Raw genomic sequence first — 71,500 nt, 5'->3', positions numbered from 1 at the left:
CTGGGAGATGCGGTTGATCCCGCAAGACAGCGTTGGGTCTTACTGGGACAGCCGGAAGAGTCTCTACTTTAACCCTGAGCATAAACAAGACTCCATTATCATAGCCACTCTGGTAGAGTCTTAGTCCCCACATAAGCCCTTTTTCCCAGTTTGTTGCCCTTTTTCCTGCATCTGTGAAAGAGATGTCAATAGGGTTGCAGGTGGGATTAGTCGTGCATTGGGCATGAGCGGTATTCCACTGGATTTTTATGAGGCCTAGAGGAGATCTCCCTGCGCTTTCTGTCAGCCAATGGCATGTCCCTGTTTGTTCACAACCCCAATTTTTGCAGAAAAAATCTGTCTTCCCACCACACTGTGAGGCCTTGGCACTATCGGCTGAGGGGGCTGGGCATACATAGAAGCAGGTATTCTGGATCTCTTTCATGGTCCCAGAGCCCCAATGCACTGTATAATCTCGAGTACCACATCCGGGTACCCCAAATTTATCTTCATACCATGGGTCTTGTTTGAAGAGAGTGCACAAATCTACAGTGAGGGTAGGCCACCAAGTTCCCCTAGGGTGTTGTCCTGTTAACTGGACTACTACTTGTTGGGAAGCTGGGGTAATAATTTGCCATGTGAGTAACCTGGGTTCATGGGGGTTAGGGTTCTGGAAGGTGGGAAGTAACTGGGTCATTAGAATTAGAATTGTTAGTGACACAATCATTTTTACACAAGCGAAATTTAAGAGGGTTATCAGTTCGAATTACTCGCCAGTCCGGGTCTGGTTGAGGCGCTTTCTTCAGGTGTGAAGCATGTATCCAGGAAGAGATGCCATCTACTTTCACAGCGGTAGGTGTGGTCAAAAGGACGATGAAGGGTCCTTTCCACCGAGGCTCAAGATTGTCCTTTCGATGTCGCCTTACGTAGACAGTGTCTCTTACTTGGAACGGGTGAGGTACTGAAATGTCCTCTGGCCGATAGGCTTCTCGGATAGAGGCCCACACTTCTTTCTGCACAACTTCCAGAGCCCCTAACTTTTCAAGCAGACACTTATTAGTCAGATTCAGGGGATACGTGGAGGTGAGCTGCATTTAGTGGAGCCGGGGCTCCAAACATTATTTCAAAGGGTGTTAGTCTAAAACGGCTGGGGGTGTTTCTAACTCGGAATAAGGCGAAGGGAAGGAGGACCAACCAATCATATAAACCAGTCTCTATGGATAATTTAGTCAGGGTCTCTTTTAGAGTTCTATTCATCCTTTCTACCTGTCCTGAGCTCTGGGGCCTGTATGCACAATGCAATTTCCAATCCGTCCCCAAAATCTCGGCCAATCCCTGACTTACCTGGGCAACAAAGGCAGGGCCGATTACCTTTGGGATTCCAAACCTGGGAAATATTTCTTCAAGGATCTTTTCAGACACCGTCTGAGGTGTCTCAGTTTTGGTGGGGAACGCCTCTGTCCATCCTGAAAATGTGTCTAGGAAAACTAGAAGGTACTTATATCTATACTTAACAGGCTTGATCTCAGTGAAGTCAACTTCCCAGTAAGCTCTTGGGTGATCCCCTCGAAGTCTTTTCCCGGATGTTACTGGATTTTTACTCACATTTACTAATTGGCAGGGAGCACAATTTCTTACAACCTCGTCAGCCAGTTTTCTTAATCCAATAACATGATAAGGGGAGTCTTGAACTAAGGTCTTTAGGTTTTTTGCTCTCAAATGTATCAATTGATGCAATTGCCTTAAGTATTCTTCTGCCTCTCTCTTAGGCAGGACAACTCTCCCTTTTTCAGACTTGTATATCTCGTGGGGTGAGGAATTTTTAAACCCTAATTTGTTTATACAAGCGAGGTCTTCGGGTGTATACTGGAAGCTCTTAATACAAGTGGCCTCCGGGTACACTTGGAGGGGTAAGATATTCATTCCCTGGGCTGCTTGTTTTGCAGCTTGGTCCGCCCTTCTGTTTCCTTGAGCTATTAGAGAGTCACTTTTTTGATGCCCAGGGCAATGTATTATTGCCACTTCTCTAGGTCTATGGATGGCTTCTAACAAATTTAAAATTTCTTGTTTGTTTTTAACATCTCTCCCGGCAGAAGTCAATAACCCTCTCTGTCTATAAATAGCCCCGTGTATTTGAGCGGTGGCAAAAGCGTATCGGCTGTCGGTATAGACGTTAAGTCTCTTACCTTCTGCCATCTTTAGAGCCTGAGTCAGATCGACGAGCTCTGCTCGCTGTGCAGACGTGCCCATTGGAAGTTTACTGGCCCACATGATTCGGTTATCATCCACTACTGCAGCTCTCGCCATTCTCTAACCATCTATAATGTAACTGCTCCCGTCTGTATACTAAGTCAGGAGTCCTGGTCTTTCTAAAGGCTGATCGTGTAAGTCCTGGCGGGTCCCCGCCTCCTCAGCCAGGATTTTCTGACAGGTATGAAGTACTTCTTTTTCCAAATCGGGGAGCAGAGTAGCTGGGTTTAGGATGGCGGGTGGGGCAAATTCTACACGATCACGATTCAGGAGTAAGGTCTGTTAGTGAGTCATTCTGGCATTTGACATCCATCTTTCGGGTGGTTGCCGGATTATGCTCTCTAACGCATGTGAAGCAACTACAGTGAGTTTTTGTCCTAGTGTTAGTTTGTCAGAATCTTTAACTAGGAGGGCCACAGCTGCTACTACTCTCAGGCAGGCAGGCCACCCACTACTCACGGGGTCTAATTTTTTTGACAGATAGGCGACAGGTCTCTTCTAAGGTCCCCATTGTTGGGTCAGCACTCCTCGAGCTACTCTGCTCTGTTCGTCCATGAAAAGGACAAATGGCTTAGTTACGTCTGGCAATGCTAGAGCGGGTGCTGAGAGGAGGGCTTTCTTGATATCATCAAAGGCCTGTTGTTGCTCAGATCACCAAACAAACAGGGCTGTCCCCTTGGTAAGGGGGTACAGAGGGGCGGCCAAGGATGCATATCCGGGTATCCACAATCTACAAAACTTCGCTGTCTCCAGAAACTCGCGAACCTGGCGTGCTGTAGTGGGGACCAGAATCTGCATCACAGTCTTCTTCCGGGCTTCAGTAAGCCACCTTTTCCCTTTTCTCAGGGAATATCCCAAATAAATCACTTGTTGTTGGCAGGTCTGTGCCTTCTTAGCAGATGCTCTATACCCTAATTTGGCAAGTTCAGTCAAAAGGACTTCAGTGGCCTGTTGGCAGGTCTCCCGGGTGGGAGCGGCTATCAACAAGTCATCAACATATTGCAGCAAAGTTACCTGTGGGTTTGAAGCTCGGTAGAAAGCCAAGTCCTGATGAAAAGCCTCATCGAAGAGGGTGGGCGACTTCTTGAATCCTTGTGGCAAATGAGTCCAGGTTAATTGCCCAGTAGTTCCTGTGGTGGGATCTTTCTACTCAAAGGCAAACAGCGGTTGGCTGTTCTGGTGCAAGCGCAGACAAAAGAAAGCATCTTTTAGATCTAAAACTGAATACCAGATGTTTTTTGGGGCCAGGGAGCTTAGTAGGTTATAGGGATTTGGCACGGCGGGGTGAATGTCCTGTGTCCTTTTGTTAACTTCTCTTAAATCTTGTACTGGTCGGTAATCTCCCATTCCTGCCTTTTTTATAGGCAGCAAGGGGGTGTTCCATGGGGATTGACATTTTACTAATATTCCCTGTTCTATAAGCTTCTGGATATGTGGCCTAATTCCATCCCTGGCTTCTTTACTTATTGGATATTGCCTCTCAGTCACTGGCAAGGCTGAAGCTTTTAGTTCTGTGATTACAGGGGGCTGGTTCTTGGCGAGCCCCATGCCCGCCGTCTCCGCCCAGGCTCCTGGGAATCGGTCGAGCCATTCCTGACTAATTCGGGAGGGCTCTGGTTCCATAAAAAGACAGTATTCGTCTTCCAATCTTATGGTCAGAATACTCAAGTTCAAAGGCTTATTTTCCTGATTAGTCACCAGAGGTTTCTAAGCTTGAAAAGATATTTGGGCTCTTAATTTGGTCAAGATGTCCCTTCTTAACAGGGGCGTAGGGCATTCCGGTATAATGAGGAATGAGTGATTTACTCGTCCTACTCCTAAGTCTACTGCCCTTCGGGTGGTCCATGCATATAGTTTCTGGCCTGTAGCTCCAATTACCCAAGACTTTTTGCCAGAGAGAGGGCCCTTGTCTTTAGTTAATACAGAATGTTAAGCACCGGTGTCTACTAGGAACTCAACAGGTTGCCCCTCCACTTTCAGAGTTACCCTGGGCTCGGGGAGGGGTTCCGAGCCCCGTCCTCCCTAATCTTCGTCTTCCAGCAGAGACAACACCTTTTTTGGAGGCTTCTGCAGTGGCTTTTTAGGGCATTCTTTCACCCAATGTCCTTTCTCTTTGCAGTATGCACATTGATCTTTATCCAAAGGAGGCCTGTTGTCCAGGTGCCCTGCCTTACTAGTTCTACCACTAGAGGGCGGGCGTCCCTTACCTTCTACTACTGCGGCCAAGATTTTTGTTAAATTTCTCTGTTTCTTATCCCTCTTTTCCTCTTTACTTTCTTTTTCCTTTTCCTTCCTTAATTCCTTCTCTTCCTCAGTCTCTCTCTTATGATAAACTTTCTCAGCTTCTTTCACCAAATCTCTCAACGACAAATCCTGTAAGCCTTCTAGTCTCTGAAGCTTCTTTCTAATATCAGGCGCTGATTGCCCAATAAAGGCAAGAGCCACTGAAGCACTGTGTTCCTCAGAAGTGGGGTCAAAAGGAGTATACCGCCTGAAGGCTTCTATCAGGCATTCTAAGAACACTGCGGGTGCCTCAGCGGCTCCCTGACTAACCTCTCTTACCTTGGCCAAATTGGTGGGGCGCCTTGCAGCCCCGCGAAGACCTGCCCCCAGAGCCTGGTGATAGATGGTTAGTCGCTCACTACCTTCTGGAGAATTAAAGTCTCAGTTGGGTCTGGTCAGTGGGAACCCCCTTTCTATATCATGAGGGAGTTGCGACGGTCATCCGTCAGCTCCAGGCACGTTCTTTCGCGCTTCCAGGAGGATCCTTTCTCTTTCTTCCGTGGTGAAGAGTACCTGTAAGAGCTGCTGACAATCATCCCAAGTGGGCTGGTGAGAGAACATCAGGGACTCTATCAGTCTCATTAGTCTCTGCGGTTCCTCTGAAAAAGGAGGGTGGTTAGCTTTCCAATTATATAAATCAGCAGAGGAGAATGGCCAGTATTGCAGAGGTTGGAAAGGCGGGTTTCCTTCCTCTCTGAGAATGGGGGCCCCATAAGACCTGAGGGGAAAAATACCAGATGGGTCCAATGCAGCCCCTCAGCGCCACCAAGTTCCCTGGGCCGGTCCCGGCGCTGGCCCCGATGCCTCGGTACCAGAGGCTAGAGGCATCGGAGGTGCAGGGGCCGGAGGCACTGGGGCCTCGGCCGCCGGGGCCTTGGGCGCCGGGGCAGAGGCAGGAGGGTAAGGAGGGGGATCATCAACCATGAGCAAGTCTTGAGTGTCAGGGTGTATTTTGGTGGTCTCTTTCCCTTTTCCCCGAGGTTGAGCCTGAGCCAATAAGACTCGAGAGTTCGCTTTTTTTCGCACCCAGGGCTTTACCCAGGGCGGTGGATTTTCCACCAATTCTTGCCAGACCACAATGTAGGGCTGCTGATCCGGATGTCCCCGAGTTGAATTCTGGAAAACAACAGCTTTTACTGCAAGCAGAGTGGAGAGGTCAAAAGTCCCCTCCGGGGGCCATCCAACGTTAAAAGTGGGCCACTCGGAGGTGCAGAAAGTCTGCCACGGCCCTTTTTTTAACTTCTACCGACAAGTCATGCGCCCTTGCTCTCACTTCTGTCCAATGACCTAACGTCAGGCTAAGGGGGTTCGTCACGGTCTGTCCCATTGCCAGTATAACAATTATTAGACACGTAAAGGACACATAAAACAGAGACACTCAGAGATTAAACACACCGCGGCCTCTTTTTGTCTTCCTCAGATTTCTGACCAAGAACCGGAAGGAATCAGTGGGCTGATACTCTCGGCGCCCAAAAACCAACCCTATCTCATCCGGTTCACTTTTGCGGAAAAACAGGTGGGAGGCCACCAGGCGTCCCTGGCCCTCCAAACTCCCCGGGGCGTCCCCCAGGGTTGCAGCCTGCGGTGTTCCAAGTACGTCTACCGACCACAGTCGTGACCACTTACGGGACCGGGACGGCTGCCAGACAGAGGGTACCCTTTTCAGAACTCCGACCGTTCTCACTGAAAAGCAGAACACAGAACACAGACAACTCAAGGCGCCACTAATCTTACCTCTTCCTCCAAGAACGGCTTCGGGAGTGAAGCGGGGTGAACGCACGATCCCGGACGAGCCCCCAAATGTTGGATTCACCCAGAGGAGGACGCCGCCCCAAATCACTCACGGAAGGTGTCTCTTGATGCAACAAGCAAGAGGAATTTATTCAGAGGCCAGCTAGCTGGGGTCCATGCGTTAGCCCGACACAGCGGGTCTCAGCGAGGACCCCGAACTCACAAAGCCAGAAGTTTTTGTAGCATTTTCAAAGGGGCAGTATTTTCTACAGTCACAATACAGTGTTTTTTTTTTCATAGACACATAAATTTTCGGCTGACGCCTCATCCTGGGGGTCTGATTAGATAAAATCACTTTCGGAATGTTTAGGGTGGTTCTAGCAAGATAAGCTTAACTGATTGAAGTTGGCTAACTAAAGGTCACTACAATTAACACTGGCTGACTAACTTGTTTTTCAAAGTTCTAGTAATTTTTCTCCTTCTAGGTTAGAAAATGGTGTTTGAGTCTTTAAGATGGCTGTGCTTATGCTAACTTTTGATTCTTCAGGTTCTACAGGATCAGGTAGAAAGAAGGATGTTTCAATTCTGCTTATAAAGATAGTCATTTACTAAACTGTTGACAGCTTAAGAGAACAAGCTTAAAACACTTTATCAGCAACATTTGAAACAAAAAGACACAAAACTATCTTCTTTAGTTCACTTAATCTTATGTAACCAATACCTGTTCTGCCAAAATCTAGTTCTTTACTAGTTTAGGAATAATAAAACAGTGACTATAAATGGCAAAAGACTTACAAATGACAATGGTTAAAGATCTGATGAGAGCTTACTGTACATGGAAATGTATGCTGGATATTTGGATAGTTTAAATATTATATACAATCAATAGCTTACAAACAGTGAAAATAATAAGAACATAACTCAGCATAAGTGTCCAAGACCAGATACAAAAAAGCAGAGAAAGTGCTTAAGTCTACAGGTCTTCCCTGAAAGATAAATTAAACAAGAAGACCTGGTGGTTCTCAAAACAATCTATTATAACTTTTCTCAAAAGTGGTCACATGTTTGTCCATCTAAACTTTTACAGTGAAACCTGTTTTTCTGGGAGAAACATAATTTTGTCCAGATTCTACACAGTTTAATTTTTAAGAATAAATTTTGGTTTGTTAACTAAATGCATTTAATACACAGTTAACAAACTTTAGCTTTTAGTCTTTTCTAAGATTTCATTTTTTAAAAAATATTCTGGCAACTCACTGAGACTTTAAGCATGAGAAACTGCTTTGATAAAACAATCAGAGAACCTTTTGCAATCTTTCAACATTAAGAGCAGACTAACAGTTAAAGAAAACTGTTTTTTTGTTTTTTTTTTTAACGGGAAACAAAATTCTAATTTTGCTGTGCACTTGCTTTAATTTCACATAGCACGACTATATCTGTAAGAATTCAGTAATTTATTCTTCATTTGCCCCATGGTCCCAAGCACATAAACCGGTGAGAATTATGCCTGGGCTTGCCTGGGGCTTGACTGAGTATCTCGCCTTATCTCTAAACATCTTGACCTTCCTCCAAAGCAACAGGCTGAGCGGATCTGACACAACAAAAGGCACCACGCTGCTGCACCACACTGCTCTCTCTCTGTGTCTCTGTCTCTCCGTCTCTCTCTAAATAAACAGCTGCACTTTAGAACAAAGCCACTTTCTTTTATCAAAAAAACACATTCTTTAGCATGCAGACGAGTATTCATTCTTTATACTTTCTCTTATTAAAACATACATCCTTTAGCATAGAGAACTGTTTTCCTTATTTAAGTAGTTTTTATTAGAACTTAAAATTATTTGATACTTTAACTTTCAGTGAACACTGAAAAACAGGCCACCGTAAACTGTCACACTAGCATTCTTCATCTATGAACATATATATATTATCATTTTTGGAAATGTGCTTTACAACACAATTTCTCATTAGGCACAAAATATGTCTACATAACTTAGCAAACTTTAAAAATTTTGGTTACTACAAAAATTCTCAGGCTGTTTGCAGATATATATACCATTATACATTAATACAGTATTATTATTAAGATGTTTACTTGCTACACTTGTTTACTTATTTTTAGCAACCGTGCCAGATTACTTAGAAAACTTTTACTAAACATTAGACAAAGTCAAGCTTTTCTTCAAGCATCTTCTTGAAATATTTAACAGGTAACATCAACTTAAATGACTAAGTAAACTTTGGCAGCTGATAACCACAAGGACATGCCCGCCTCAGGCAAACCCAAATTAGCATTAATGCTTAACATTTTTTAAATCAGATTTTCTGGAAGTTTTAGAATGCCCAGTTTTCACAAGCGCTTGTCTTTAAATCAATTTCATTAATACCATCTGGAGGTAGAAAGATATTTTCATTTACACACTTAGGGGGTCGTCTGAGTCTGTCCCATTTCTTATGTCAACAAGACTAAGACAAACCCGACAAACAACAAACAGGCGCCTACAGAGAAGAATCTGCCGCGGCCACGGAGGCAAAACTGAAACTGAGTTGAGGGCCTGTCAGACTGCAGCGGCAGCCAACTTTCTTCACAGATGAGGACCTCGTCCTCCAGACGGGGGTAAGGGACGTCTCCCAAGACCCTTGGCCGGTGACCTGCCAGCGCGTCCGCCTAAGTCAATGCCGACCCAGACACAGATTGGAGCTCCCACAGGCTTCATACAGGTTTCAGGCTTGTTCGCAAACAAAAACACTGGGTGCGCTCGCCATCTGGCAAGGCACTTTCTGATTAAACACAGAACATTCTTACAGGTTTGACAAGAGACACACGGACACAAACACAGTAATACCTGGCCAGGGCAAACCTCCGATCCTTGGCTTGTCGTTCCTCCGGAGGGGTAGGGGGGAGCACGCGATTCCGGGAGAGACCGACCTTTAGGAGTAGCCTGAGTCTGGCCCATAGTGAAAAATACGAGAAAGACAAAGGCGAGGGATAGAGATGCCACTTAAAACAAGATGACTGGTGTATGTGCTTGTGAACGGGTGCCCATCATTGCACAGTTTTTCTTCTGCGGGGGACGCGAATTTATCTGGGATTCGCGGCTGTGACCCCCTTATCCTGTCACGGGAGTCTTCTAGCGGCGGGCGCCCTAATGGCTCTTAGTTGCCCGACCCGTGCCCGCGGGGAATGATTTAGTGGCAGAAAGGAGGAACTAAAAGAACAGGAGAACTTCAGAATAGGGGAAACTTAAAATGAAAATCGCAGAAAGAAATACAAACCAAAACCAAAACACAATATAACAATCAACGATAACACTAAACACACACACACCACATCTGATCACACTCGCTCGGACCGGTCCTTCTCTCACTCTGGTGCGCACCACACTCACCACTTTCAGGATCCTCAGAAACTCTCGTGACTCTCCTGAAAGGCGTCCACTCGGACTGCTAGAGGGTGACGAGTTCGATCTTTTCCACCTTTCGGGCGCCAGGTTCATGCCGATCGGACTTGCCTTCCTAAGGCCGAGTCACTCGAACCCTAGGGCCAGCATTGGTTACCTGGGCTTCACCCAGGGTCGCTAACCTGGGGGCCGGGACTACCAACCCGGACTTCCTCACTCGGGATCACTAACCCGAGACCAGACACGGGATGGCGACTCCTGCTTTATACTGGATTTATGCAGACACGAGGGGGCGACCCTCGAATTACACTGCCCCGTCCGGACAATCAGACCTTGCCTCCAGCCGTCCTTTGTTCTCCGGGAAGCCGCTCGGATCCCGGACGAGCCCCCAAAATGTTAGGGTCCAGGACTCCGGGGCTTCTCCAGAGAACAAACCACACAGGCACGGAGATGTAAATCTAAGCAAAGTCTTTATTCAGCCAGCTAGCTGGGGCCGACAGCACCTCCCCTGACATGCAGGTCGAGTCCGAGCTGTCGACCCCCAAGCAACTTTAGGTATAGATTATATAGGATTTCCACAGCCATTACACCAACGCCCATACATCACCACAACCAATGAAGTTAAAACACACCCCATGCTTTAACCAATACAGTTGAAACGGGGACCCGCCGCTTGCCTGACCTTTGCACGAGCATCCCTTAACATCTTGTCATGAGTTTCGTCCCCACGAGTTTCATCACCCCTAGGGTATGGAAACTGGGTGGCTCTCGCTCTAGGGTGTTTCTTGCATTCCCTTACACTGACCTAGAGGAAGTTTGTTTGGAGTCTTTCGAGAACTATCAATACTTCTAGATCCACAGGGCCAGCTCCAGAGAGAGAGACAGAGGATAAGAGAGAGACTCCCTGGAATGAAGCCAATTCTCTGCGTTGCCCCCTCAGGCATTTGTCAGTTCATAACAAGAAACCAGAGACTGAGGAGCTAGTGCAAGGGGAGCTACTAGGAGTCAGAGAAACAGCAACACTTTAAGTAATTTCATGGTCCTGCACAAAGAAGAAGGAAAGACACGTGGGGCTGTGCAAGTATGCAGACTTGAGGGACCAAGACCCTAGAGTGGATTGACAAGTGGGAACAGGATTCTTGGTTCAAGATTTCCTCTTAACATCTGCAAATCAAGCTCTGTGCAGGTAAGAGGCTATGAAGGCAAGTAGGGTTGCTGAGACGGATTTTCAGCAGTATCATGAGACTAAGGAGATAAAAACTGAAGTTGAGAATTCATCAAAGAGGAGGGGCCCAAGGAAACATGCCAAGGTCTCCAGTGGGAGCCCTGGCAGTTGATAGCTCATCAGTGAGAGTAAACTAGCTCTAGACTGCCACTTCCAGTGAGTGCAAACTAGCTGCAAATCAGCTTAGTCAAGGATGCCACTGAGGTGGTCTGCACCTCTGCTGCCTGCTGGGGGACAGGGTGAGTACTCTTCAGAGAAAGAGAACATCATCCAACTCGCCATCATTTTCCACACACCTAGTTCATCATTCAAGCATTCACCAGAAGTGAGAGAAATAGAAGCAAACTATAGAAACAGATCCCCAGGTGATCGAGATATTGAAGTTCCCAGATAGGAAGTTATAGCAGTATGTTACAGCTGTTCAGAATATAGGTGACAAGATAAAATGTTCACCAGAGAAAGAGAATCTATTTAAAAACTCATGTGGAAATCCCTGAAATAAAATACATAATAGCATTTTAAAAGTCAATAGAGAAGTTTGAACCTACTTGAAAAGAAACTATTAATTTGACAATATGTAGGTAGAAAGAACTCTCAAGACTGAAGCACAGAAAGCTAAAACGAATAAAGAATTAACAAGAAAGTGTTGTAAGGAAGATATGGGCCAGGTCACAGAGGCCTGACATGCATGTAATTGAAGTCTCAGAGGTTGGAGGAGCTGGAAAATGGGGCAGAAACAATATTGAAAGGTAGGTGGTGTAAAGTAAATGAAACCAGACCAGGCAAGGGGCAACAAAAGGAGCCAAAATCAAATTTATTAACACAATCCTGGGCGAGGTTCACTGGTCCGCACACAGGCCCGGGAAGTCGCACCCACTAGGAGGGGCAACAGGCTTATCGAGGGCTCTGGGAGAGCTCTGAGGGCATGATCACCAATGATTGGTCATCCTGGGTTGCTGGGGAGAGAGTACTGTGATGCATGTTTTAGGCAGGACCTGTAGTCAGGGACCTCCTGTTGAATCATTTGAGTGACATTTTCGCTGTTCTCTTCCTTATTTGGCTGGAGTCGGGTTCCTCCAGTGAGACCCATCCCCTTCTCCGCTTCCTCTGGTCTTATGTTCCAGCCTTTTTGTCACAGGGGGAGCCACCTCGTTCTAGCCACTTCCTGCTGAAAAGGGGCTGCATGAGGAAGTTACAGCTGGTATGTGGCCGGGGGTGGTTCAGAGGGAAGGGGGGAGTACTGATGTAACAGCATCTGGTTAACTGTAACTCGGGAGATTTCTGCCAGTCACTGTTGAAGGAAGTCTGAGGACACAAGGGGCGAGTTTTAAGGCCTCCTTGGATAAGCATGCTGCTGCCAGTGCTCGGAGGCAAGGTTGCCATCCCTGGGCAGTGGAGTCTGTTTGGATATAAAGGCAACTGGTTGGTATGAAGGCCCCACTACTTGGACTAGAACTGCAGTTGCCACTCCAGCTTTTTGTTTAGTGAACAGGACGAAAGGCTTGTGAGGATTGGGAAGCATGGGGTGGGGAGGCAAGGAGGGCGCACTGCAAATCTTCAAAAGCATGAGCTACCATTGAGAAGGAAGTGAGTGACTTGGTGGGGGTCTCTTTGGTTGCAGCATATAGTGGTTTAGGAAGTATAGCAAAGTTGGTGACCCAATGTCTGAAGAAGCCCACCAGTCCAAGGAATAACAAGGTCTCAGCACCTGAGGTGGGGGGCTGGAGTTCCCTGATGGAGGTGGTACAGTCCACTGTGAGGGCCTTGGAGGTGGGGGTTAGGGCCACCCCTAGGTAGGTGACTTGTGGGGTGGAGAGTTGAGCTTTGGAGGGGGAGACCCTAAATCCCTGTTGTGCCAAGAAGTTAAGGAGGGAGGCCGTGTCCTAGAGGGAGATATTTTTTGAGGGGCTGCACAGGAGGAGGTCATCTACATACTGGAGGAGGATGCTGCACCCACAGTCATAGAGGGATATGTCTCTGGCCAACGCTTGGCCAAAAAGGGGGGGGTTATTGCAGAATCCCTGGGGCAGAACCATCCAGATTAACTGTTGGGTTCAGAGGGTGTCTGGATCCTCCAAAGTAAAGGCAAAAAGCAGCTGGGAATTGGGATGTAGGGGGATGGTGAAGAAGCATCTTTAAGGTCTAGGACTGTGAAATGAGTGGCAGTGGGGGGTATCTGAGATAAAAGAGTATTTGGGTTAGGGACCCCTGGATGTAGTGGCACTACAGTGGAGTTGATTATCCATAGATCTTGTACCAGTCGATAAGCACCAGAAGGTTTTATGACTGGGAGTAAAGGAGTGTTGCAAGGGGAATTGGTGGGAACCAGGGGACCCTGGGCGAGGAGCCAATTGACAGTGGGCTGAAGACCCTTGCAGTGGGTGTGTGAAATAGGAAATTGAGGCTGAGAAGGGAAGCAGGAGGGGTCCTTGAGATGAATGAGGACCAGGGTGTGTGTCTGGCCGCTACTGGAGTGGAAGTGTCCCAGACCACTGGATCTACCTTACCAGGGGAAATGGGGAAGTTGGACGAGGGCCCAGGGGAGGAGATAGCCTGGGTGAGGGTGAGGACCAGAGTTGGAGGGGCTCAGTGTAACGAGAGACCAATAGATACCCCAAGCTTATATAGGAGGTCCCTTCCTAGCAAAGGGGCTGGACATGATAGAATGACTAAAAATAAATGAGTGAAGGGGTGGCCTTCAAAGAGGCAGAACACCAACCCTGTTTCTAGAGGTTTAGAGGGGTTCCCAGAGACTCCCACAACTGAGACCTGGGAAGGATGTAAAGGCCCATGGAAGGAGGGTAAAACAGAATAGGTAGGCTCCGTGTCCACCAAAAGGGAGATGGACTTACCTGCTACTCGTAGTGTAGCCCTGGGCTTGGCAAGGGTAGTCATGGTCCTCGAGTGCAGATGGCTTCAGTCTTCCAGGAGACCCTGGAGTTCTGAGGAGGGGCCCAGTGGGGGAGCTGACACCCCGTGAAACTGTCACCAGAGGATGGCTCATCGCAAGGGGGCATTGAAGGGCCCCGACCCATAAGATGGCGAACTTCCTGCTTCTCTTCTGGGTCCTCGGTTCCCGCCGGCGCCACCTGAAGCCCAATCATCCCTCGCCTCCCTCCCAATCCCAGCACCTAGCCAATAGACACCAGCCCCGTAGAAGTGACACCTCAATCAAATCATGCCCCTTCCTATATAACCCAGCTCCTTTCCCTAATAAAGCGGAATTCTCCAGTGAATTGCTGCTGTGTGTCACTCTTTTCCTTTCATTGGTGCCAAAACCCGGGAGACGGGACACCCCAACTGGGCCCCGTCTTCCCCCCGACACCAGCACCAGCTTGCCCTCGTCCTCTTTTTCCGGTACTGGCTCCTCACACTCACCACTGCTCTTTGGCCTTTGGGTAAGTTTCCCCACGGAGTGGGCTGCTCTTCCCCGAGCTATCACAGCGCTATTGACCGTGATCGCCCGGCAAGGCCCAGACGATTGGGGATGAGGAGGGAATTCTCCCCGCCTTAGGCCTTCACGGCTGCGGCGGACCCTCAGGCCCCTCCTCCAACAGCCATAAACGAGGTGACTCCTTTGCGGATGAGAACGCTCCCTTCCCCCCCCCCCTCCTTCCGTTCCTTAGGCCGAAAATTCCTTCTGCCGAAAACTCTTAGTACTAGGTACCTCGGACTCCGGCACTCTGCCTTCTTAGAGAAGTCTGGGTGACGACCCACACTTCCTAAGAAACCGACTCATATACGAGTTTCCGCAGACCACCAAGGATCATCGGGGACGCCCTTTGTCTCCTTGCGGTCTGTTCCCAGTCCGAGGATCTCTGTTCGTCTTCCCCTGTTTGTCTCCTTCTCTGTCCTTTAGCCATGGGAGCCTCCTCATCCCTCCCTGAAAGTTCACCTCTTGAATGCCTGCTCAAGTATCTAGCCACCCTCTCCCTGACGCCTGATATAAAACCAGAACTTCTCCGCAAATACTGCTCCCAATATTGGCCGACATACCCCGTAGACAATAACAACCAATGGCCCGCAGGGGTAACTCTTGATCCTAACATCACTCGCGATCTCTTTAACTACTGCCAGTGCCTGAAAAAATGGCAGGAGATTCCCTATACCGAAGCTTTCTGCCTACTCCCCGCCTCGCCCCAAGTTCTCCTGGCCTGCAAGCTGTCTCCCCCGCAAAAGCCTCCGGTTCACTCCCTTCCCCCTCCTACAACCCCTCCGCCCTCTTGGCCGCAACCGCCGCCTCCCCCTCCTCTCCCATGAAAGCCCCTCCCTCTTCCTCCACCACCGTCTCCTCCCCCACCTCACCCCCCTTGCAGTTCAAGCCTGAGCCTTTCAGCCCCCATCCAACTAATTTCCAAGAGCTTCCTCTGTCTTTGCCCCCATCACCTGTTTCTCCCCCACAGACTGAGCTTGAACCCTTCAGTCCCCCTAAGACTCGGTCCCAAAAGCCTCCCAAAATTATCGCGTCTTTGCCCCCATCACCTGTTGCTCCACCACAGACTGAGCCAGAACCCTTCAGTCCTCCCCAGACTTGGTCCCGAGGGCCTCCCAAAATTATCGCCCCCCTCCGGGAGGTAGCAGGATCCAAAGGCATTGTGCACGTTCACGTCCCTTTCTCCTTAGGAGATTTAGCCCAACTTGAGAAACGCCTAAGTTCCTTTTCCACTGATCCCACGACATATATCAAAGACTTTCAATGGACCCTCCAGTCATACAGCCTCACACATCATGACATTTTCATGCTCCTGGCCAATACCCTCCTTCTTGAAGAGCGCAGACGAGTTTGGGACTTCGCCCAAACACACGCCACCGAAACCCACAGGACTGACCCCACCTATCCTTGTGGCCCCACCGCTGTCCCCGAACAAGACCCACACTGGGATTATAACACTGCCGTGGGTTTCCGCTCTCAAGATATTTTTGCCTCCTGCTTAATAGCAGGTCTGAAAAAGGCAGCTCGTAAAGTAGTCAATTTTCAAAAGCTCCAAGACATAATTCAAAGGAGGGAGGAAATTCCCTCCGAGTTCTTAGACAGACTCACTCAAGCCCTATTACAGTATACCAGCCTAGACGCAGAAACGCCTGACGGGAGACATGTCCTTATGACATACTTCCTAGCTCAAAGCTACCCCAACATTAAAGCTAAACTCAAAAAGTTAGAACAGGCCCCGCTACCCCACAGACTGAGATCCTAACAGTGGCCTTTAACGTCTTCCATAACCGGGAGGAGGAGAAAGAATGCCATAAACAAAAGGCTGATCAGGCCAATTTCCAAATGTTGGCCCAGCTGATAAAACCACAACCTGGGTGCTCTTCTACAAACAAGCCACCCCCAGGAGCTTGTTTCAAGTGCGGAAAAGAAGGACATTGGTCAAGGGCATGCCCCTCCCCCAGATCTCCTACCACCCCATGCTCCAGATGCAACAAAAAGGGCCACTGGGGGTCTGATTGCCCAGCCAGCCAAAGGGGAGGCTGGACGAACAACCCCCATCCTAAGCCCTCCGTAGTGGGGCTGGCAGAAGAAGATTGATGGGGCACGGGGGATTCTCATCTGACCATTTCCATCACCAAACAGGAGCCCAGGGTTACTTTAATAGTAGACGGTCGCCCCATCTTCTTCCTCCTAGACACAGGAGCCACCTTCTCAGTCTTGTGGGAATACCAGGGCCCTACCACGCTTGCCATTACTCCTACAGTCGGGGTAGGAGGTAAACAGATTTTCCCATTAAACCCCCCCCTTTTATGCACAATCCAAGACAATCCTACACCTTTCTCCCACTCCTTCCTGGTTATGCCCCAGTGTCCCATCCCCTTACTAGGACGGGACATCCTTTCTCTCCTCCATGTTTCCATAACTATATCCACTCCCACAGCCCCCAGTACTCCCTTTCTAATGGCCCTCATAGCTGATGACACCCCTCTACCCAATGAAAGTTCCAGTTCCGCCCTCATACACCCTGTATATCCCAAAGTTTGGGACATTACAAGCCCCTCCATGGCTCTATGTCCTCCTGCCTCTATCAAATTACATAACCCCTCTCAGTATATCTGTCAGGCCCAATACCCCCTAACCACTTCAGCCCTCATAGGCCTCCAGCCCATCATTCAAGATCTTTTAAACAAAAATTACCTCAGACCCACTCACTCCCCATTTAATATCCCCATATTAGCTGTTAAAAAAACCAACGGATCTTTCCGCCTCGTCCAAGACCTTCGCCTCATCAACATGGCCATCATCCCTATCCATCCCTTAGTCCCAAAACCATATACCCTTTTATCGGAGATCCCTGCCTCAGCCTCCCACTTCTCAGTCCTAGATCTCAAGGACGCATTTTTTTCTATCCCTCTGGACCCCTCCTCCCAAGATTTTTTCGCCTTTACCTGGACCGACCCATACACAAGACATTCTGAACAACTCATTTGGACAGTTTTGCCACAAGGCTTCCGAGATAGTCCCCATATTTTTGGACAGGTCCTAGCTCAAGACCTCAAACAGTTTCATCATGATCACTCTGAGTCCACCTTATTACAATACATGGACGATCTTCTACTCTGCACTCCCTCGTGGGAACAGTCTCAACTTGACACTGCCTCCCTACTTAACCTTCTAGCTTCCAGAGGTTACCGAGTATACCCTGTCAAAGCTCAAATCTCTTCCCCTTCTGTCACTTACCTCGGATTTCTTCTATCTCAACAAAGAAAGTCCATTACCTTAGACAGAAAACGGCTCCTCTCTGACCTACCCGTTCCCAAAACCAAGACAGAAATCCTTTCCTTTCTAGGCTTGGCTGGGTATTTTAGAGTGTGGATCCCTAACTTCTCCCTGTTGGCAAGACCCCTATACGACCTCAGCAAGGGCCCCCCTGAAGAACCATTATCCTCCTCACCCGGACACTCCTTCATTAAGCTCCGTCGAGCCCTTGTGGAAGCCCCAGCTCTCCATCTTCCTGATTTGTTGAAGCCCTTCTCATTATACATTCATGAAAGGTCCAGTCAAGCTCTAGGAGTCTTGGCCAATATTATGGCCCATCCTTTGCCCCAGTAGCTTATCTTTCCAAGCAATTAGACTCCACAGTTCGGGGATGGGTCCCCTGCTTACAGACATTAGCCGCTGGACAGCTCTTGAAGAAGGAAGCTCATAAACTGACTTTCGGGGCGCCCCTTACCATTTTGTCCCCACATCACCTAAAAGATCTCTTAACCTACAAAAGTTTACAGACTCTCCCTCCCTCCAGACTCCTGGCCTTATTGTCCTCTTTCCTCCAAAATCCCGTTCACCCCCTTTGCCATCCATACCCGAATCATGACTTTTTCCTCCTTTACTGCTCCCTTGCTCTCTCGCTATTTTTCCTCATTCCTGTTGTCTTCCCCGCCACCCCAGCCTCCTTTGTATGGTGATTCAAAGTCAGACAGAGTTACACACAGCATCAAACAAAAATTACTGCCCTCATTGCCACATCAGACTGCCCTCTGAAAGGCTGCTCCGAGCCTTTATACCTCCACTTTCCTCCCTCCACTGAAGTGTTCACTAGCAGCTACCTTTATTCTCCCTACCTCTGCTTCCTCTATGACCAAAAACAAGCCTGTTGCAGGTGATGATCAGACACCTACGAAGAATGTCCCTACAAGTCTTGCATCATTCACTACATGGGTAACTCCCAGTACCCACAGTATTACTCCTCCAGCCCATTCTCTTCAATACTAACAAACCCCTTCCTTACCTGGCTTTAGCCCATTACAGGCCCTATAATAATCATTCTTCTCGCCTGTCTTTTCTTACCTTGTATAGTAAAGTTCATCAAATCCCAAGTCAGAAAAATCTCTAATCAAACTTTCAACCAGCTTTTACTCAGGAACTACCAGCTTTTAGCCACAGAAGATCCCTCACCCTCACGTAACCTCCCCAGCACACGCTGATATGGACCCCTCTCTCCGCTGGAAACTGTTCCTGGAAACAATGGCCGCAGACGCCTGGCTTCTGGCACCCGTATCCTCTTGGCACCATTAGAATCAACAAGTCCTCGACCTATGGTTACAGGGAACCTTCATTGATTTCCAACCTGAAGAAATCCACATCTACTCGTCCTTACTGTGGGGAGTCCTATCAACCCTTTCCTCCCAGTCCTCAAGCTGTCACTCCCTTCTCCGCCCCCGTTCAGCAGGAAGCAGTCAGAGAGAAAGCAACGTCCACAACCCCATAGAGGAGAAAGGGGGGAATGAAGGGCCCCCACCCATAAGATGGCGAACTTCCTGCTTCTCTTCTGGGTCTTCGGTTCCTGCTGGCTCCACCTGAAGCCCAATCACCCCTCGCCCCCCTCCCAATCTCAGCACCTAGCCAATAGCCACCAGCCCCGTAGAAGTGACACCTCAATCAAATCATGCCCCTTCCTATATAACCCAGCACCTTTCCCTAATAAAGCAGAATTCTCTGGTGAATTGCTGCTGTATGTCGCTCCTTTCCTTTTAGGCACTTCGACTTCCAGTGACCCCTCTGTCCGCAGACAGGGCAGGGCAGAGTCGGTGGCCTGGGATTGGGGCAATGTTTTGCACAGTGGCCATTATGGCCACACTTGAAGCAGCCTTTCGGAGGCATATGGGTCTCGGATTGTTTCCTGAGGCAGGGGCCCTGAGGCCCCTGTTGTGCCAGCTGCAGGGCAGCAACTAGGGCTTGGGTTTGAAGGGCCACCTTCTGTTTTAGCCTCTGAGCCTGAACGACCTTGGCTTCCTCCTCTTGGGCATTATAAACCTTAAAGGCAATATTTACCAGGTCTCGGAGTGGAGTGTGGGGGCTTTCTTCCACCTTTTGTAGTTTATGCCAGATGTCTGGGGCGGACTGGGTGATAAAGTGGGTAGCTAGGACCATGGACCCTGGTGGTGAGGAAAGATCCAAACGAGTGTGGAAGGTAGAGCCTCTGTTAAGTGATTAAGGAAATAGGCTGGGTATTCACTAGGTTGTTAAGTGACCTCCCTCAGTTTGTCATAGTTAACAATTTTTTGAGCTGCCTTATCCATACCTGCAAAAAGACAGGAGACCATCTGATCCCCCCTCGTTCTACCTATGGCATTATCTTGATAGTTCCATTGTGGGACTTTGGCAGGCACTGCCATGGTCCTGACTGGTAGAGATTGGTCGGAGTTATGTACCTGGCCAGCGTAGTCTCAAGCTGCTGAGGTGACACAATCGCGCTCCTCAGGGGTGAGAGTGGAGGATAGAATTACATGGACGTCATGCTATGTGAGTTCATATGCTTGAGTGAGGTACTGAAACTCCTTGGTATAGGCAGTCGGATTGGCAGAGTATGAGCCCAGGTGTTTTTCTATCTGAGACAGGTCTCCCAGGGAGAAGGGGACATGTACTTGAACCAATCCCTCAGCTCCAGCCACTTACTGAAGGGGGGCCAACTATTGGGCCTGGGATCTAATGACCAGAGGGCTGGCCCAGTTAAGAGGCAGCATGGGGATATAAGATGGCGGTGGGGTGGGGGTAGGAAGTGATGTAGGAGAAGGACAAGATGGCGGCAATGACGGAAGAAGAGTGGGTGGCAGGAGTAAGGCCAAAAATAGAGGAGTTAGATGTGACGTCAGTAGGACTGGAGGCAGGTGGTTGTGTCCCTGTGGCAGTAACAGAAGCAGATGGGGGAAGGGAATTGACTGAACTTGGCGGGACTGAAATGTAAGACAAAGGAGGAATTAAAGATGGTGGTTTGAGGGAAGGGTGGATAGGGGAGGGGTGAGATGGGCGATGACACAGGGGCAGGGGCAGAAGAGGCCTGAATGGAAGAGGTCTGGGCACCAGAGGGAAAATAAGGAGGGGGTTGGGAAGGGGCAGATGGTTGAGGAGAAGGAGACAGGAGAGAAGGAGAAGGAGGGGAAGGGGCTGGAGGGGGGTGGCCGAGGTCCTCTGGGGGATGTGTAAAGGAAGATTCCGGCACAGTGAGAGGTTGGTTGCCCCTACCGGGGGACCTGGCCAGGAGGATCTGGGCTGAAGTATGGCCCCCCTTCAGTAAGTGGCTGGAGCTGAGGGATTGGTTCAAGTACAGACACAGAGGTCTGGGCAGGAACGCAATGCCCAAAAGGCCTGGACATAGGGAACCTCAGACCATTTCCCAGTCCAGTGACAATAGTTGCTGAGATTGGTGAGGAGGCCATAATCAAAAGTTCCCTCGGGGGGCCAGTGAGACTGGTTATCCAGAGGATATTGGGGCCAGGCCCGGGAACAAAGGAAGATCAGCTTCTGTTCATGGATATCCTGGGAGAAGCCCAGAGTAGTGAGATAGAAAGTAAGACACCTCAGTGGGGTCTGTGCCTCAGGTTTTGAGTGCTGGCTTCCCATGACTATCTCCTCTGTCCCTGGGTCCCTAAACGAGTAGGTCTAGCATCCCGGATCTACTCTGGTTAGGGATGGGAAAAACAGGTTTGGCGATCTGGAGATAGGGACGTCTCCACTATAATGGAGGCAAATAGGCACAGGCCGGAGGGGCATCCGGATGCTGCCGTGATTTTGGACCAGGCACCCTGGGGAGGGTAGGAGGAGAGAGCAGGGAAGATGAGGGACCCACCAAGTTGTCTGAGTTCCTGGGATAAGGTCTTGTTCCAAAGAGAGGTCCCAGGTCGGGAGAGGAGGGGGAACCTGCTGGGGCCCCACACTGTCCTCCAGGGTTTCAGCACCAAGTGTAAGGTAAATGAAACCAGACCAGGCAAGCGGCAACAAAAGAGCCAAAAAAAAATTTATTGGCGCAATCCCAGGCAAGGTTCACTTGTCTGTGCACGGGCCAGGGAAGTTGCACCCAGGAAGAGGGATGACAGGCTTATCAAGGGCGCTGGGAGAGCTCTGAGGGCATGATCACTGATGCCCGGTCATGCTGGGTTGCTGGGGAAGAGTACTGTGATGCATGTTTTAGGCGGGACCTATGGCTAGGGACTTCCCATTGAATCATTTGAGTGACATTTGCCATTCTCTTCCTTATTTGGCTGGAGTTGGGTTCCTCCAGTGAGACCCATCCTTTCCTCCAATCCCTCCGATCTTACAGGAGGGACCATTAAGAAAAAGCATGATGATCTGTCAAACCACTTGTGCAAGGAGATCTGGGAGCTTCAAGCCAGGTGAGGACAAGCTCAAAGCTGCCCAACACCAAAGTCAAGTGAAAAAACCCGGAGCAGCACCCAGGTGGGGAAAATTCCCAGTCGTCCAAGGACTGGGAACTGAATTCTCAGCAGAAACAATGAAAAAGAGGACACTATTACGGGCTAGAGCAATATAATTTCCCATCCACCACGCACCACTAATCTCTGATCCAATATCTTGCAAGGGAAAGTGAGTAAAGACCTTCGGAGAAAAGCAACAGAGCCGAACTAAAGGAGACCCGCCAGGTAACTCTTCAGGCAGAGCTTAAACGATCCCAAAGGAATGCAGAAAATGACAGAAAGAACGAGGAGCAGTGGATAGATGAAATGTGTGGTTAAATCAAGTAACCGTTATTGTCCGAGCAATGATAATGCCTCTGATTTAAAATGCAGGCTGAAATAAAATTAAGGCCAATAACTCAAAAATCGGGATGAGAGTGAATGGACTTAAGGTGTTCCAAAGTTCTAGCATTGTCTAGGAAATATGAAAAGGTCTAATATATCAGAATCTTTTGCACAGATTTTATAGAATACAGAATATTTTACTGGGGCATAGAGATGTGCATATATCCCCCACAGTAAAACCAAGAGCTAAAACAATTTTTCTTTTTAAAGGTTCTCTATTTTGAAAGAGAATTAACTTTATTTTTGTAGTTAAAAATGTAAATGTAAACAGTAGACGGTGACATGTGATAAATGTATAAGCCCTTGTAACTATCAGCCAGACGAATGTATAGAATATTTCCACCCATCTAGGAAGTTACCCTTCTCTTCTGATACTTCGTGCAAATGGAACCACACTGAAGTATCAGACAGGTTCATTAACATAGATATACTTTCAATGTTCAAAAATAGTTTTTGAAAGACGTCTTTGCAGAACTTACTGTTTGGGGGATTATCCATGTGATTGCCTCATCCTTAGTTTGGTTGATTTTACTGCGGACTGTTGATATGCAAATACACAAAGATTTACACATCACTTCTGTTGAGGGGCATTTGGGTTTTATCCAGTTTTTGCCAAGTATACATGGTTTGCTATGAACATTTTTGTAGAAGCCTCTTTGGATGTATGCATTCGTTTTTCTTGGGAAGTAAGTAGAATACTACTAGGTAACAGGGTAGGTATATTTTAACTTTATGTGGAACTGCCAAATATTAGGGAAGTGGGTGTGCTAAATTACATTCCAGTTCCTATCACACAACAATGCCCTACACACTCTCACGGGGGAGGATGAGTGAAAACGACTTAAAAAATCTATTTTTCTAGGTATTCCGTCCTCACCTCGTTCCAAATACCTAATCGCATATATTAGGGGTTGACGGTGGCTGTGGTCACACCCAAGGCGTCACTACCATCTTGCTCAGATCTGTCACCAGAGCTCCTAGACAGGTACTCAAGGCAGCCCACCCAAGTCTCAGTCTCATAAAGGCCAGATAGATTTGAATAGATGCCCGTGAAATAAGGAGGGTCTGGTGACCCGTTCCCACCCCAGTCATGGCTATGCCACACTTCAGCTCTGGGAAACTAAAGTGGGTTTCTTGCCCTTGCTCTTCACCCCTCCGTTATACGGCCTGGATTAATGGACCCTCAGATGGTGCTGCGAGGGGAGAGCCCGCAGGACAGGCGCATCGAAGCAGAGCGGAGGGTGGGGAGCGCGGGTTCTATTGCTCCTGGGTGGCTTTCGTTTGCCGAGTACGCAGAGCTCCGACCGTCGAGGCCGGGAAAGGGGCCCACGGGGCGCCCCCAGAGGGGGTCACCGGGGCTCAAACGTACCCAACCCGCCAGCGCCTGAAACCTCCGAGAGCGGGGACTTCTCGGGAACTGCAGTCTTCTAGCCCGAGAGATCGCTGGTGCCTCCAGTGCCTTTTACACTTAAACACGGGGTGGCCAAAACCCTTGCGGCGCCACCTAAGACTTCCAGGACCGACGATTAGAGACGAGACCTTTCTCGTTTCCGTAGCGTAGCGGTTATCACGTTCGCCTCACACGTGAAACGCCCGCCGTTCAAAACCGAGCGCAAACAGTCTCCTTTTCTCGACGCTGACGTTCATTTTTAAAGAACAGAAATCGGGTCAACAACAAGAGCCCTGCGGAGCGGAGCTGTGTTTTCTATCCACAAGGAGCAGCGGGTGAACTTCCATTGCTACCTGACAGCTTACTGAGCCCTCCGGCCGGGCCCCCTTTGTTCGCTCCCGCTCACACTGTGGACCAGGCCACGGCCACCGACGAGTCGGCTGCGGGTGCCCTTCAGGTCCAGAAATTCCCCCACCGTTTCATGCAGAGCGCAAATCTTCTCCACAGACCCCAGGTATTATGGCTCTGAAAAACAACAGGTTCTTCCCTCTGAAGCACACTTGGCTTTCCCCCACCCCAGCGCACTTGCTGAACAACTGAGTTTGCGAGAACAGAACCAAAGAAAACGGACCCAACGCAGCACCTGGGGCTCCAGCCAAAGACACGCACAGGAAGACTTTCGTGCTCCACTCTGAGCCGACGGGTGCCCATAGAGGCGCCCAGATGCGTGCCCTTCTGCGTGGAGCCGCTTGAGCAAGCTTGGAGGTCAGGAAGGAGACGGGGCCTGCTGAGGGCCCAGATCGCACCTTCCTCCTGAGGAAACCCAGGTTCGGAGAGAGCGCGCGTCCGTGCCTCCGTGGCACACAGCGCTAGAGCCGGACTAGAATGGCACACAGGCCAGTCACCTGGTGTCCTGGCCTCCAGCCCAGAGCCTCCCAAGGCTGGGAGAGGTGACAGGTGAAGTGCAGCTGGTGAAGCCACTGGTCTCTAGGCCTTCTCCGTTCTGTCCAGGAACCTAACGCCTCCCTTTCAGAGTTTTCATCTACTAAGAACCTGGAACTTGAGTTCCAGCCACTCCTTACAAACAAACAAACAAACTTTGAAACGTAGGCAAAAGTTGGAAGATGGCGCGCCACCCATTATTAACCGAAGCGCACCAGTTACCATGTTCCCACATTTGTTTCTCACCGTCTCTTCAAATATATGAATTGGTCGCCATTTGAGGGGACCGTGCAGACATCGCAAGATCGTCGTTTAGGCCACTGTTGCTCCTTTGCTTTGGCAATGTCCCTCAAAACCAGCCTCCGAGGGGCCTTTACTCGAAGGCCATGGGAGCGCCTCCTGTCCCATGGAGGGGGCTTTTCTTGCCCTTTCAGGAACCAGACACCTGTCCCCTCAGGCTGTAGAGAAGCTTGGGGGCGGTTTTCCTTGGATCTCCCCAAAGCGCAGGCCAGTCACGCCCTGTGCTTGCAGGAGCGCGATCAGGCTGTCCTGCCCCAACACCAGCTCTCCTCCCCACTCCTCCTGGTTGCTTTGAGGGGCAATGTCATCTTGGGCCAGCCTGAGCTCCAGAAACACCTACCTCAGGAGAGACCATTTCAGGAAGTGCAGCCACCCCCTTGTCTCCTGACTTGCTCACTCTGCCCTGTAGGGGTGGAAGGGGTCCTGACCCAATAGAAGGTTGAAGAATCCTTTCCTGTGGTGGTAGGATGAGTGGAGCCTGTGGGACATGCACCAAAGAGAAGGGAAGAGTTCTCAAGAGCTTTGCAGAGCTGTCTGTCTCTGCCCTGGCAGGTAGATAGCTGCCTTGTGCTAATGGTCCTTCCTCTTGTCTTCTTCTGACCTTGACCTGGTCCCAGCTTCAGTCTGAGTTGCAGCAGACCCATGCATTTTTGTGCCTATCCCCAGAGCCGGGATGTCACAGAGTTTCTATTTCCAGGATCCCAGATGCTATTGATGTTTTTTTTGTTTTGTTTTTCTTTTTGTTTTTTTCTTGCATTTCCTTCCTTGCTAGATCTAACTCAAGGGTCGTGGTGGGGCAGGGCAGGAGAAAAAGGGTTTAACTATAGGTAAATTGGTGGTCTCAGTGCTAGGTACAAGAAAAACAATTCAAGTTGATAATAAGGATGAATCTTGAATTCTTTTAAACACTCTAAAGAGTTTTAATAGTTGACATATGATGGCAAATAAAATGTTTTTGTCATATACTTCTAAAGATGACTCCTTTCTGGTATGCATCACACTGGTTTAATAATTTTGATCTAAAAGCTGCTTTATGTTGTCTTTCAGGTTTTCTAATAATATGGAAAATACTTGTTATATATTCTTATTTATACAAATCTCTACACAAGTAATTTCTCCTCAAATTCTAATGGCACTGAACTGCTTAAATTTCCTATACTGATTTTACTGGTCCAATTAGCACATTTTAATTCCAATAACTATTTAAGTTTATAAAATTTAAAATTATGTGTTCTGGTAAATTAAATAGACCATATGTCACCATTTAAATAGAGATTGAATTTTATAATTCTAGAGATCATAGTGACTTAATTAGTCCACTTACAATTCAGGAGTGAACGTTTTTGGGTGGTGTCTAATATATGACGCCAACATGCATTCTTATTATGTGTCAACTTAGTTTGCGATTTTAAGATCAATCATTAAGTTCTTTGAATGATACTCAAATTGAGTTAATTAATGTAAAATATTGCCGGGAGATTTTCTGATTGAGAGAGAAGTGATATAATGTCCTTTAATGTAATGCTGCTGCATATTTTTATAGATTATAGAGTGGCCATATGTTAACAGGTGTGAGTACCTTAGGGGATGTTGGTGAGCATGTGGTCATCATTGTTGCTTTAAGAAGAATAAAACACATACAGTGTCTGCTCCAGGTAGTAAAAAAGGAAGAAAGGAAGGAAGGAAGGAAGGAAGGAAGGAAGGAAGGAAGGAAGGAAGGAAGGAAGGAAGGAAGGAAGGAAGGAAGGAAGGAAGGAAGGAAGGAAGGAAGGAAGGAAGGAAGGAAGGAAGGAAGAAAGAGAGAAGGGAAAGAGGAGAAGGGAAGGGGAGGGGGAGAAAGGAAGGGGAGGGAAGAGATGGGAGGGGAGAGGAAGGGAAGTATTTAATTCCTGGTTCTTATTTGCCTGCCTTCTAGATCTGAAGTCATCCACTACCCCAATCTCTGCTTTGCTTCTCTTGTCATGCTCACCACTAGTGACCTTAGGGCGTGTGTGTGTGTGTGTGTGTGTGTGTGTGTTTGCAGATGCACCTGGGAAGGACACCAACTCACTGTGCTCCTGCCACACTGCTCCATTTTGATGCTCCAACACGTGGGCTCCAGGGAATGGGGAGCTTGGGTTTGTTCACAAGGCAGCATATCTCCCAGAGCAGGCCTGGCACCACTAAGCACCTAATGAATGCTCAGTGATTGAAATGCATTCTCATTCGAGGTCCTGGGCAGCTGAAGAGGAGAAGAAAGTGGGTAAGATTGGGAACAGCCTAGAGCATGAGGGTCAGAGACAGGCAGACAGACACAGACCCACACTTGGGGGTGGAGCGTGGGAGGCAGAGAGAGTGAGTAGGAGAGAGAGAGAATGTCTAAGGACCTTAATGAGTGTGTCAAAGCCACAGAGCTCATTTTTGCTCTTGAGATTAAACAGAAGGGAAGGTAAGCCAGTAGATGTAAGGATCCAGGACTGCACAAGATGCATTCTGTTGGTTCCAATGGTGCGTCTTAAATGGGATATTTGCAGATATATCCAAACACTGTCCAAGAGTAATTTAGAGACAGCTGTCAGCATGCTAATGCAGCCTTGTATAGGAAGGAGGCCAGTCATTAGATTGTGTGCATCTAATGAAAGCAAAAATGCAATTTATAAAGGAAAGGGAATGGGGCTACATCAAACTAAAAAGCAAAGGACACCATCAGCTGAACAAAAGGGCAACCTGCAGTATGGGAGAATATATTCATAAATGATTCATCCAATAAGGGGTTAACATCCAAAATATACAAAGAACTCATACACCTCAACACCAAAACAAAAAACAACCAGATTAAAAAATGGGGGAGGACCCGAACGGACATTTCTCCAAAGAAGAAATGCAGATGGCCAACAGGGACATGAAAAGATGATCACATTGTCAATCATCAGGGAAATGCAAATCAAAACTATAACGAGCTGTCATCTCATACCAGTTAGAATGGCCACTATCCAAAAGACAAGAAATAAGTGTTGGTGAAGATGTGGAGTGATAGGAACCCTCCTACACTGTTGGTAGGAGTGTAAATTGGTACAACCTCTATGGAAAGCACTATGGAGTTTCCTCAAAAAACTAAAACTAGAAATACCACTGGACCCAGTGGTTCCACTTCTGGGAATTTACCCAAAGAAAACAAAATCCCTGATTTGAAAAGATACATGTATTCCTATGTTTATCACCACATTATTTACAATAGTCAAGATATAGAAGCAACCTAAGTATCCATCAATAGATGAATGGATAAAGAAGATGTGGTACAAATACCCAATGAAATATTATTCAGCCATAAAAAAGAAATCCTGCCATTTGCAACAACATGGATGGATCTAGAGGGTATTATGCTAAGTGAAATAAGCCAGGAGTAGACGGACAAATATTAAGTGACTTCACTTATTTGTGGAATCTAAAAACAAAGCAAAACACGATGAACAAAACAGCAGTAGACTCGGACACTGAGGAGTGACTGGTGGTTACCATGGGGGAGTGTTTGGGGTGGGTGGATAGGGAGGGTGAGGGCGATAAAAGGGCACAAAATTCTCAATCATAATATAAGTTGGTCACAGGGATAGTAGTACAGCATGGAGAATATAGCCAGTGATTCTGTAACAATTTCCTATGTTGACAGACAGTAACTCCACTAGTGGGGGGTGAGGATTTAATAATATGGGTAGCTGTTGAGCCACTGTGTTGTATATTTGAAGTCCATTTAAGATTTTATATCAATGATACATCAATATAAAAGTAAATAAAGGAAAGAGAAGAGGAACCAATGTCTGGGGGCAGTGGCTATTTTTCCAGTACAACCAATACTGCTTGGCAGAAAGCAACCCAGGGTCACTCTGGACAGTCTTGTCTGGATCCGATTACATGGGTCACCACTGAAAACAATCACAATTACTGGGAGAATTTCTAATTACTTGTAAGATTAGCCCACAAACACATATGCAATAGGCTATCTCTGGGTAATGTCCACGTTGTCCTTCTGTTGTCCCCCTGGATTATTTGAGTCTACCACTCCCATTGTTAGAGTATCAGACAGATATATGAAATGTTTGTTGTGCTGGCAGGAGTATGAAGGAAAAGGCTCTTTCATTGAGCTGGAAAAATACATTGGAATATGAACTGGCACACCATTTAATTTAGTCAAACGGAGAACACATAAAGAGATGCCTTCAGCTTCCAGCAAAGGTGGAGTGACAGAAATCAGGATTACCCTCCTGCCTGAAATCTCAGTGCCCCTCCTCCACCCTGAAAAAGAAAAAGACAGAACACATGAAATGCCTGTTTTCAAGACACTGAAAATTAGGCAGCAAAGGACAGCAAACCCTGGGAGGTGAGAAACAAACAAGGCAAGCCCTGCCATTGGCCACTGATTTCAGAGTTTCCAGGTTGGGCACCAGGAGGGATATCTGAGGCCAACTCCTTGGATTGTGGAGATGAAGCTGAGTGCCTGTGGACAGCAAGGTAGTCGGAGTTCCTAGGCCAGAGATTCAGTGATGAGAGAGATGGACAGAGAATCCAGGGATAAGGAAAGGGTCTCCCTCAAGTATACAGCAGGCTACATATCAGGGCATGCTTAGGGAGAAACTGCCTGAGGCCAAGGAAAGAAACTTCTGAAAAGGTCATGGAATGGTGCCTGGTGCTCACACAGGGTAGGAAATTGTACTGGCCACCACCAGCCAGGCTGGACTAGTTATTATACCTGGGGCCATCGGGAAGAACACCCAGGAAGGTCCAGTTTCAGAGGTGGGAATATCCTGCCCTAGACAGACCTACCTAAAAAAACATAAAAACAAGGTTCGTAGGGATCAAAAGTTTTTACAAGTCACTTAACTGTACCCCAGAACAAAACTCAAGAAGATTTATAGGAATACCAAAATAGCCAGTACCCAAGAAGGTAAACTTTTACAGCATCTGGCACCTGGTCAAAGAATGCCAGGCATGCAAAGAGGCGGGGAAAACATGACCATACAGAGGAGACTAATCAGTTAATCAAAACCCAACCAGAACCGGCAGGATATTAAAATCAGTAGAGGCGACTTTAAAGCAGTAATGATGGTTGTGTTACTTATGTCCAGAGTTAAGTGAAAACGTGGAACATGTGCAAGTGGCCACAGTCAATCTTGAGAGATGGAAACTAGAATCAGAAAAGATTCTAGAGCTAATAAACTCACCAGATGGAATTAATATCAGATTAGACATTGCAAGAAAAATGAATGTTAAGGCAACTTTAAAAGGCCTAATGTATGAGTAATTACAGTCCCTGAAAAGACTGGGTGAGAAGAAATAATCCGAAGAAACAATGATGGAACATTTTCCAATCATAGTATGTCCAACCCATGAGCAGAATAAACATGAAATTCACATCTGGTTACATCATTATTAAATTGCTCAAATCCGTTACAAAAAGAAAAACTCTCCAAAGTAGCTGAAGGAAAAAGACGTGGTTCATACAGAAAACAAAAATAAAGACTATATGTCAGGTTTCTCATCAGAAGCAGTGTGAGTGAGAAGTCAGTGGGGTAACATCTTTAGAGGTCTGAGGCGGGTGCGGGGAACCAACGTGGAATTCTGTCTCCCCCCCTTTTCCCCCTGCTACCCCCCTCGGCAAATGTTGGTGAATAACGACACCTATAGACATACAAATGCTGAAGGACTTCATCACCGGCAGACCTACCCTACAAGAAATGTTGAAGGAGTCTTCCAGGAAGAAGGAAACTCATATCGGATGGAAATCTGTGTGTACCACAAAGGGATAAAGGACGGCAGAAATGGCATCTGCACGGGAAACTATATGAGAATTTTTCTTATTATTTAAATCTCGTTAGAAACTGAGGCAGATTGAACAAAAGTATTGACGATGGGTTCTGGGTTTTTAGCATAAGTAAAACGCGTGACCGCTGCAGCATAAAGGCAGGCAGTACAGAATTGTGAAGAGGTGCGGTATGACTTGAAGGGAGACGGTGGGTGAGATACAGATGCATGCTGTAAAGAAAGCCTCCAGCAGTCGCTGGAGTAACAAAAGAAAGAGTTATAGCTCATAAGCCAACAAATGGGAGAAAATGGAATCTTATAGAAACCATACATGTAAACGCTAGGATGAGGCACTTGCTCTTCCAGGACTCTGCCCTACAGAAAGCCTTGTTCAAGTGGTCAAAGATATGTGCACAAGAAAGATGACTACGGCAGCATTTTTGTAACCATAAAATCGTAGACCCATACGGAAAGGACTGAATAAATACTAGTACAAACGATGGAAACCCCACCGTTACAAGGAACAACGGTTCTACCGCGTCGAGAACTGCCGAATTCCCAGGGACCTGTTATGCTCCAGAGTTCTTGTGCGAGAATCGGTAGCGATCTTCTGACCGCGGCTTGGGTCTCCAACTGTGCATAAGACACAAAGGACTGGGTGGTGGTGCAGGTCTGTCTTGTCCTTCCCGCCAGAGGAGGCGCGGAGGGGAATCAACTGCCAACCTTCTACATTCTAAAATGTTTAAAGACTCGTCCCTGGGTGGGCTCGAACCACCAACCTTTCGGTTAACAGCCGAACGCGCTCACCGATTGCGCCACAGAGACCTGCGCACACACCTGCCCTGGGACCCCGCAGAGAGCCAGCCCTTATTCAGCGCTAGGCGGAGCTGCCCGCCTTTGTCCCGACGGCCTTGCAGGCGCCGGGGCTTCACAAAACATGAGAAGGCCGATAGATGCAGCGAGTTCGTCGCGCTGCAGAGCCTCACGTCGGGCGGTGCCGAAACGCCTTTACCCGCTTCGCTCCGCACCTGCCTGGGACGCCAGCGCCCCCGAGCCTGTGCCGAGGGGAGCCCGAGGAAAGCTGCCCGCGCGGAGGGCTCCCGTGAGGGCGCTGCCCCTGGCTCCTCCTTCCCTCGGTCGCCTGCGCCCCCGGAGCTCCCCTCGGCCGCGGCCGGTGGGGCGGGAGCCGGAACGAGGGCAGGGTTGGGGTTGGGGGTGGGGGTGGGGGTGGGGGTGGGAGTGGAAGTGGGAGTGGGAGGGAGGCCAAAAGGTGGCGTGGACGAGTACCACGAGACCTTCCCGCGGGCCTGCCCAGGCACGGGCTGGACGCCGGGGAGATGGGGATTTTTTCTTATTTTTAAAGATGTGTATCAGAGTTTAGAGGAAGGAAGGATAAAACGGAGAGCGGGCATGAACGAAACAAGAATACAAATGCCTGCCGCTGTCTGAGAAGGAAGTAGCGCAGTTCATTGCAATGACTTTCTGGATGTATGCATCGAGCAAGATACCAGGCTGGCGTTTGGGCTGTGGCGTGCCGTGATCGTATAGTGGTTAGTACTCTGCGTTGTGGCCGCAGCAACCTCGGTTCAAATCCGAGTCACGGCAGTCTTCTCTAGTTCTTAGTGCAAAATTCCGTTTTCCTTTCTGTTTCAACCCTTAGCCTGGGGGCCAAGGAGCAATCACTAGACCCCGCCAAGAGGTCGGAAGGGATGGGAGCCCTACAGGACTCCCACGTGGGGACATCCGCTGTTCTCTGAGCAAAAGAAACTTCCCTAAGGCGGGGACTCGTTAAAATCTAACACAAATGAAAGTCCGACTTGAAAATTCCCTGAGCGGACAAACCAATTTAGACATGCAAGCAAACGTTAATTTAGCTTATTTTGCAAAACAAGTGAAATTTGACTTTGGCCACTTCTTGTTAATGTGCCTCCGAAATCCATGCGCGAAACTAAGGATCAACTAAATTGGTAACCACTTTTAACCAATTCCGGATCACTAGGGAATCTCTAAGGGCATAAGGAATCACTGTGAAGAATAAAACACCCACTGTATTTTTGCCTCCTCACTGTATGAACTAAACAATATACCCCCGAGCCTCATTCAATATTCCGTGTGAGCGCTCCCGGTTCCCCAGCTGTCTTTTTGTGTACAGTAAGTCTTTGTTGATCACTATGTCAGTGATCCAGTGGATTTACTTCCGCTATTTCTGGACTTTTGACAGTGCCTCGACATCTTCATCTGCCAGCTGGGGCCAACTAGAGAACTCCACTTCATTCTGCTGGTGTCATATGTGCCTGGATTTGGTGACTGCTCATGGATAAAATAGCGTCATCAAAATCATCGGCATTGTCCTCTGCTTTATTAACAACCACTATCCAGACTCTTTTCACTTAACCTTTGCCTCTTCTATGACTTCATAGTAATGGAATCACAGTGCAAATACTCTTTTCTGCACCCTTCTTTCTCTTTGCACATCGTCTCTGACTTTATCTATTGTTGAGAAAAGCAGAGGTCATTCCTCTTTCGTTGCTAAGTAGTATTCCTTGGCAGAAATACAGCACAGTTTTGTCTGCCATTCACCTGCTAAGGAGCATTTGGGCTGTTTACAGGACTGGCTATTGTGCATAAAGCTGCTTGGAACATTCTTTCCACAAGGGATCTTGTGGACGTGTGTCTGCATTGCTCTTGGGGTGGTGGTGGGGAACCTAGGTGAAGAATTGCTGGTATCAAAGAGTGGCAGATGCTCCACTTCAGAAAAACTGCCAAAGCTTTTCCCCCAAATGGTTGTACATCTATATTCCCACAAACAATGCGGGATAGTTGTAGTTGTTCCATATCTACAACAAGATGGGGGGTTTCCTCTTGTATCATTTTAAGCTGGGAGACTGGGAATAGTGGCATCTCAGTGTGGTCTCAATTTCCATTGCTCCAACACTAAGAATATTACAGCACTTTTTCGTGTGCTTTGCTGGCCATGTGTATGTCTTCTTTTCTGAAGTATCTGTTCATGTCTTTTACCCACCTAAAAGACTTGGGTTGTTTGCTTTTTAAGTTATCAAGAGGAGTTCATCATACATGATAATTACAAGTTTTTGAGTCAGATATATTCTGTGACTATTTTCTCCCTGTTTGTGGGTTGCTTTTTCACTTTCTTAGCGGCCTCTTTTTTGGTGAGAAGATATGGTTAATGTTGGTGAATTCCAATTTATCACGTCTTTTCTTTGTACGTACTTTTTCTGGGTCTTGTTTAGTAAAGCTTTGCCTACCACCAAGTCACAAAGTATGCTCAAAATGCTTTATACCTTTAACTTTTATGTTGTGGTCTATGATGCTCCTCAAATTAACTTTTGTGGGTAGTGTGAGATAGAAATAAAGCTGTCGGCTGCCTCTGTCCCCCATCAATAGCGAACCTATTTCCTTTCCCCCCTGAACTGTTTTGACTGAAATCTAATTTACCACCTGAGCCGCAGGTCAGTTTCAAGTCCCTCAACTCAGTCAACTTATCTATTTATGTATCCTGACGCCATTTACACGTCGCCTGGTCTATAGGGGCTCATAGTAAGTCTCAAAGTCAGGTAGTGCAAGTCCCCCGGTTCTGTTCTTTTTCACGTAGAACAAACCTGTAGTAATTCTGGTAACCATGACACAGATCAAGACAAGCAGTCACTTCATTCCTCTCGTTTCAGCGTGGGACACAGGCCCTCCCTCACACGCACTGGTTGCCAACTTGTGGCCAAAGAACCTCTATTGTACCCTCTGGGGAGAAAAAATCTCCAGTTGCCTGCAGGGTGGCTGAACTTGCAAAAAGTCTCCAAAATTCAACACTGGAATCTGGGTTTTCCACTGGGTGGCATTGGGGGACCCATATGTGGTGACAGGGAGGGAGTTAGCTCACTTTTCAGGCCTTTGAGCTTAGGAGTTTCCTGTAGTTATTTCTAACCATGAAATGTACAAACTTTGTGCTATTTACAATTTCCTCTTCTTTATAAAAGAGGTGGAGTACCACGGAGGGTCCCCAAATTGCTAAACGTATCATGGGGTGTGATGTTGCAAACTGGAGGCTGAGGGACAGATGACTTTTTCTGCATATGGAAGAAGATGAGGAAGAGGTGGAGATAAAGAAGAAAAAGGGAAGAATAGGCTGGAACCAGAAACCTGATTTTCAGGTCATGTCCGATTTTGGAGACAAGAGAACACACTGGTGAGCATATCCAGGGGAGAAGAACTTCAGTGGAAACGACAAGCACTTAAGGCCATTTTATGGCATTTTCCATCTGTTTATAAGTTATTATTATTTACCACCTTTGTAGAAAAGGTCCACGTGAGCTAGAAGCATTTGTTTGTTTGTGTTTGGAATGCATGCTTACATAAAAATGACCACCACACTTCAACCTCCTATACCTCCCAGGTTCAACCATGAACCTCCTAGACTCCTCTCAGATCCCACCACATGTGCATTAAAAGTGACGTGGGAAAGTGCAATTAATTTTTTTAGAATAAAGTATCATTGATATACAATGTTCTGAAGGTTTTACATGAGCAACATTATGGTTTTACCATTCACCCATATTATCCAGTCCACCCTGAAGGGCCCCCACCCATAAGATGGCAAACTTCCAGCTTCTCTTCCGGGTCCTCGGTTCCCGCCAGCGCCACCTGAAGCCCAATCACCTCTCTCCGCCCCCCAATCCCAGCACCTAGCCAATAGCCACCAGCCCCGTAGAAGTAACACCACAATCACCTCATGCCCCTTCCTATATAACCCAGCACCTTTCCCTAATAAAGCAGAATTCTCCGGTGAATTGCAGCTGTGTGTCGCTCCTTTCCTTTCATTGGTGCCGAAACCCAGGAGACGGGACACCCCAGCTGGGTCCCGTATTCCCCCTGACACCAGCAGCAGCTTGCCCTCATCCTCTTTTTCCGGCGCTGGCTCATCACACTCACCACTCCTCTCTGGCCTTTGGGTAAGTTTTCCCCCGGAGTGGGCCACTCTTCCCTGAGCTATCGCAGCGCCATTGACCGTGATCGTCCGGCAAGGCCCTGACACTCGGGGACAAGGAGGGAACTCTCCCCACCTTAGGCCTTCACAGCTGCAGCAGACCCTCAGGCCCCTCCTCCAACAGCCATAAACGAGGTGACTCCTTTGCGGATGAGAACGCTCCCTTCTCCCCCCACTTCCATTCCTTCCACTGAAAATTCCATTCCTTCCACCGAAAATTTCTAGTACTAGGTTCCTCGTGACTCTGGCACTCTGCCTTCTTAGATAAGTCTGGATGATGACCCACACTTCCCAAGAAATTCTGACTCATATACGAGTTTCCGCAGACCACCAAGGATCATCGGGGATGCCCTTTGTCTCCTTGCGGTCTGCTCCCAGTCCGAGGATCTCCTTTCATCTTCCCCTGTTTGTCTCCTTCTCTGTCCTTTAGCCATGGGAGCCTCCTCATACCTCCCTGAAAGTTCACCTCTTGAATGCCTGCTCAAGCAACTAACTACCCTCTCCCTGACAACTGATATAAAACCAAAACTTCTCCGTAAATACTGCTCCCAAGATTGGCCGACATACCCCCAGACAATAACAACCAATGGCCCGCAGGGGGATCTCTTGATCCTAACATCACTCACAATCTTTTTAACTACTGCCAGTGCCTGAAAAAATGGAAGGAGTTTCCCTATATCGAAGCTTTTCACCTCCTAGCTCAAAATCCCAGCCTCTGCACCATGTGTTCCCCGCCCCAAGTTCTCCTAGCCTGCAAGCCGTCTCCCTCCCCTCCACACACTCCCAGTCCCTCTTTGATTACCTTTGACAAAGCCGACGAACCTCCGCCATACAGGCTTCCCCCTATAGCCCCTCCCACTTCCTCCACCACTGCCGCCGTCGCCACTGCCTCCACCCCTGCAGAAGCCTCCCGTTCACTCCCTTACCCCTCCTCTCCTACAACAGCTCCTCCCCCTTCCTCCACCACCATCTCTTCCCCCACTTCACTTCCCCTGCAGATCAAGCATGAGCCTTTCAGCCCCCCTCTAACTAAGTTCCAGGAGCCTCCTCCTTCTTTGCCCCCATCACCTGTTTCTCCCCCCCAGACTGAGCAAGAACCCTTCAGTCCTCCTCAGACTCGGTCCTGAGGGCCTTCCAAAATTATCGCCCCCCTCCGGGAGGTAGCAGGATCCAAAGGCATCGTGCCCTTTCTCCTTAGGAGACTTAGCCCAACTTGAGAAATGCCTAGGGTCCTTTTCCACTGATCCCATGACATATATCAGGGAGTTTCAATGGACCCTCCAGTCATACAGCCTCACACATCATGACATTTTCATGCTCCAGGCCAATACCTTCCTTCCTGAAGAGCGTAGACGAGTTTGGGACTTTGCCCAAACGCACGCTACCGAAAACCACAGGACTGACCCAACCTATCCCCCTGGCCCCACCGCAGTCCCCGAATAAGACCCACACTGGGATTATGACACCGCCATGGGTCTCCGCTCTCGAGATATTTTTGCCTCCTGCTTAATAGCAGGTCTGAAAAAGGCAGCTCGTAAAGTAGTCAATTTTCAAAAGTTCCAAGACATAATTCAAAGGAGGGAGGAAATTCCCTCCGAGTTCTTAGACAGACTCACTCAAGCCCTATTACAGTATACCAGCCTAGACGCAGAAACGCCTGACGGGAGACATGTCCTTATGACATACTTCCCAGCTCAAAGCTACCCCAACATTAAAGCTAAACTCAAAAAGTTAGAACAGGGCCCCGCTACCCCACAGACTGAGATCCTAACAGTGGCCTTTAACATCTTCCATAACCAGGAGAAGGATAAAGAACACCGTAAACAAAAGGCTGATCAGGCCAATTTCCAAATGTTGGCCCAGCTGATAAAACCATAACCTGGGTGCCCCTCTACAAACAAGCTCCCCCCAGGAGCTTGTTTCAAGTGCGGAAAAGAAGGACATTGGTCAAGGGCGTGCCCCTCCCCCAGATCTCCTACCACCCCATGCCCCAGATGCCACAAAAAGGGCCACTGGGGGTCTGATTGCCCAACCACCTGAACGCGAGGCTGGACGAAACCCCATCCTAAGCCCTCCGTAGTGGGGCTGGCAGAAGAAGATTGATGGGGCCCGGGGGATTCTCGTCCGACCATTTCCATCACCATCAGGAGCCCAGGGTTACCTTAACAGTAGATGGTCGCCCCACCTCCTTCCTCCTAGGTACAGGAGCCACCTTCTCAGTCTTCTGAGAATAATGGGGCCCTACCACACCTGCCATTACTCCTATAGTCGGGGTAGGAGGTAAACAGATTTTCCCATTAAACACCCCCCCTTTTATGCACAATCCAGGACAATCCCATACCTTTCTCCCACTCCTTCCTGGTTATGCCCCAGTGTCCCATCCCCTTACTAGGATGGGACATCCTTTCTCTCCTCCATGTTTCCATAACTATATCCACTCCCACAGCCCCCAGTACTCCCTTTCTAATGGCCCTCATAGCCGACGACCCCCATCTACCCAATGAAAACTCCAGTTCCGCCCTCATACACCCTGTAAATCCCAAAGCTTAGCCTTCCGTGGCTGTATGTCCTCCTGCCTCTATCAAATTACATAACCCCTCTCAGTATATCTGTCAGGCCCAATACCCCCTAACCACTTCAGCCCTCATAGTCCTTTAACCCATCATTCAAGATCTTTTAAACAAAAATTACCTCAGACCCACTCACTCCCCATTTAATACCCCCATATTAGCTGTTAAAAAACCAACGGATCTTTCCGCCTCGTCCAAGACCTTCGCCTCATCAACATGGCCATCGTCCCTATCCATCCCTTAGTCCCAAATCCATACACCCTTTTATCACAGATCCCTGCCTCAGCCTCCCACTTCTCAGTCCTAGATCTCAAGGATGCATTTTTTTCTGTCACTCTGGACCCCTCCTCCCAAGATTTTTTCACCTTCACCTGGACGGACCCATACACAAGACATTCTGAACAACTCACTTGGACAGTTTTGCCACAAGGCTTCTGAGATACTCCCCATATTTTTGGACAGGACCTAGCTCAGGACCTCAAACAGTTTCATCATGATCACTCTGAGTCCACCTTATTACAATACATGGACGATCTTCTACTCTGCACTCCCTCGTGGGAACAGTCTCAACTTGACACTGCCTCCCTACTTAACCTTCTAGCTTCCAGAGGTTACCGGGTATCCCCCCTCAAAGCTCAAATCTCTTCCCCTTCTGTCACTTACCTCGGATTCCTTCTATCTCAACAAAGAAAGTCCATTACCTTAGACAGAAAACGGCTCCTCTCTGACCTGCCCATTCCCAAAACCAAGACAGAAATCCTTTCCTTTCTAGGTCTGGCTGGGTATTTTAGAGCGTGGATCCCTAACTTCTCCCTGTTGGCAAGACCCCTATATGACCTCAGCAAGAGCTCTCCTGAAGAACCATTATCCTCCTCACCCCAACACTCCTTCATTAAGCTCCATCAAACCCTTGTAGAAGCCCCAGCTCTCCATCTTCCTGATTTGTCGAAGCCCTTCTCATTATACATTCATGAAAGGTCCAGTCAAGCTCTAGGAGTCCTAGGCCAATATTATGGCTCATCCTTTGCCCCAGTAGCTTATCTTTCCAAGCAATTAGACCCCACAGTTCGGGAATGGACCCCCTGCTTATGGGCATTAGCCACTGGACAGCTCTTGAAGAAGGAAGCTCATAAATTGACATTCGGGGTGCCCCTTACCATTCTGCCCCACATCACCTAAAAGATCTCTTAACCTACAAAAGTTTACAGACTCTCCCTCCCTCTAGACTCCTGACATTACTGTCCTCTTTCCTCCAAAATCCAGACATTTCTTTCCTCCCGAGAGCCCCTGAATCCGGCCACTCTTCTTCCTCTACCCTACTCTCCACGTACTCCCTCGCATTATTGCCTGGAAACCCTTCACAACTTCTTTCCGTGCCACTCCATGATCTCCGAAGGAGCCCTCTCACACTCCGACCTCATCTGGTTTACTGATGGGTCCTCCTTCAAACATGAGGGCACCCATTACACAGGATACGCAGTAGTCTCCCTCAAAGACGTCATCGAGGCACGAGCCCTACCCCCCGGTACAACCAATCAACAGGCCGAACTCATTGCAGCCACCAGAGCTTGCACTCTGGCCCAGGACACGTCTCTCACACTGTACACTGACTCCAAATATGTATTCCACATTCTCTTGTCTCACGCGGCAGTATGGAAAGAACGAGGCCTCCTTACTACAAAAGGAAATTCCATCACTAATTCAGCCTTAATTACTAAACTTCTAGAGGCTTCACAACTCCCACACCGACTGGGCATAGTCCACTGCAAATCATATCAAAAGGACGACTCCTCCATTACAAGCGGTAACAATAAAGCTGACAGAGTAGCCCGGTCGATTGCCCTATCAGAAGAAGCACCAGACAGTGATCCATCTGCCCTTGCGGTTTTAGACTTATCACAAGACACCCTCTGACCCCAGGACAAAGAGTCTCTCTTCCGCCTCTTACACTATCTGTTCCATCCTAGCCCCCAATCCTTAATCCATTTTTTACAATCCTTTTTTTCTCTCTCTCCTAAAGACAAAACCCTACTTGATCAAATCACCCGCAGGTGCACCATTTGCCAACGCACTAACCCTAATACCCCCCTCAAGGCCCGACCCTTCCCTGCTCATCAAGCAAGGGGCAATGTCCCCACCGCAGATTGGCAAGTAGACTTCACTAACATGCCCCCCGTATGGCATACCAGATATCTACTCGTGTTAGTAGATACATTTTCAGGATGGGTCGAAGCTTTCCCCACCACTAACAAACGAGCATCCGCGGTTTCCTCTATCCTCCTCACCCAGATCTTTCCTAGGTTCGGGATGCCCACTTCCCTCCAATCAGATAACAGCCCTGAGTTCACTGCCCAAATCATTCAGAACCTCTCCAAGTCGCTCTCACTCCCCTGGCATCTACACTGTCCTTATCAACCACAGGCTTTGGGAAAAGAAGAAAGAGCCAATAGGACTCTAAAAGACATCCTGACCAAACTATCTCTAGAACTACAGCGTGACTGGGTTCGCTTACTTCCCTTAGCTCTACTCTGCATTCGGGCCCTCCCAAAGAAACCTTCCTTCTTGTCACCCTTTGAGATCATGTACAGCCGCCCAATTCTGCCCCCAGGGCTCCCTTCCCACAAAGGACCGATTCCTCCCAATATGGCCCTTCTGCTACTCTCTCTCCTCCGCACCGAATTGTGGAAATATCAGGATTGGCTCCTTCCTGATCCATCCGCCTCCCAAAATCCCCCTGTCTTACAGCCCGGCCAACTAGTGTTTTATAAGCCGCTAGAGGATCGGCCCTCTCTCACCCCAAAATGGGAAGGTCCACACGCAGTTATTCTCTGCACCCCCTCAGCCGCCAAGCTCTCACTGCCTGATAACTCTGTCACCCCTTGGATTCATATCTCCAGGTTGAAACCAAACACCCAGGACCCACCTTCTCTGGACACCCAAGACGCGTCAGCCACAATCCAGAGTCCTTCGGATACAGCCCAAGACGCTGTCTACTCTACCACACCTCATCCCTCTGATCCCTTAAAACTCCGCATCTCCCGTTCACCTCCTTTGCCATCCATACCCGAATCATGACTTTTTTCTCCTTTACTGCTCTCTCGCTTTTTTTCCTCATTCTTATTGTCTTCCCCGCCACCCCAGCCTCCTTTGTACGGCGATTCAAAGTCAGACAGACTTAGACACGAAATCAAAACGAAATAGACAGAATCAAACGAAAGTTACTACCCTCATTGCCACATCAGACTGCCCTCAGAAAGGCTGCTCCAAGCCTTTATACCTCCACTTTCCTCCCTCCACCAAAGTGTTCACTAGCAGCTACCTTTATTCTCCCTACCTCTGCTTCCTCTATGACCAAAAACAAGCCTACTGCAGGCGATGGCCAGACACCTACGGGGGATGTCCCTACAGGTCTTGCGCCATTCACTACATGGGTAACTCCCAGTACCCACAGTATTACTCCTCCAACCATTTCATAAAATATCCCAGCAGCTCATTCTCCTTATCGATCCCAGATCCCTGGAACTCTCGATGGGCCACCAGAGTCACAACCTCAGCTTACTATGGGGGGTCCTCGAACCCCACAGTACCCTTCATATCTCTCAAGAGTATGTTCCCTCTCATTCCCAGATCTATCAAGTTGCATCAGACATCGGACATTCCGAAAAAGTCATTGTCCAAACTCTTGACGGCGCGTCTTCATCTTCTTACCCCCGCTCCTACTCTTGGTTACAGCTCATTCAAGACACCACCATCTTTCTCAACCACACCCTCAACACCGCCAATTGTTTCTTGTGCGCATCACTACAGCGCCCACTGCTGGCCGCCATGCCTCTTAATATTTCCAACTACTCCTTCCATGCAGAAGGACAACCCTTCCGTCCCCTGGCAGACATACCCCTATGGGAACCAGAATACAGAGATAATCTCACCATCCACCACTGTGTAGGCCCAACCCCTCCCCACTCCAACGCACCTCACTATCTCTCTATCTACACCCCTACCTCCGGCTCTAAGACTTTTACGCAACCAGGTCACTTTTTTTGGTGTAATGGCAGTCTTTTCAACTCACTGCCTCCCAACTCCAATATACCCTGCATTCTCGTCACACTAATCCCACAGCTTACACTTTACAGCATGGCAGAATTTCTTGAGCTCCAACCTCCCTTGCCCTCGTGCACAAAATGGGCTGCTTTCCTTCCCCTCATGGTTGGTATCTCTTTAATCACCTCAGCCATTGGGGCAGGGTTTTTGGGAGGAGCCTTGGGTCACTGTCTATGGGCAATTACAGATCTCAACGCCAAACTTGAGGGAGCCCTGACATCCACTGCTGATTCCCTGGCCTCTCTCCAAAGACAGGTCACTTCGCTAGCTAAGGTCACCCTTCAAAACCGGCGGGCCTTAGATCTGCTTACAGCCGAAAAGGGCGGCACCTGTGTCTTCCTTCGGGAAGAGTGCTGCTATTACATCAATGAATACGGAATTGTAGAAACTGACATTACCAAACTCACCGACCTTGCCTCCAGCCTCCACTCTGCTCCCAATTCCAACCCATTCTCTTCAATACTAACAAACCCCTTCCTCACCTGGCTGTGGCCCATTGCAGGCCCTATAATAATCATTCTACTCACCTGTCTCTTGCCTTGTATAGTAAAGTTTATCAAATCCCAAGTCGGTAAAATCTCTAATCAAACTTTCAACCAGCTTTTACTCAGGAACTACCAGCTTTTAGCCACAGAAGATCCCTCACCCTCACGTAACCTCCTCACCATACTCTGAGATGGACCCCTCTCTCCGCTGGAAACTGTTCCTGGAAACAATGGCCGCAGACGCCTGGCTTCTGGCACCCGTATCCTCCTGGCACCATTGGAATCAACAAGTCCTCGACCTATGGTTACAGGGAACCTTCATTAATTTCCAACCTGAAGAAGTCCACATCTACTCATCCTTACTGTGCGGAGTCCTATCAACCCTTTCCTCCCAGTCCTCAAGCCGTCACTCCCTTGTTCGCCCCCGTTCAGCAGGAACCAGAGGGAAAGCAACGTCCACAACCCCATAGAAGAGAAAGGGAGGAATGAAGGGCCCCCCACCCATAAGATGGCTAACTTCCTGCTTCTCTTCCGGGTCCTCGGTTCCCGCCGGAGCCACCTGAAGCCCAATCACCTCTCTTCCCCCTCCCAATCCCAGCACCAAGCCAATAGCCACCAGCCCCGTAGAAGTAACACCACAATCACCTCATGCCCCTTCCTATATAACCCAGCACCTTTCCCTAATAAAGCGGAATTCTCCGGTGAATTGCTGCTGTGTGTCGCTCCTTTCCTATCGCCCCCCACAGACCGCATTACAGTCACTGTCCATGAGTGTAACAAGATGCTGTAGAGCCATTTACTTGTCTTCTCCAAGCCATACTGCGTTCCCCGTGACTGACCTTTATTGTTAGTGCTAATTATATTGCCTCTTAATCCCCTTCTTCCTTCATCCCCACACACCCTTTTCAACCCCTTTGGTAACCACTAGTCATTCTTGGAGTCTGTAAGTCCGATGCTGTTTTGTTCCTTCCGGTTTGCTTCGTTGTACTCCACAAATGAGTGAAATCATTTGGTACTTGTCTTTCTCCACCTGGCTTACTTCACTGAGCACAATAACCTCTACAGCTCCATCCATGGTGTTGCAAATGGCAAGATGTGTTTTCTTTTTATGGCTGGATAATATTGCATTGTGCATATGTACAACATCTTTATCCATTCACCTACTAATGGGTGCAATTAATTTTTAAGGGGATGGGAGGGGAATGTGACCATCTCAATAAGAGTTGCTTTCCTTACTGTAGTGGTTTTCCTTCGTGCTTCCCATCAGATCGATCCTTCCCTCAAAAAAGAGCAGTTGGGAAAATAAAAAGTATTCGGTTGCCTCCCTGGGATCCACGGAAACCTGGTACAGGGAAGTTCAAGTACTACCGGCTGGGAAGGCTGGGGATTGCCCATTCACCGGCACCCGGGCCGGGCCGTCGCTGTCCGCTTTGTCTGTTTGGCAGACTGGAGACAAGAGACCCCCACTCAGCTTCACCAGCCGCGGAAGGACGCGGTTCTAGAAGAGGTCGACTTCACGGGTAAGTCTAGATCCTGAACCCTCATCGGATTTTTCTTCTCTTCCGCCTACCCGGTAAGAGAGGGTTCGCCGCCTTTCATTCCCCTCAGGACCCTCTCGGGGTCCCTCGTGGGAAGGACTGCAGGAAATTTCAGCTGGTTTCCCCCAGGTGTCCCTCCGGGTCTGGGCGTCTCGGCGGAGCTCAGGCCGGCCCAGGACGGGACTTCCCGCTGCTGGGACCAGGGGGAGCCCGGGAGGCTGCGCGTGCGGGCGTGGAGGTCGGGCACCACAAACAAGCGGCGTTCTTCCCCGTGCTGGGGACACCTGCTCCTCGGGGATGCCCGCGGAAGCCGAATAGAGAGGCCCGTGAAGCTTCTCTGCAGGTTGAATCCAAGGTGGTGTGGAGTTCCACAAGGGGCGAGGGGGACCTCGACGCGGCGCACCCAGCCCTCCTCCTGGCTGGCCCGCGTGGGTGGGGGCCCAGGGTTAAATCCACCCCTGTGCCCTGATCGGGGGAGTGGTCTGCACAGGTTCAGAGACCAGGAACAGCAGGGACTGTGCACATCGCTGGTTCTCAGTCGGGGGAGATTTGGGCCCCCACCCCCCGCCCCCGCGCTGTGACACTAGGCCTCGCCTGGAGGCGTTTTTGGTTGTCACGACTGGGGGAAGTGGGAGAGGAGGGAGAGTTTCCCCCTGGCGTCTAGTCAGCAGAGGCCAGGGATGTCACTGGACATCCTGTCCTGCAAGCCGCGGGCGCAGCCCTCCCCCAGCGAGAAAGATCCCATCCAGAATAGCAGCACTGCGGAAGTTGAAAACGCCTGCTGTCGGTCAACGTCCACACACTTGACAGCGGAGAAAACACGAGTTCCCGACAGACTGGTTGTGGCGTCTGAGGAAAACTCCGGCATCCGAGAGAACTCGTAAGATTCTGCCTGGCCTGAGCTTGAAGAAGGATGGAGTTGCCGGGAACCGCCGGCGCGACAGGGTGTACGGGGAACCTCCGCAATCCCGTCCAGGGCCGCCGAGCCTTGCTGAAAAGCGTTTTCCACCCACGCCGACTGCGTTCCCGCATCCCTCAGAGTCCTTTATGGTGTTGGGCATTGGGGTCTCTCCCCGACGGCTCTCCTTCCGCCTCCTCCCGGCAACCTCGTCCGCTCCCCGGCCCCGCGCGGTCTCCTTCGGTCACGCGCGGCTGCCTCGCCTCGCAAAGTCGCATCTCCAGGGCAGTTAGGTCCGCGGCGCGGCGCGGCGGCGGGTACCAGGCAACTCGCGCCGGGGGCTTGTGCGTCTGGCGGGTGTGGCGGGCGCTCAGTGCGTCACCTGCGGGCTCGCTTTTGGAGAAAGCAGGGAAGGGCCGGTCTTAAGAGATTCCTGGGACGAAGGGCAGCCTCTACCCGCAGCCACAAACACCGTCGGACGCCCAGACCTCCCGGGGTGGGCGGTTGGGAGGCGGGAGGTGGGAGGTGGGAGGCGAGGGGCGGGGGGGGGGGGGGGGTGCGCGGAGAGACATGTCAGTATGATTTTAAAGAAAGAGGGGAGGAGCTGGGCCACCGTCTCCCTGGTGGTCTAGTGGCTAGGATTCGGCGCTTTCACCGCCGCGGCCCGGGTTCGATTCCCGGTCAGGGAACTGTCTTTTGCGTGGCCGACCCGCACCCAGGGAATCTTCCTTTCCACTCCTGCGTGTTGCTGCACGTGGCTGTGGTCCCCTCACCGAGTCTTCAACTGCCGCGGTCGAGGGCGAACGTCCGCCGGCCGCTTCTTCGGGCACGAGGCTCTTGCGTATCTCCATGACGGCCTCCTGCAAGAGGCTTTAGGGGGCTGTCAAGCATCTTGCTCAGGTTCAGATCCCTGTGGGGCTGCCCCCAAGCCCACGCTCTTTGCCGCCCCAGGGGCGCAGGGCATGCTGAGAGCCGCCTCCGAATAACAGAGCCGCCACGCCCGGGCGTGCGGTTCCTGCCTACCCTGCAAACGCGCCGCTCGGCCCAGCCTCCCCAGCCTCCCCAGCCTCCCCAGCCTCCCCAGCTCCGTGCGCAGATGAAATGCTTCTGCGGCGTTCACAAAGGCCGCCTGGAGGCGAAACCTGCGAGGGCTGAGAGCAAGGTGAGCGGGGAGCGGTAGGTCTGGTCCCCGAGGGCCCGAGGGCTGCCCCGCGTGTAGATGAAGTGGTGTAGAGAGGTGATGGTAGCGGACCCAACAAAGGCAGCGTGTGCAGTATGCACAAAATGGAAACTGTTAGCGCTGCCAGAAGCAGAGGGTAGGAGTAAAAATCAGCACCCGAATGTCAAAGCAGTGGTACCACAGTCAAATGGTACCGTAGTCAAATTCCACGACGGCTGTTGCGTTTAAACCCTGTAGACTCTACCAGGCACTGGGCACGTTTTCCCTTTTCCCTTCGACACTCGCTCCGCAGACCTATCGGGATGCACGCTGTGCCCCCCGTGAGGCAAGAGAAGAGCGGGCGAGACCCGGGGAGGGGACGTGGACCGAGCCCCCAGCGGAGGCCGGTGGCGTCAGCGGGCCGGGGGCAGCGCGGCGGAACGGCGGTCAGTCTGATGCGCCGTGCGCGCCGGGACGTCGCTCGAGTCCCTGTTCGGAGAGCGGCTCGGAAGGACGGCCAGGGCCAGGTGGAGCGCTGGACGGTGACTCTGAGTGAACGGTGGAGGATGGGAGGCCGCACTGCGCTTGCAGGGAATGCGCTCGTGCTTACCTGGCAGGGGGAGATGCCATGATCACGAAGGTGGCTTCCCCAGGGACGGGCTCGTCCACTGCACCGGACGTGCTGACGCCTGCGATTTCGGAACAAGTGGGAAACCCGACGGCGCAGTGTTTGTTAGCTGGGGATCGCGTTCGCGCTCTCCCCGGGTGTCCCTGGGCTCAAGAGAGACGACGTGTTTTCCGTGGTGCCCTACTGGCTCTGCCGGCCACGCCTCCAGTCTGTCCGAGAGGTGCCATCTCCTCCCGCCCGGCGTCTGGCCGTGGGTCTGCGGGAGAGTGCGGGAGACGTGGCGCCGAGGCCTCTGGCTCCACAGTCGCTTTGGGGCCAGGTCGGAAGAACACAGCCCTCCCGGGAACAAGGGGACCCCAGAGGCCCGCTGTCGCAGCGAGGCTCGCGGCTCCGGCCGGGGCTAGCCAGCTGCTGCGCGCCTCTCCCTCCTCTTCCGCCGCAGCTGTGTCCTTGGAGACAGTAAGCCGCCGCCTCCCCCACCCCCACCCCCACCCCCACCCCCACCCCCACCCACGGAAATGACCCAGCCGCCTCCCCAGTGTTTGCAGAGGAAGTCGGGTCAACGTTTTCGCACCACGGCAGGACAGGGACGCAACCCGTTGCCTTGCTGCTTTGTTCTCTCGGCCCGGCCCTTCGAGGGGCCCGGCTCAGGCGCCTGGATTCCGAGCTCGTCGTCGAGAGGCCTGCACGGTCGCCACCGCCCACGGAGCTGGCCAAGTTGGCGTCCCTCCCAACTGCTTATCAGGGAACAGCAGGCATAGACTCCCGTATAGGCTCCGCTCTTCCGCAGAAGAGACACTCGGGTAACGATCCAGCAGAAGCCGGGGCTCTGCGCGCTGGACCACTTCCCAGCGACGCTTCCGTCAGCCCATCCTTCCCTCTGAGCGCCTTGGAGAGACGAGAAATGGTCTACGGTGATGCGCCCTGCAGCATCTCACCTGAGACAAGAGCGAAGGAGGCAGTCGCGACGTCTGTGGTCGCTGAGAGGCTGTGGAGCAAGGGTGCCCGTTCTTCACCCGGGTTATCCAGATGCTTGCGACGCCTCACCTGCGGCCCTGCCCCCGCTCCCCCTCCACCCCGCCCCCCACCTGCTCCGCCTCTTCGCGTTCTGCCCTGGCCTTCCTCCGGAGCCTACCTTCCTTTTGAGCGGCGGAACCTCTCAGCCTCCGCGACGGGAGTACATATTTCCTTGGCTTGCTCTGAGCGTCAAATAAGGAAATGCGTGTACAAGTGCCACAAATGCTCAGTAATTGTGATCTCTTATTATTTTCCATCAGTAACATCGTCCGAATCGTCAGGATTGCCTAACTTTGAACAACGCCGTTTTCGTTGTCGGAATAATACGAATATACATTTATACGTTACCTGATTGTTGAGTAACAAATTGGTTCTGCTGTTTTATTATCAAAACGAGCGCCGCAGAGAATATTCTCACACACATATCCTTGGCGATTCTGTAGGATAGGAACTGTTCTTTCATCCACTCACCTTGTAGCCAACCTACCAATGTTAAATACCTTTAACAAAATCTTGCCAGCGACCAAACCCTCGAAGGCAAAGTTTCCTAGCTTGCTACCATCTCAGTTTAAGGGCTCTGAACAATTGGCACAATACCCTGGATGACTGGCTGAAACTGAGATGTAGTTTCCACTCTCTTCTGTTTTCTTCGTCCATTTTCTTCTGTTCTGAGGTCACACCTTCCTAATAAAATGGTTGGCAACAACAATATAAGTACATCACTGTTGCTTGGGAAAATGTTGGCGCTTGCATCCTTCACATGCCGGTCTACCCAATATTGTGCTTGGAGCCAGGGAAGAAGAGACCTGCCACAGTGGGAGATGTGCCCCACTCTGGCCCTCTTTCGGCCCCTGCCTCGTTACATTGCAAAGATTATGTGGAGCCAAGAGGACATTTCCACATGGAGCCCATGTCCCACCTCCCCCATAGGCCTACCCAGTGTGCAAAGAACCCCAGAACCCCTTGCCCAAGTATCTCTTAGCCTACCTGTGGGGTTTGTGGCTCTTTCTTCCTTGCCTGGCCAAACAGAGGGCAAAAGTTACGTTTTAAAAACATTTTGTGCTCAGACCTAGGGCCTGTGGGCAGTGTGGCACCAGGAGGCTGCTTTTTAAGGGAGAGAGCTGGTAGATGAAGCATGGGAGTGCTGGAGGTACGGGACACTGATTCCAGGAGGCCAGTGGGCAAGTGGCAACGGAGGTTCTCACCATGCTTCCTTTCTCTGGTGTGTCCAGGAATTCTAAATTAATGTTTGCCATCCCGATGATTATAAAGGTACAGTTTTCAAAGTAAGAGAATACAATCCATTTCCATTTCGATTAAGAGGTGTTTTTTGTTGTTTGAAAACTTGTTGGTACCTTTAAAAAATACAAACTAAAGGTAGATGGCAAATTTGTCATTAACATTTGCATGTGCCAGTGCAAAAAATAAAGGTAGTCCCAAGCTAACCTGAGAAGTCATATAGGAGGTCCTCACTACATTAAGGTGTGGGCCCCCCACCCCACCATCCCTGCCCAAAGTCCTAAGACCCCAGGGGTAATGATGAACTGGTCTAGTCCTGCCCCTTCAAATCCCAGGGCTCTTCGGACAAGGCAGCCTTGGCACTACAAACAGTAGTAAGGAAAAGGAAAGCTGAGGAAGCCCATGATAAATTATGGCCACAGACTTAACCTCTAGTGGATTTAGCCTTGAGTACACATAGCCTGGGTAGGCTGGGAAAACTTAAGACAACGACCTGGTGTGGTGTTCTGTGATCCACCCCAAGGGCCTGTCAGAGGAGACTATGTTCAGAGGAGAATACGTTCATCCTAGGGCTGTATCCAATGTAGCCACACGTAACATTTCAAGAGAATCAACTAGCATCTGGAATTCAGTTATAAAACATAAGAACCAAATCCCGTGTATCTGGAGTTTTAGAGACACTTCCATCGTTCCTTGCATCAAAGCAGACATGAAAATGGAAATTAGAACATATGCTGTAAGTCCGGGGAGAGGAAATCCTGGGGCAATATACCTCTAAAAACCAAAATCAGTCAAAGGGAGAAATAAAGTTTAAAACCCATTTATTGCTCACAAACAGCAGTCCCGGGCCATCTTTCTCCTCTGCTCTGGAAGAAGCCAGCCAGCAAGCAAGCCAGCACCCTCCCCTTAACCTCTCAGGTTCAGGCACTCCCTTGGTTGCCCAGGCAGTTGCCAGTTGACATGGAGAGGAACTTCTCTCCACGCCTGAGGACATGCAAATGTACTAAAGCCAGGTGAGATATTCTGGAAATGTTACAATTTTACCCACATATGCTGAGTCAAACAAAACTGAAAATACCACATATACTACACAAGGTGCAGCTAAACCAGTCTTTAGAGGACAATGCACAGCTTTCAATGTAAATTATGAAAATTAGGGCCGATCGCTAAGGAGCTAAACCTCCACCTCAAAAAGTTACAAAAAGAATAAGAACCACCACAAAGGCCGATAGGAACAGAAATTATATATGAAAGCAGAAATTTAAAAATTAGAAATAAAGATACAAAAGAGAGAAAGTAAACGGTTGGATCTTTGAAAAGTCTACTAAAATTGATAAAACTGGCAGGAGGGAAGAAAAGGGAGTCCTTGCTACTGAATTCGTAGACATGAGGAAACAACAAATGAATATCATAAAGACACATATGCCAACCAAAGAAAAAATTTAGAGGAAATGGATGAGTTCCAGTAATGATTTTTGGGGGGTGGGGGAAGGAGCGGGGGGTGGGGCAGATGGACGAGTCCTACAAGCGTTACATTTTTTAGACCAGAATTCAAAAATCTCCTCACAGTGAAAGGTCAAGGACCAAAAAAGTTCATTAGAGGAAATGACTCTAACCCAAGTAAATTCAAAAGAACTAAAAGACAGTACATTTCTCCAACTTATTTTATGAGTTCAACACCTGTGTATTGAAGCCAAAAACACAAAAAAGGCAATGTGAAAAGCAGAAACTACAGGCTTGTCTTATTGCTGAATATAGCTGCAAATTTTCTTAAAATATGGAATCCAGCCATATGTTTAAAAATGTATCGTGACAAAACTGGTCTTAACTGGGGACAATGGTTGACTTCCATTAGAAAATAAATTAACCTAATTCACCACATTAACAGCTTAAAGGATAGTCTTAACAACTTAAGTCACAGTCACTAAAACACAGAAAAGACATTGGGCAAAATTTCAGCATCAATTTATGATTCTTGAAAACCTCTGCGCATAATAGGAATAAAAGAGAAGGACCCAAATCTGCTAAGGCTGGCTTCCAAAACAAAAACAGACAGAAACCTTCAGCAAACATTATATTTGATGATTAAATACTGACTTCACCCCGCACCCCCCACGCTTCCCAACGAGGAACAATCAGCAAGCAAACAAATAGGCCTACTGTGACAACTTCTCATCACAACTATTGTGATGGAGATCTTAGCCAGTGAGGAAAGGCAAGAAAGAGAAAGAAAAGGTATGAGATGTGAAGATGAAAATGAAAACCGTAATTATTTACATACATGAAAGACAAACCACGAGAATTATCAGGAGAATTTAGTTTATTTGGTATATACAAAAATGAAAAAGTGGGCTTTTCAGAGAAAGTGGGCTAAACTGAGGGTTCAAAACACAAAGGTATTTGTGGATAAAATTGTAAGATTTCCAGAATACTTCGCCTGGCTTTGGTGCATTTGCATATCCTCAGGGGTAGAGATAAGTTCATCTCCACTTCAATTGGCAATTGCCTGGGCAACTGAGGGCATGTCTGAACCTGAGAGGCCAAAAGGAGGAGCTTGCTTGCTTGCTTCTTCTGGAGCAGGGGAGAGAGAGAGACGGCGCTGGACTGCAGTTTGAAGCAGTAAACGGGTTTTAAACTTTATTTCTCCCTTTGACTGATTTTGGTTTTTAAAGGTATTTTTTTCCCGGGATTTCCAATCCCCGGACTTACAGTATTACAAACATAAATGTACAACTACTACAGCATATAACTCCATCACATGCACTCGGAGGATAGGCAGGGGGAAGTAATATGGTCTCCACCTCTGCCATAACCAAAATCATTTCAGTGAGGATTAAACAACTAAACGTGAAGTGAAACAAAAAAAATTATTTTAGTTGGTATTATGTAGCAGGGTATTTCCATGATTTAAAAAAATAAGGCAAAAAAGACAAATTCTTAATGAAGAGACAGATCAATTTGATGACATCAAGAATCTTTGTTCATCAAAACACACAATAAAGAGTAAAAAGACAAGTCATGGTTTGGGCGATGTATTTTCAGTCAGCGTAACCAACTGGTACCCAACTTACGTAATGTATGCTTGCGAAACAAGAAGAAAAAGACAGACAGACCTATGGGAAAATCACCACGGTATTGGGTGGCAGTTGGGGTGGGGGTGTGTACTTTATAAAAAAAAATCCAAGTGGCAAACATGTAACGGTGCTCAAATTCATTACCAATAAGGGATTTTAAAAGTGAAGGCCCACGAGGGAACATTACAGATTGAAACAGAAGAAGGAGGAACAGGAAGAGGAGGGCAAGAAGGAGAGGAGAGAAAGAGAGGGAAGCAGAAGCAGAATTATTATGAAGTGGGAGTGGGGGATGAAGTAGAAGGTTATGACCTGGTAAAGCTTTGGAGCAATTGGTTAAAGGACAAATACTACCTTAACGTCTTCATCTGTGTGGAGATTACACAGGTGTGTGCATTATAATCATTTGTCATATTTTACATATAGGTTCTATGCATTTTACTTTATGCATGTGACACATTTTCACCCCCCGCCCCACCCCCACCTGCACGAATGTTGTGGCAGAGAGTATGTTGTTGAGATTCCAAGATTTTGTTTTGAGAGAAAGGTGTGGACAGTACCCTTTACTACGGCCAAGGACAACCCTGTGGAGACATGACCGATGACGCTGAGCTTTATGATGATGTGAGCTCAGAGAACACTCTCCAGGAACCAACCTGTAATTGAAAGTGAAAGCTAAATTCCTTTGTATTATTTGGGTACTCTGGAAGGCTATAGTCCACGCCATAACTATTGAAATCTGCTTATCTCACCGCTTATCTCACAGCGCACAGCTTGCTTTTTTCCCTCCTTTCCTCCGAGCTCTCCAACAAAGTCGTCCTCTGCCCTGGCCTTGCGGGTCTTCTCCGCCCACCTCCCTTCCCTCCGGCTTCCTCCCTGAGGAAGCAGAAGAGGGAGGAGGGGCGGGAGGAGCGGGAGGACCATGACCGCTGAGGGCGGGAGAAGTCCCCGCAGGCCAGCCGGGAAAGGAGGAAGGGAGGAAGGGGGCCAAAGACAGAACTCTTTTTTCAGCAAATGGTAAAAGGGGAATTTGGGGATCTTACAGTGTTTAAAAACGTTATTGCATCATTAATCACCATTTTCCTTTACACAGACCAGAACTCCTACCCACCCCCACCGTCTACACCCTGCTTCCTGTTTACAGTGAAATGTTCAGAAACAATAAATTATGTATCATACTTCAGAATTTATTCATTAAAACATCAGATTTCCAGGAGAGTTTAAAAGAGGGAAGGAAGGAAAGAAGGGAGGAGAGAGAAAGAGAAAGAATGAGAGAGAGAGAAAGAGAGAGAGAGAAGGAAAGGGAGGAGGGAGGGAGGAAGGGAGGAAGGAGGGAAGGAAGGGAAAATTTGATTGTTCCAACATAGTATCGCTGTGGTCTTATACTCAACATATAGAAAGAGGGTCTCGGAATAAAGAAACTCTCAAAATTCAGTAAGTCAAGCTTATCTTTAAAACATAAAGCTGGGGGGAGGGCAGACACTGAGCTAAGAAGTAGGGACTTAGACTACCTTCAGGAGCATCACAATCTTGAAGGAGAGACAAACAAAAACGCAAATATTATGAGAAGAGAGCTAATCAAGATTCCTGGAGGAGATGACCTATGAGCTGGGTTTCGAAGGAAAAGCGGGAGTTAGACCTTTGTGTCTGAGTATTTTTGTTTTTGTTGGGGGGTGGATGGGCAATAATAGGAAAGGAAGAAAAAGAGAGGCTTTCTCAAATGGAAATAACATGGTCAAAAACAATAATCCTAAAAGGTCATGGTCCATTTGGAGAATCACAGGAAATGTGGACAAACGGTTAGACTAGAACTATCACAAGGACATCAGGACAGGGATCCCTTTGATGTTATGTTAAGAAGGTTGAACTTCATTACCTTGAGGGATGCCGGAAACCAGTGAAAGATTTTAAGTAGGGGAGATACATGGCTTACCCAAGCCTTTCTCCCTTGCCTACCTCTAGTACAGAAGGTAGTGTAAGTCCGGGGAGAGGAAATCCAGTGCAAAATACCTCTAAAAACTAAAATAAGCCAAAGGGAGAAATAAAAATTAAAATCCATTTATTCTCACAAACTGCAATCTGGGGCCGTTTTTCTCTTTCCTGCTCCAGCACATGGCACAACTGGCCTTACCCTCACTTCTTGGGTACAGATAAACCCCCTTGCCAGGTATTTACCCACTGCTATGGAGATTAACTTTTCTCCCCACTTTAGGAATAATGGAAATGCACTAAAGCCATACTTCTTTCCACCTTTGAATGCCTATTAATATGCAGACGTACTAAAGCCAGGGGAGATATTCTGGAACTATTACAATTTTACCCACAGGCCACCCCTCCAGAAATCTCACCTGACAATTTACTTGTTCCCCCTCTTCCAACCAATCTAATAACATACAATAGCAACAGCAATAAAATCTTGATAATCCCCAAGTCAGAGGACTCAGCCTATGCACATAAATTAAATGTACTTTACAGCGCAATCTCTAGCTAAGCAAAAAATGTTTCTGCACTTGTTTATTCATTCCTAACAACCATGCTATATTATTCACAAAACTTTTACAGAACATTAGACAAAGTCAAGCCTTTCTTTAAGCTGAATCCTCTGGCTTGAGAATTATCATGACTGTGTTGCTGTTGTTAAGAAAAAAATGTTTAAAGAAAGGCTTGACTTTGTCTAATGTTCTGTAAAAGTTTTGTGAATAATATAGCATGGTTGTTAGGAATGAATAAACAAGTGCAGAAACATTTTTTGCTTAGCTAGAGATTGCGCTGTAAAGTACATTTAATTTATGTGCATAGGCTGAGTCCTCTGACTTGGGGATTATCAAGATTTTATTGCTGTTGCTATTGTATGTTATTAGATTGGTTGGAAGAGGGGGAACAAGTAAATTGTCAGGTGAGATTTCTGGAGGGGTGGCCTGTGGGTAAAATTGTAATAGTTCCAGAATATCTCCCCTGGCTTTAGTACGTCTGCATATTAATAGGCATTCAAAGGTGGAAAGAAGTATGGCTTTAGTGCATTTCCATTATTCCTAAAGTGGGGAGAAAAGTTAATCTCCATAGCAGTGGGTAAATACCTGGCAAGGGGGTTTATCTGTACCCAAGAAGTGAGGGTAAGGCCAGTTGTGCCATGTGCTGGAGCAGGAAAGAGAAAAACGGCCCCAGATTGCAGTTTGTGAGAATAAATGGATTTTAATTTTTATTTCTCCCTTTGGCTTATTTTAGTTTTTAGAGGTATTTTGCACTGGATTTCCTCTCCCCGGACTTACACTACCTTCTGTACTAGAGGTAGGCAAGGGAGAAAGGCTTGGGTAAGCCATGTATCTCCCCTACTTAAAATCTTTCACTGGTTTCCGGCATCCCTCAAGGTAATGAAGTTCAACCTTCTTAACATAACATCAAAGGGATCCCTGTCCTGATGTCCTTGTGATAGTTCTAGTCTAACCGTTTGTCCACATTTCCTGTGATTCTCCAAATGGACCATGACCTTTTAGGATTATTGTTTTTGACCATGTTATTTCCATTTGAGAAAGCCTCTCTTTTTCTTCCTTTCCTATTATTGCCCATCCACCCCCCAACAAAAACAAAAATACTCAGACACAAAGGTCTAACTCCCGCTTTTCCTTCGAAACCCAGCTCATAGGTCATCTCCTCCAGGAATCTTGATTAGCTCTCTTCTCATAATATTTGCGTTTTTGTTTGTCTCTCCTTCAAGATTGTGATGCTCCTGAAGGTAGTCTAAGTCCCTACTTCTTAGCTCAGTGTCTGCCCTCCCCCCAGCTTTATGTTTTAAAGATAAGCTTGACTTACTGAATTTTGAGAGTTTCTTTATTCCGAGACCCTCTTTCTATATGTTGAGTATAAGACCACAGCGATACTATGTTGGAACAATCAAATTTTCCCTTCCTTCCCTCCTTCCTCCCTTCCTCCCTCCCTCCTCCCTTTCCTTCTCTCTCTCTCTTTCTCTCTCTCTCATTCTTTCTCTTTCTCTCTCCTCCCTTCTTTCCTTCCTTCCCTCTTTTAAACTCTCCTGGAAATCTGATGTTTTAATGAATAAATTCTGAAGTATGATACATAATTTATTGTTTCTGAACATTTCACTGTAAACAGGAAGCAGGGTGTAGACGGTGGGGGTGGGTAGGAGTTCTGGTCTGTGTAAAGGAAAATGGTGATTAATGATGCAATAACGTTTTTAAACACTGTAAGATCCCCAAATTCCCCTTTTACCATTTGCTGAAAAAAGAGTTCTGTCTTTGGCCCCCTTCCTCCCTTCCTCCTTTCCCGGCTGGCCTGCGGGGACTTCTCCCGCCCTCAGCGGTCATGGTCCTCCCGCTCCTCCCGCCCCTCCTCCCTCTTCTGCTTCCTCAGGGAGGAAGCCGGAGGGAAGGGAGGTGGGCGGAGAAGACCCGCAAGGCCAGGGCAGAGGACGACTTTGTTGGAGAGCTCGGAGGAAAGGAGGGAAAAAAGCAAGCTGTGCGCTGTGAGATAAGCGGTGAGATAAGCAGATTTCAATAGTTATGGCGTGGACTATAGCCTTCCAGAGTACCCAAATAATACAAAGGAATTTAGCTTTCACTTTCAATTACAGGTTGGTTCCTGGAGAGTGTTCTCTGAGCTCACATCATCATAAAGCTCAGCGTCATCGGTCATGTCTCCACAGGGTTGTCCTTGGCCGTAGTAAAGGGTACTGTCCACACCTTTCTCTCAAAACAAAATCTTGGAATCTCAACAACATACTCTCTGCCACAACATTCGTGCAGGTGGGGGTGGGGCGGGGGGTGAAAATGTGTCACATGCATAAAGTAAAATGCATAGAACCTATATGTAAAATATGACAAATGATTATAATGCACACACCTGTGTAATCTCCACACAGATGAAGACGTTAAGGTAGTATTTGTCCTTTAACCAATTGCTCCAAAGCTTTACCAGGTCATAACCTTCTACTTCATCCCCCACTCCCACTTCATAATAATTCTGCTTCTGCTTCCCTCTCTTTCTCTCCTCTCCTTCTTGCCCTCCTCTTCCTGTTCCTCCTTCTTCTGTTTCAATCTGTAATGTTCCCTCGTGGGCCTTCACTTTTAAAATCCCTTATTGGTAATGAATTTGAGCACCGTTACATGTTTGCCACTTGGATTTTTTTTTATAAAGTACACACCCCCACCCCAACTGCCACCCAATACCGTGGTGATTTTCCCATAGGTCTGTCTGTCTTTTTCTTCTTGTTTCGCAAGCATACATTACGTAAGTTGGGTACCAGTTGGTTACGCTGACTGAAAATACATCGCCCAAACCATGACTTGTCTTTTTACTCTTTATTGTGTGTTTTGATGAACAAAGATTCTTGATGTCATCAAATTGATCTGTCTCTTCATTAAGAATTTGTCTTTTTTGCCTTATTTTTTTAAATCATGGAAATACCCTGCTACATAATACCAACTAAAATAATTTTTTTTGTTTCACTTCACGTTTAGTTGTTTAATCCTCACTGAAATGATTTTGGTTATGGCAGAGGTGGAGACCATATTACTTCCCCCTGCCTATCCTCCGAGTGCATGTGATGGAGTTATATGCTGTAGTAGTTGTACATTTATGTTTGTAATACTGTAAGTCCGGGGATTGGAAATCCCGGGAAAAAAATACCTTTAAAAACCAAAATCAGTCAAAGGGAGAAATAAAGTTTAAAACCCGTTTACTGCTTCAAACTGCAGTCCAGCGCCGTCTCTCTCTCTCCCCTGCTCCAGAAGAAGCAAGCAAGCAAGCTCCTCCTTTTGGCCTCTCAGGTTCAGACATGCCCTCAGTTGCCCAGGCAATTGCCAATTGAAGTGGAGATGAACTTATCTCTACCCCTGAGGATATGCAAATGCACCAAAGCCAGGCGAAGTATTCTGGAAATCTTACAATTTTATCCACAAATACCTTTGTGTTTTGAACCCTCAGTTTAGCCCACTTTCTCTGAAAAGCCCACTTTTTCATTTTTGTATATACCAAATAAACTAAATTCTCCTGATAATTCTCGTGGTTTGTCTTTCATGTATGTAAATAATTACGGTTTTCATTTTCATCTTCACATCTCATACCTTTTCTTTCTCTTTCTTGCCTTTCCTCACTGGCTAAGATCTCCATCACAATAGTTGTGATGAGAAGTTGTCACAGTAGGCCTATTTGTTTGCTTGCTGATTGTTCCTCGTTGGGAAGCGTGGGGGGTGCGGGGTGAAGTCAGTATTTAATCATCAAATATAATGTTTGCTGAAGGTTTCTGTCTGTTTTTGTTTTGGAAGCCAGCCTTAGCAGATTTGGGTCCTTCTCTTTTATTCCTATTATGCGCAGAGGTTTTCAAGAATCATAAATTGATGCTGAAATTTTGCCCAATGTCTTTTCTGTGTTTTAGTGACTGTGACTTAAGTTGTTAAGACTATCCTTTAAGCTGTTAATGTGGTGAATTAGGTTAATTTATTTTCTAATGGAAGTCAACCATTGTCCCCAGTTAAGACCAGTTTTGTCACGATACATTTTTAAACATATGGCTGGATTCCATATTTTAAGAAAATTTGCAGCTATATTCAGCAATAAGACAAGCCTGTAGTTTCTGCTTTTCACATTGCCTTTTTTGTGTTTTTGGCTTCAATACACAGGTGTTGAACTCATAAAATAAGTTGGAGAAATGTACTGTCTTTTAGTTCTTTTGAATTTACTTGGGTTAGAGTCATTTCCTCTAATGAACTTTTTTGGTCCTTGACCTTTCACTGTGAGGAGATTTTTGAATTCTGGTCTAAAAAATGTAACGCTTGTAGGACTCGTCCATCTGCCCCACCCCCCGCTCCTTCCCCCACCCCCCAAAAATCATTACTGGAACTCATCCATTTCCTCTAAATTTTTTCTTTGGTTGGCATATGTGTCTTTATGATATTCATTTGTTGTTTCCTCATGTCTACGAATTCAGTAGCAAGGACTCCCTTTTCTTCCCTCCTGCCAGTTTTATCAATTTTAGTAGACTTTTCAAAGATCCAACCGTTTACTTTCTCTCTTTTGTATCTTTATTTCTAATTTTTAAATTTCTGCTTTCATATATAATTTCTGTTCCTATCGGCCTTTGTGGTGGTTCTTATTCTTTTTGTAACTTTTTGAGGTGGAGGTTTAGCTCCTTAGCGATCGGCCCTAATTTTCATAATTTACATTGAAAGCTGTGCATTGTCCTCTAAAGACTGGTTTAGCTGCACCTTGTGTAGTATATGTGGTATTTTCAGTTTTGTTTGACTCAGCATATGTGGGTAAAATTGTAACATTTCCAGAATATCTCACCTGGCTTTAGTACATTTGCATGTCCTCAGGCGTGGAGAGAAGTTCCTCTCCATGTCAACTGGCAACTGCCTGGGCAACCAAGGGAGTGCCTGAACCTGAGAGGTTAAGGGGAGGGTGCTGGCTTGCTTGCTGGCTGGCTTCTTCCAGAGCAGAGGAGAAAGATGGCCCGGGACTGCTGTTTGTGAGCAATAAATGGGTTTTAAACTTTATTTCTCCCTTTGACTGATTTTGGTTTTTAGAGGTATATTGCCCCAGGATTTCCTCTCCCCGGACTTACAGCATATGTTCTAATTTCCATTTTCATGTCTGCTTTGATGCAAGGAACGATGGAAGTGTCTCTAAAACTCCAGATACACGGGATTTGGTTCTTATGTTTTATAACTGAATTCCAGATGCTAGTTGATTCTCTTGAAATGTTACGTGTGGCTACATTGGATACAGCCCTAGGATGAACGTATTCTCCTCTGAACATAGTCTCCTCTGACAGGCCCTTGGGGTGGATCACAGAACACCACACCAGGTCGTTGTCTTAAGTTTTCCCAGCCTACCCAGGCTATGTGTACTCAAGGCTAAATCCACTAGAGGTTAAGTCTGTGGCCATAATTTATCATGGGCTTCCTCAGCTTTCCTTTTCCTTACTACTGTTTGTAGTGCCAAGGCTGCCTTGTCCGAAGAGCCCTGGGATTTGAAGGGGCAGGACTAGACCAGTTCATCATTACCCCTGGGGTCTTAGGACTTTGGGCAGGGATGGTGGGGTGGGGGGCCCACACCTTAATGTAGTGAGGACCTCCTATATGACTTCTCAGGTTAGCTTGGGACTACCTTTATTTTTTGCACTGGCACATGCAAATGTTAATGACAAATTTGCCATCTACCTTTAGTTTGTATTTTTTAAAGGTACCAACAAGTTTTCAAACAACAAAAAACACCTCTTAATCGAAATGGAAATGGATTGTATTCTCTTACTTTGAAAACTGTACCTTTATAATCATCGGGATGGCAAACATTAATTTAGAATTCCTGGACACACCAGAGAAAGGAAGCATGGTGAGAACCTCCGTTGCCACTTGCCCACTGGCCTCCTGGAATCAGTGTCCCGTACCTCCAGCACTCCCATGCTTCATCTACCAGCTCTCTCCCTTAAAAAGCAGCCTCCTGGTGCCACACTGCCCACAGGCCCTAGGTCTGAGCACAAAATGTTTTTAAAACGTAACTTTTGCCCTCTGTTTGGCCAGGCAAGGAAGAAAGAGCCACAAACCCCACAGGTAGGCTAAGAGATACTTGGGCAAGGGGTTCTGGGGTTCTTTGCACACTGGGTAGGCCTATGGGGGAGGTGGGACATGGGCTCCATGTGGAAATGTCCTCTTGGCTCCACATAATCTTTGCAATGTAACGAGGCAGGGGCCGAAAGAGGGCCAGAGTGGGGCACATCTCCCACTGTGGCAGGTCTCTTCTTCCCTGGCTCCAAGCACAATATTGGGTAGACCGGCATGTGAAGGATGCAAGCGCCAACATTTTCCCAAGCAACAGTGATGTACTTATATTGTTGTTGCCAACCATTTTATTAGGAAGGTGTGACCTCAGAACAGAAGAAAATGGACGAAGAAAACAGAAGAGAGTGGAAACTACATCTCAGTTTCAGCCAGTCATCCAGGGTATTGTGCCAATTGTTCAGAGCCCTTAAACTGAGATGGTAGCAAGCTAGGAAACTTTGCCTTCGAGGGTTTGGTCGCTGGCAAGATTTTGTTAAAGGTATTTAACATTGGTAGGTTGGCTACAAGGTGAGTGGATGAAAGAACAGTTCCTATCCTACAGAATCGCCAAGGATATGTGTGTGAGAATATTCTCTGCGGCGCTCGTTTTGATAATAAAACAGCAGAACCAATTTGTTACTCAACAATCAGGTAACGTATAAATGTATATTCGTATTATTCCGACAACGAAAACGGCGTTGTTCAAAGTTAGGCAATCCTGACGATTCGGACGATGTTACTGATGGAAAATAATAAGAGATCACAATTACTGAGCATTTGTGGCACTTGTACACGCATTTCCTTATTTGACGCTCAGAGCAAGCCAAGGAAATATGTACTCCCGTCGCGGAGGCTGAGAGGTTCCGCCGCTCAAAAGGAAGGTAGGCTCCGGAGGAAGGCCAGGGCAGAACGCGAAGAGGCGGAGCAGGTGGGGGGCGGGGTGGAGGGGGAGCGGGGGCAGGGCCGCAGGTGAGGCGTCGCAAGCATCTGGATAACCCGGGTGAAGAACGGGCACCCTTGCTCCACAGCCTCTCAGCGACCACAGACGTCGCGACTGCCTCCTTCGCTCTTGTCTCAGGTGAGATGCTGCAGGGCGCATCACCGTAGACCATTTCTCGTCTCTCCAAGGCGCTCAGAGGGAAGGATGGGCTGACGGAAGCGTCGCTGGGAAGTGGTCCAGCGCGCAGAGCCCCGGCTTCTGCTGGATCGTTACCCGAGTGTCTCTTCTGCGGAAGAGCGGAGCCTATACGGGAGTCTATGCCTGCTGTTCCCTGATAAGCAGTTGGGAGGGACGCCAACTTGGCCAGCTCCGTGGGCGGTGGCGACCGTGCAGGCCTCTCGACGACGAGCTCGGAATCCAGGCGCCTGAGCCGGGCCCCTCGAAGGGCCGGGCCGAGAGAACAAAGCAGCAAGGCAACGGGTTGCGTCCCTGTCCTGCCGTGGTGCGAAAACGTTGACCCGACTTCCTCTGCAAACACTGGGGAGGCGGCTGGGTCATTTCCGTGGGTGGGGGTGGGGGTGGGGGTGGGGGTGGGGGTGGGGGAGGCGGCGGCTTACTGTCTCCAAGGACACAGCTGCGGCGGAAGAGGAGGGAGAGGCGCGCAGCAGCTGGCTAGCCCCGGCCGGAGCCGCGAGCCTCGCTGCGACAGCGGGCCTCTGGGGTCCCCTTGTTCCCGGGAGGGCTGTGTTCTTCCGACCTGGCCCCAAAGCGACTGTGGAGCCAGAGGCCTCGGCGCCACGTCTCCCGCACTCTCCCGCAGACCCACGGCCAGACGCCGGGCGGGAGGAGATGGCACCTCTCGGACAGACTGGAGGCGTGGCCGGCAGAGCCAGTAGGGCACCACGGAAAACACGTCGTCTCTCTTGAGCCCAGGGACACCCGGGGAGAGCGCGAACGCGATCCCCAGCTAACAAACACTGCGCCGTCGGGTTTCCCACTTGTTCCGAAATCGCAGGCGTCAGCACGTCCGGTGCAGTGGACGAGCCCGTCCCTGGGGAAGCCACCTTCGTGATCATGGCATCTCCCCCTGCCAGGTAAGCACGAGCGCATTCCCTGCAAGCGCAGTGCGGCCTCCCATCCTCCACCGTTCACTCAGAGTCACCGTCCAGCGCTCCACCTGGCCCTGGCCGTCCTTCCGAGCCGCTCTCCGAACAGGGACTCGAGCGACGTCCCGGCGCGCACGGCGCATCAGACTGACCGCCGTTCCGCCGCGCTGCCCCCGGCCCGCTGACGCCACCGGCCTCCGCTGGGGGCTCGGTCCACGTCCCCTCCCCGGGTCTCGCCCGCTCTTCTCTTGCCTCACGGGGGGCACAGCGTGCATCCCGATAGGTCTGCGGAGCGAGTGTCGAAGGGAAAAGGGAAAACGTGCCCAGTGCCTGGTAGAGTCTACAGGGTTTAAACGCAACAGCCGTCGTGGAATTTGACTACGGTACCATTTGACTGTGGTACCACTGCTTTGACATTCGGGTGCTGATTTTTACTCCTACCCTCTGCTTCTGGCAGCGCTAACAGTTTCCATTTTGTGCATACTGCACACGCTGCCTTTGTTGGGTCCGCTACCATCACCTCTCTACACCACTTCATCTACACGCGGGGCAGCCCTCGGGCCCTCGGGGACCAGACCTACCGCTCCCCGCTCACCTTGCTCTCAGCCCTCGCAGGTTTCGCCTCCAGGCGGCCTTTGTGAACGCCGCAGAAGCATTTCATCTGCGCACGGAGCTGGGGAGGCTGGGGAGGCTGGGGAGGCTGGGGAGGCTGGGCCGAGCGGCGCGTTTGCAGGGTAGGCAGGAACCGCACGCCCGGGCGTGGCGGCTCTGTTATTCGGAGGCGGCTCTCAGCATGCCCTGCGCCCCTGGGGCGGCAAAGAGCGTGGGCTTGGGGGCAGCCCCACAGGGATCTGAACCTGAGCAAGATGCTTGACAGCCCCCTAAAGCCTCTTGCAGGAGGCCGTCATGGAGATACGCAAGAGCCTCGTGCCCGAAGAAGCGGCCGGCGGACGTTCGCCCTCGACCGCGGCAGTTGAAGACTCGGTGAGGGGACCACAGCCACGTGCAGCAACACGCAGGAGTGGAAAGGAAGATTCCCTGGGTGCGGGTCGGCCACGCAAAAGACAGTTCCCTGACCGGGAATCGAACCCGGGCCGCGGCGGTGAAAGCGCCGAATCCTAGCCACTAGACCACCAGGGAGACGGTGGCCCAGCTCCTCCCCTCTTTCTTTAAAATCATACTGACATGTCTCTCCGCGCACCCCCCCCCCCCCCCCGCCCCTCGCCTCCCACCTCCCACCTCCCGCCTCCCAACCGCCCACCCCGGGAGGTCTGGGCGTCCGACGGTGTTTGTGGCTGCGGGTAGAGGCTGCCCTTCGTCCCAGGAATCTCTTAAGACCGGCCCTTCCCTGCTTTCTCCAAAAGCGAGCCCGCAGGTGACGCACTGAGCGCCCGCCACACCCGCCAGACGCACAAGCCCCCGGCGCGAGTTGCCTGGTACCCGCCGCCGCGCCGCGCCGCGGACCTAACTGCCCTGGAGATGCGACTTTGCGAGGCGAGGCAGCCGCGCGTGACCGAAGGAGACCGCGCGGGGCCGGGGAGCGGACGAGGTTGCCGGGAGGAGGCGGAAGGAGAGCCGTCGGGGAGAGACCCCAATGCCCAACACCATAAAGGACTCTGAGGGATGCGGGAACGCAGTCGGCGTGGGTGGAAAACGCTTTTCAGCAAGGCTCGGCGGCCCTGGACGGGATTGCGGAGGTTCCCCGTACACCCTGTCGCGCCGGCGGTTCCCGGCAACTCCATCCTTCTTCAAGCTCAGGCCAGGCAGAATCTTACGAGTTCTCTCGGATGCCGGAGTTTTCCTCAGACGCCACAACCAGTCTGTCGGGAACTCGTGTTTTCTCCGCTGTCAAGTGTGTGGACGTTGACCGACAGCAGGCGTTTTCAACTTCCGCAGTGCTGCTATTCTGGATGGGATCTTTCTCGCTGGGGGAGGGCTGCGCCCGCGGCTTGCAGGACAGGATGTCCAGTGACATCCCTGGCCTCTGCTGACTAGACGCCAGGGGGAAACTCTCCCTCCTCTCCCACTTCCCCCAGTCGTGACAACCAAAAACGCCTCCAGGCGAGGCCTAGTGTCACAGCGCGGGGGCGGGGGGTGGGGGCCCAAATCTCCCCCGACTGAGAACCAGCGATGTGCACAGTCCCTGCTGTTCCTGGTCTCTGAACCTGTGCAGACCACTCCCCCGATCAGGGCACAGGGGTGGATTTAACCCTGGGCCCCCACCCACGCGGGCCAGCCAGGAGGAGGGCTGGGTGCGCCGCGTCGAGGTCCCCCTCGCCCCTTGTGGAACTCCACACCACCTTGGATTCAACCTGCAGAGAAGCTTCACGGGCCTCTCTATTCGGCTTCCGCGGGCATCCCCGAGGAGCAGGTGTCCCCAGCACGGGGAAGAACGCCGCTTGTTTGTGGTGCCCGACCTCCACGCCCGCACGCGCAGCCTCCCGGGCTCCCCCTGGTCCCAGCAGCGGGAAGTCCCGTCCTGGGCCGGCCTGAGCTCCGCCGAGACGCCCAGACCCGGAGGGACACCTGGGGGAAACCAGCTGAAATTTCCTGCAGTCCTTCCCACGAGGGACCCCGAGAGGGTCCTGAGGGGAATGAAAGGCGGCGAACCCTCTCTTACCGGGTAGGCGGAAGAGAAGAAAAATCCGATGAGGGTTCAGGATCTAGACTTACCCGTGAAGTCGACCTCTTCTAGAACCGCGTCCTTCCGCGGCTGGTGAAGCTGAGTGGGGGTCTCTTGTCTCCAGTCTGCCAAACAGACAAAGCGGACAGCGACGGCCCGGCCCGGGTGCCGGTGAATGGGCAATCCCCAGCCTTCCCAGCCGGTAGTACTTGAACTTCCCTGTACCAGGTTTCCGTGGATCCCAGGGAGGCAACCGAATACTTTTTATTTTCCCAACTGCTCTTTTTTGAGGGAAGGATCGATCTGATGGGAAGCACGAAGGAAAACCACTACAGTAAGGAAAGCAACTCTTATTGAGATGGTCACATTCCCCTCCCATCCCCTTAAAAATTAATTGCACTTTCTCAGGTGCACAGGTGGTGGTCGAACCTAATGGGTCTAGGAGATTGAAGTATGGTGGTTATTTATTTATCTATTTATTATCAGGTAGGATTGATATGCACTCTTATGAATGTTTCACAGGAAAAAACAATGTGGTTACTACATTTACCCATATTATCAAGTCCCCACCCATATGCCAATGCAGTCATTGTCCATCAGTGCAGCAAGATAGCACAGATTCACTATGTGCCTTCACTGTGCTACACTGTTCTCCCCTTTATTCCGCACACCATGTGTACCACACATAATACCCCTAAGTTCCCTTCTCCGTCCCTCCCCATCCGCCCCCCCTCCCCTTTAATAACCACTAGTTCATTCTTGGAGTCTCTGAGTCTGCTGCCATTTTGTTCCTTCAGTTTTGCTTCATTGTTATACTCCACAAATGAGGGAAATCATTTGGCATTTGTCTTTCTCCGCCTGGCTTATTTCACTGAGCATCATGTCCTCCAGCTCCATCGATATTGTTGCAAATGGTAGAAATTGTTTCTTTCTTATGGCAGAATAGTATTCCATTCTGTATATATACCACCTCTTCTTTATCCATTCATCTCCTGCCAGACACTTAGGTTGCTTCCATATATTGGCTATTGTAAAAAGTGCTGCGATAAACATAGGGGTGCATATGTCTTTTTGAATCTGAGAAGTAGTATTCTTTGGGTAAATTCCAAGGAATGGGATTCCCGGGTCAAATGGTATTTCTATTTTTAGTTTTTGAGAAACCTCCATATTGCTTTCCACAATGGTTGAACTAGCTTACATTCCCACCAGCAGTGTAGAAGGGTTCCCCTTTCTCCGCATCCTCGCCAGCATTTGCTGTTCTTAGTCTTTTCCATGCTGGCCATCCTTACTGGTGTGAGGTGATATCTCATTGTGGTTTTAATTTGCATTTCCCTGATGATTAGTGATGATGAGCATCTTTACATGTGTCTGCTGGCCATCTGAATTTCTTCTTTGGAGAACTGTGTCTTCATATCCTCTGCCCATTTTTTAATCGGGTTATTTGCTTTTTGGATGTTGAGGTTATTTGCTTTTAGGGTGTTATATATTTTGGATGTTAACCCCTTGTCGCATATGTCATTTACAAATGTATTCTCCTATTCTGTAGGATGCTTTTTTCTGTTGATGCTGTCCTTTGCTTTACAGAAACTTTTTAATTTGATGTAGTCCCATGAGCTCATTTTTGCTTTTGTTTCCCTTGCTTGAGGTGATGCTTTCAGGAAGAAGTTGCTCATGCTTATATTCAGGAGATGTTTGCCTATGTTGTCTTGTAAGAGTTTTATGGTTCCATGACTTACATTCAAGTCTTTAATCCATTTCAAGTTTACTTTTGTGCATGGGGTTAAACAGTAATCCAGTTTCAGTCCCTTGCATGCAACTGTCCAGTTTTGCCTACACCAGCTGTTGAAGAGGCTGTCATTTCCCCATTGTATATCCATGGCTCCTTTATCATATATTCATTGACCATATATGCTTGGGTTTATATCTGGGCTCTCTATTCTGTTCCATTGGTCTATGGGTCTGTTCTTGTGCCTGTACCAAATTGTCTTGATTACTGTGGCATTGTAGTAGAGCTTGAAGTTGGGGAGCGTAATGCCCCCAGCTTTATTCTTCCTTATCAGAATCACCTTGGCTATTTGAGGTCTTTTGTGGTTCCATATGAATTTTAGAACGATTTTCTCTAGTTCATTGAAGAATGCTGTTGGTATTTTGATAGAAATTGTATTGTATCTATAGATTGCTTTAGGCAGGATGGCCATTTGACAATATTAATTCTTCCTATCCATTAGCATGGGATGTGTTTCCATTTATTGGTATCTTCTTTAATTTCTCATAAGTGTGTCTTGTAGTTTTCAGGTTATATATATTTCACTTCCTTAGTTAGGTTTATTCCTAGGTATTTTATTCTTTTTGATGCAATTGTGAATGGAATTGTTTTCCTGATTTATCTTTCCGCTAGTTCATCATTTGTGTATAGGAATGCCACAGATTTCTGTGTGTTAATTTGTATCCTACAACTTTGCTGAATTCAGATATTAGATCTAGTAGTTTTGGAGTGGATTCTTTAGGATTTTTTTATGTACCATATCATGTCATCTGCAAACAGTGACAATTTGACTTCTTCCTTGCCAATCTGGATGCCTTTTATTTCTTTGTGTTGTCTGATTGCCGTGGCTAGGACCTACAGTACAATGTTGAATAGAAGAGAGGAAAGTGGGCATCCTTGTCTTGTTTCCTATCTTAAAGGTAAAGCTTTCAGCTTCTCACTGTTAAGTATGATATTGGCTGTGGGTTTCTTTTTTTTTTTTTTTTTTTTTTTTTTTTTAATAATTATTTTTTATTGAAGGGTAGTTGACACACAGTATTACATTACATGAGTTTCAAGTGTACAACACAGTGGTAGAACATTTATATACATAATTCTAGGTTCCAGCTATCACCCTACCAGGCTGTTACAATATCTTGACTATATTCCTTATGCTATACCTTACATCCCGGTTACTAATTTATTTTACCATTGGAAGTCTGTCCTTTTTTTTTTTTTTTTTGTGAGGGCATCTCTCATATTTATTGATCAAATGGTTGTTAACGACAATAAAATTCTGTATAGGGGAGTCAATGCTCAATGCACAATCATTATTCCACCCCAAGCCTAATTTTTGTCAGTCTCCAATCTTCTGAGGCATAACAAACAAGTTCTTACATGTAGAACAAATTCTTACATAATGAATAAGTTACATAGTGAACAGTACAAGGGCAGTCATCACAGAAACTTTCGGTTTTGCTCATGCATTATGAACTATAAACAGTCAGTTCAAATATGAATACTCATTTGGTTTTTATACTTGATTTATATGTGGATACCACATTTCTCTCTTTATTATTATTATTTTTAATAAAATGCTGAAGTGGTAGGTAGATACAAGATAAAGGTAGAAAACATAGTTTAGTGTTGTAAGAGAGCACATGTAGATGATCAGGTGTGTGCCTGTAGACTATGTGTTAATCCAAGCTAGACCAGGGCAATAAAACATCCACGTATGCAGAAGATTTCTCTCAGAACGGGGGGGTGAGGTTCTAAGCCTCACCTCTGTTGATCCCCAATTTCTCACCTGATGGCCCCCCTGCGACTGTGCCTGTCTTAGGTTGTTCCTCCCTTGAGGAATCTTACCCGTCTCTGGCTAACCAGTCATCTTCTGGGGCCATACAGGGAAATGTGAAGTTGGTAAGTGAGAGAGAAGCCTTATTGTTTGAAAAAGTTAGCTTTTTACTTCTTTGCATATTTATGCCCTGTGGCTTCTATGCCCAGCATTTGTCTTGAGGTATCTTTACCACTTGGAAGAATTATGATACTCGGTAAATTTGATATGAGGCACGAATTCTATTTAAGGGTTGTAATTAGGAAGGAAGAAGAAAAGCTATAGAAGTAGCAGGCGGAAGAAAACTTGGGAAGATTGATTATTTCTTTGATATATCTTCTTGTAGAGTATGGCTGTGGGTTTCTTATATATTTCTTTATTATGTTGAGGTACTTATCCTCTAGTACTTGCCCTCTGTAGCCATTTTGTGGTGAGTTTTTATCATGAATGGATGTTGAATGTTGTCAAATGCTTTTTCAGCATCTATGGAGATGATCATATGGTTTTTGTCCTTCTTTCTGTGGATGTGGTGGATAATGTTGATGTATTTTTGAATGTTGTACCATCCTTGCATCCCAGGAATACATCCTACTTGACCATGATGGATGATCTTTTTGATGTATTTTTGAATTCCGTTTGCTAATATTTTGTTGAGTATTTTTGCATCTATGTTCATCAGGGATATTTCTCTGTAATTTTCTTTTTTTGTGGTGTCTTTGCCTGGTTTGGGTATTAGAGTGATGCTAGCCTCATAGAATGAGTTTGGAAGTATTCCCTCTTCTTCTACTTTTCGGAAAACTTTAAGGAGGATAGGTATTAGGTCTTTACTAAATGTTTGACTAAATTCAGTGGTGAACCCATCTGGTCCAGTTGTTTTGTTCTTAGGTAGTTTTAGATTATCAGTTCAATTTCGTTGCTGGTAATTGGTCTGTTCACATTTTCTGTTTCTTCTTTGGTCAGCCTTGGGAGGTTATATTTTTCTAGAAAGTTGTCTATTTCTTCTAGGCTATCCAGTTCATTGGCATATAGTTTTTCTTAGTATTCTCTAATAATTCTTTGTATTTCTGTGGTGTCCATAGTGACTTTTCCTTTCTCATTTCTGATTCTGTTTATGTGTGTAGACTCTCTTTTTTTCTTGATACGTCTCACTAGGAGTTTATCTATTCTGTTTATTTTTTTTTGAAGAACCAGCTCTTGCTTTCATTGATTCTTTCTATTGTGTTATTCTTCTCAATTTATTTATTTCTGCTCTAATCTTTATTTTGTCCCTCCTTCTACTGACTTTGGGCCTCATTTGTTCTTCTTTTTCTAGTTTCATTAATTGTGAGTTTAGACTGCTTATATGGGATTGTTCTTCTTTCCTGAGGTAGGCCTGTATTGCAATATACTTTCCTCTTAGCACTGCCTTGGCTGCATCCCACAGATTTTGTGGTGTTGAATTATTGTTGTCATTTGCCTCCGTATATTGCTTGATCTTTGTTTTTATTTGGTCATTGATCCATTGGTTATTTAGGAGCATGTTGTGAAGCCTCTGTGGGAATTATATGGAATTTATATATAAAGTATGAAAATCATATGTATAAGCACTTTTGCCTTGATGGTTTGTTTATGGTTCATGATTGTCGTCAAGACACAAACAGTAGCCAAGACAGAAAGAGTTTCTGTGTTCATTCACCATGAGGATTTGTTCGTTATCCTTCAGAAAGTGAAACTGTTGAGAGTTGAACTTAATTAATGATTGTGCATGGAAACCCCAATATTGTTGTTAACAACCATTTCATCAATAAATATGAGAGATGCCTTCTCGGCACGACTCTTGCTCTGTCACACCTTGAGTCCCCTGGCTGGTCCTTAAGATCTTCGACGAACAATCGCGTCTCTTCCCTCATCTGCGGGTCAGAGACAGGGAAGGGACCCGACAAGTGGCACCCGAACAGGGACCTGAAAGACAGTCAAAACTAAGGGCGGAGAGCCTCCGCTCGGCAGCACTTGCAATTCTAAGGCGGGGAAAGCTCCGAAGATCGTCGATCCGGTAAGATTCCTGGGAAATCGTGCGTAGGGAACAGGATCGAGACGTCAGGGACACTAAGATGGGCCAAACTGAAACTAAAGCAACTAAACCAGAGGATTATTTTAAATTACTCTGTGCCCTCCTAAAAACATCAGGAGTGAAAACTTCTAAAAAAGATTT

The 71,500-nt window shown here is 48.3% G+C and overlaps 6 non-coding genes across 6 annotated transcripts; 3 read left to right on the top strand and 3 right to left on the bottom strand.

Moving 5' to 3' along the window:
- Nucleotides 1–31,553: 31,553 nt before the first annotated feature.
- On the bottom strand, nt 31,554–31,627 carry TRNAN-GUU (transfer RNA asparagine (anticodon GUU)). The gene has a single exon. It is a non-coding gene; the product is annotated as a tRNA-Asn (tRNA).
- Nucleotides 31,628–32,335: 708 nt separating this feature from the next.
- Nucleotides 32,336–32,407, top strand: TRNAH-GUG (transfer RNA histidin (anticodon GUG)). Its single transcript has one exon. It is a non-coding gene; the product is annotated as a tRNA-His (tRNA).
- Nucleotides 32,408–46,010: 13,603 nt separating this feature from the next.
- On the top strand, nt 46,011–46,082 carry TRNAE-UUC (transfer RNA glutamic acid (anticodon UUC)). Its single transcript has one exon. It is a non-coding gene; the product is annotated as a tRNA-Glu (tRNA).
- Nucleotides 46,083–47,154: 1,072 nt separating this feature from the next.
- On the top strand, nt 47,155–47,317 carry LOC130683736 (U1 spliceosomal RNA). The gene has a single exon (XR_008997612.1). It is a non-coding gene; the product is annotated as a U1 spliceosomal RNA (small nuclear RNA).
- Nucleotides 47,318–62,941: 15,624 nt separating this feature from the next.
- Nucleotides 62,942–63,104, bottom strand: LOC118931737 (U1 spliceosomal RNA). Its single transcript, XR_005032482.2, has one exon. It is a non-coding gene; the product is annotated as a U1 spliceosomal RNA (small nuclear RNA).
- A 1,072-nt stretch (nt 63,105–64,176) lies between these two features.
- TRNAE-UUC (transfer RNA glutamic acid (anticodon UUC)) lies at nt 64,177–64,248 on the bottom strand. Its single transcript has one exon. It is a non-coding gene; the product is annotated as a tRNA-Glu (tRNA).
- Between the last annotated feature and the right edge of the window lie 7,252 nt (nt 64,249–71,500).

This window comes from Manis pentadactyla, chromosome 4 (assembly GCF_030020395.1).
Source record: "Manis pentadactyla isolate mManPen7 chromosome 4, mManPen7.hap1, whole genome shotgun sequence".
Lineage (NCBI taxonomy): Eukaryota > Metazoa > Chordata > Mammalia > Pholidota > Manidae > Manis > Manis pentadactyla.
This window is presented reverse-complemented; position numbering and strand designations above follow the sequence as displayed.